This window comes from Mustela erminea, chromosome 1 (genome assembly GCF_009829155.1).
Source record: "Mustela erminea isolate mMusErm1 chromosome 1, mMusErm1.Pri, whole genome shotgun sequence".
Taxonomy (NCBI): Eukaryota; Metazoa; Chordata; class Mammalia; order Carnivora; family Mustelidae; genus Mustela; species Mustela erminea.
Window position 1 is genome coordinate 51,560 of NC_045614.1, and position 67,572 is coordinate 119,131.

Sequence of the window (67,572 nt, forward strand, 5' to 3'; positions counted from 1 at the left end):
GTCCGTTTCTAGGCCTGAGCCAGGTGGCCTGCAGGGAGGCCGCTCTGGCCTCAGACACACTGCCGCCACCGTGACATTGCGGCTACTTGTCCCTGACACCGAAGAGGTGAGCAGCTCCTCTGGGAGCAGGGAGAAGCTGCACTTCCGTAGGGCAGCTGCCCACAGTGGGCAGCTCCAGCCTTTCACCAACTGGAGAGTCTCATCCAAAGTCCCAGATTCACCCAAAACTGGGCTATCAAATGTATGAAGTGGGCTGCTTCTCCCCACGAATCACAACTGCTAAAAACAAAGCTGGTGGAAATACTGCCATGTTTGTGTCCGATGTGGCTGGGGTCCAGACTGGTAGAGGAGCCCGGGAGCTGTCCGGCTGCTGAAACTGTGTCGAGAGGATTAAGAAAAAGCAGAGGTTTTTAAATTCTACAGCACGATGTCTGTCTCTCTCCATTTACAGCTCACGGTACCGAGGGCGCGAGGCCGTCACCACTACGGCCCGTGGCTAATGAATGGCGGAAACTCCCTTCTTACATCAGCCGGTAACCAACGTTAATTTTCCATTACACTTAATTTTATTTAATTTATATTAAAGATTAATATAATCTTGTTTTTCTTTCAGGATTTTATGTTGTAACTTAAATAAGAGATCATTTGGAAAATAAGAAATGCATGGATACTGTTTAGCTTAAGAAAATTCACTTGGGCAGAATTTTCCTTTTTTGGACATAAAAGTACTCAAGATACAGCACAGAGTGACTCACTCATCGCCCCCTTCACGGACAGACGCCCCCCGCCTGAGCCTGGGCACGCCCTCCCCACATGCAGCCAGGGCGAGGTCACTGCCTTCTCCTGAGTCCTGGGATGCCCGGGCTCCCCAGCCCCAGGCAGCCTCATGGCGGTGAGGCCGAGTTGCTGGTGTGCAGCGTGCTGGCGTTCTGCCACGTCCCGCCTCCCTCCTCCCCACCGGCCGTCGCACCAAGAGCAAGCTCACGGCGGCCCGGGAGACCGTCTCCATGCAGTGCCCAGCACCGGGCTGCGGGGCTGCGTCCTTGCCCCCAGGCTACGCCACCTCTCCGAGGCCTGGCCGGAACACCATGCAAGGGATATGGAATAAAACAGCTTTGGGCGACAAATGAAACATTAACACTTAAAAATAAGTAACCTGTTTGACACATACTTAGTCCAAAAATCAAACCCCCCACTTACACTGTCCTTGCAAAGGGAAGCTCTGTCCGTTCTGACATCGTCTCAAGGTGCCAGCCCCACCACGACCACTCCAGAGGCCAACACCTCACACGCGTCCTGCCTGCACAAGGGACCCACCACTCACAGCGCCTTCTGTTTCTTGAGTTGCTGCTCTGGCCCGGACCGCAGATTTTCCTCAAGTCCACTTTCTCTGTTTTTCCCAATTACAAGAGGCTTCCCTATACTAAGGTTTTGAACACAGCTCTCTCGTTTTTTTCAAAAGATCTTATTTATTTATTTGAGAGAGAGCAGAAGCTTTAGGGGAAGGGCAGAAGCAGCAGACTCTCCCCCAAGCAGGGAGCCCAACTCAGGGCTCGATCCCAGGACCCTGAGATCATGGCCTGAGCGGAAGGCAGACGCCTCACTGACTGAGCCCTCCAGGGACCCCCACAGCCCCTTTTGTAAAAAGTACCTATTCCCGCAGTTCGGCTGTTTTACTGCCCTGCTGTTCACTTCCGCCGCGGTGGGGAGTTGTCCATCGAGGACAGAGTGAGACAAGCTACTCCTGGACCCCATCTGCATGACCAGAGAGGAAAAGTCGGGACAAGTCCTCCAGCAAGGCCGGACGCGGACAGAATTAAGGCCCCAGGAGCCCCAGGTATGGCTGTTAAAGGTGGGCACTGCGAGACAGGAGGATCCGCGGGCAGGGTCCCCGTCCGTCGGAGGGAGAGAGTATATAGATCACTGAGCAGAGACGGGACAAGGAGTCCAGCCTCAGGCCCACACCCCAAATGGGAGCTTTCCGGCCCCGTGGCCGCATACCACGGCCGCAGCCCTGCAGGACCCTTGAGGAGGCCCGAGGAGGCTCTGAGCTCCATCTCCATTTCTGCCCCACTGCTTCCATGGGGGGGGGGGGGTCCGTACTGGGAGGGGCCTTTCAACAGAGGCCTCCCTACTGCAAGGGGACGGCCACGGCGACAAATTCTGTACCCTGCCTCGAACTCTGCGGCCTCGGACCAGGACTACAGCAGGGGCCTCACCTCGCCGCTTGGGACCCTTGCCCCGGGCGCTGGGCGGAGCTGTATCTGCCCCCTCCCTGATGGGATCAGAGGAAGCCCTCGAGGGTTAGGCTCGGCTATTACTTTCATTCCCTTGTTCACAAACAGTTCTTTCAGTTTCCAGACCCAGTTTCGACTTGGGGACAATCTGGGCAGTCCGCCCCCAGACAGCACCAGGGTGTGCAGGTTAAGACCTCCATCCCACGAGACCGCGCCCACCTGAGGCCCTCCGCGGCGCCAGGCTGGGAGGGAGCTTCTGACCCCCTGACTAGACACCTGCTCTCTTAGGGTTCCCCCGGCCCCAGGAACACTGAGGTTGACCAGCTTATTAAAGGGTGTGATCCCCATGAGTCCGCAGCCAGATGAAGACACGCAGGGGGAGGCCAGGGAGGGCGCAGGCTGCTCTGCCGCAGGAACCACGCTCAGAGCGGCGGGAAGGAACGGAGGCTGACAGCACGCGTCCATCCAACACTCTCCTTTACTGAAGTCCACAGATACGTTACACTTACAGCACCAGCATCTATCTGGAGCTCTCGGTTCCCCTCTCCTCCAAGAAAAGGGGGTTCGAAGGGAGCTGAGGCACAGGGTCCCCATTCCCGACGCTGGGGCCACCCTGTGCACCCCCAGACCGTGGGTCCAGCGCACAGGAGGTGGGGTTGGTGGGTGGCCCCTGGAGCTGGTCCAGAGCCCCCCCTCCCCACCTCAGGGGAGAGCCCGGCCAGGACCCCGAACACAGCCTGATACCCCGCTGGACCCACAGCCGGGGGCCCCGCCTCAGGAAGAGGAGACCGGGTACCCACAGTGGTTGTGGCCAGCTTCACCCAGGGTCAGCGTCAGGGACAGGCTGGGCTTCCGCCGCAGGTCCTCTTCCTCCAGGCAGCGCCGTGGGGGCCGGGACTTGAAGAAGTCAGAGACGTAGCGGACCTGGGGGAGGAAGACAAGAGCTGCTGGAGCAGAGGGGGGGGGGGCTCCGAGGTGGGGGGGCTCCGAGGTGGGGGGACTCCGAAGTGCGGGGGCTCCGAGGTGGGGGGGCTCCGAGGTGCGGGGGCTCCGAGGTGCGGGGGCTGGAGCAGACGGACAAGAGGGTGCGGCGGCGGTGTCCAGCCCAGGGGCTCACAGTGAGGCCGGCCACCAGCGCCCCCTGCAGGAGGCCAGCGAGGACATCACTCCAGTGGTGCTTGTGGTCAGACACGCGGGTGTAGCCGACGTAGAGAGCGAAGGCCAGCAGGAAGAACTGCACCGTGGGCCGCAGCAACCGCGCCCACTTCCAGCAGAGCCGGGCCTGCACGTAGAGCTGGGGGCCAGAGGGCGGCCGTCAGCCCGGGTGCTGGCTGGGCTCCCCCCACACCGGGGCCCAGGTGGGAGCTCTGAGGCCAGGAACACAAAGCCTCCACACCCGTCAGCCCGCCCCTTCCACAGAAAGAGAAACCGAGGCCCAGGGAAGGCAGGGACAGGGCGGGTCCCACAAGCCAGTCCTGGGAAAGGACTCACCGCCAGGAACAACATGCAGTACATCCCGAAGGAGGAGTGTCCGGAATAGAAAGACAGCCTGAGGAAGGGGAGGGCGGCATCAGGGGGGCACCGAGAACACAGCCCACGGCCAGGCTCGGCGGAGGGGGCGTTCCCTCCCATCAGCCTTCGGAACCCCCGGGCCTGCATCCCACTGGGTTTCCCGTTGTCTGGGACCCGGCACAGGGAGGGATCCAGGGGGAAACGTGGCCCCTCTTCACTTCTCTGACCAACAAAGTCTCCAGCTGCAGCTCATGGTCTCTGACAAGGACATCTTGGGCCACAGACTCGGAACCAAGACAGACAGACAACTGCGTCCAGCACACAGTTAACCCCACACTTATCTCTCCTCTGTGGTACTTGACGCCAGAATTCAATACAAGTTTTAGCAAAAAGGACATCAGTGGACAAAAGAAAGTGGCAGATAAAGAAACCCTAAAGGTCTCGCCACCCATAAGAGAAATGAGAAACACCTATAGGAACAGAATCGCATGGACAGTGGCCACGTGTACCAAGGAGCAGAGCAGACCTCTCCGTGCAGACTGTGACGGTCTGCACGGGCCCCGTCTGGTGCATCCGAGGGGCTGTCCCCCTCCCCGCGCTGAGGCAGCTCCCTGGGGCACTGCTCCGAGACCTCTGCAGTGAGGGCTCATCACTACGGTCCAGGGAGCACAAAGACCCCCAGGAAGCTCAGGAAAGCAGCCCTCGGCCCCCACCTCAGGCTGACCTTCAGGAGCAGCACAGCTCCCAGGAGGCCTGGCTGAGCGCGGGCCTTTCTGTGGAAGGGGCGGGCTGAGCACAGAGGGCCCATCGGTAAACTCTGGGAGACTCATTTCTCCGGCGGTGTCTAAGGAAAGCTCCATCGAGTCACTAGCTGAGCACTCGGCGAACAAAGAACTTCATGACCACACGTTACAAAGAATACAGAATTTGCAAACCAAGTTCAGAAAGGTCACTGAGCAGCCAACCAACAACAGCGACCAGCACCAGCAACAATCCCAGGGACAGGGAGTCGCTACATTACAGTACAAACACCCAGCTCCCAACCAAGTAAGTACAAAGCATGCAGGGGGAAAAAGGGTGCCCTACACAGGGGAAAAACACCTATTAACCAAAGCCATCCCTGAGGAAGCCCAGGCACTAGACTTCTGGGACAAAGACGTTTCAACCGCCACTTAAAATCTGTTCAAAGAGCTACACAACGTCTCACTAAATAGAGAATACTATCAAAGACAGAGGTTACCTAAAGGAACCAAACGGAAATTCTGGAGCTGAAAACAGTACTATCCAAAACAAAAAGATCAATAGCAGATCTGAGTGGGCAGAAGAGTGACCACAGACGCCAGTCGACGGGGACAATTCAGCCAGACGCATGGAGAGTAAAAAAACGGAGAAACGGAAGTGGCCCCAGGGACACCACCCACACAGTGAGAGCCCAAAGAGCGCGAGGCACATGGGGGCAGAGCGGGTCTTGGAAGAATTAACGGCTGAACACTTCCCCAACTGGGTCCAAAACATTAACTGACACACCCAAGAAGCTTGATGAACCCCAAAAGGAGAAACTCACAGAGACACAAGCAGCAAGACAAGAGACTCCTCCCGAATGAGGGAGTTATGGCTGGTTTCTCGTCCGAAGCCACGGAAGCCAGAGGCAGCGAGATGCCATGGTCAGAGGAACGAGAACCCTACACCTGGCCAAGTCATCCCCTAACGGGAGGAATGAAGACATTCCTGGGTCAACGAAAACTGAGAGTTCTATGCTCCAACCCTGCCCTGTGAGAAGTACCAACAGAGAGTGTTTCCAGAAAAGGCAGTAATGAAGAAATTCAGAAGTCAGCAAAACAACAACCTGCAGAAAGCCAGACACCAGAAGCCCCTCCTGACCAGTCGTCACAATGAATGTAAACGTCTTAACCTCTCCAGATAAAAGGCAGAGATTACACAACAGGTTTACAAAACAACCTAACTTTACCGGTGTACTAGAAACTCACTTTAGGTTCAAAGACACAAATAGGATGAAAAGTACAAAAAAGGGAAAACTGTGCCATGCAAACAGCACTCAGAAGACGTTGGGCACGGCTACACCACTGGGAGACAAAACAGCCCCAGAAAACAACTACTAGGAGAGACACAGGGTGTTACGTGAGAAAGGGCTCATCTGTCAGGATGACAAAACAATCACAGAGATACAGCCCCTGAACAAGACCCCCAAAATGGGGGCAGCAAAAACACACGGACGCTGCAACAGGTAAACTCCAAAGCATTCAGGAAGCCAGACACGAGAGGCCACGTGGTGTGGGACTCCACACTTATGACTAGTCAGGAGAGGTAGAGACAGCCACACAGGAGGGGACTCATGGGTAACCAGGGCTGGGGACAGGGACAAAGGGGGGCATGGACCAACAGGGTGCTGGTTAACAACAGACATGGGCTTCTTTTCGGGGTCATGAAAATATTCTGGACTAAGAGAGCACAACACTGGGAATAACTAAAACCCAGAGAACTGTACACATTAAAACAGCTAAACTAGTGAATTTTAGCTATGTGAATATTTTTAAAAGATTTTATTTATTTATTTATTTATTTGAGCAGAAAGAGAGAGAGAGGGAGAGGGCGTGCACGCACAAGCAAAGGGGAAGCAGCAGAGGCAGAGGGAGAAGCAGGCTTCCTGCCGAGCAAGCAGCCGAGCACGGGACTCGATCCCAGGACCCCGAGATCACCAACTGAGCCCTCCAGGTGTCCCAAGCTACATGAATTTTATTTCAATCTTTTAAAAAGGAAAATAAGGGGGCACCTGGGTGGCTCAGACGGTTAAGCCTCTGCCTTTGGCTCAGGTCATGATCTCGGGGTCCTGGGATCGAGTCCTACCGTCGGGCTCCTTCCTACAGGGAGCCTGCTTCTCCCTCTGCCCCTCCCCCTCACCGCTGGTGCCCACTCTCTCTCTCTCTCGATGAATGCAATCTTTTTAAAAAACTTGATGTGTTGCAGAACTCATTAAAAAATAAAACAGGGCGCCTGGTGGCTCAGTTGATTAAGCAACTGCCTCTCGCTCGGCATGCTGATCCCAGGTGGATCGGCTCAGGATTCCGGAGTCCCACATGGGCTCCGGGCCCCACGGGGAGTCTGCTTCTCCCTCTGACCTTCTCCCCTCTCACGCGCTCTCCCTCTGTCTCTCTCTAAAATAAATAAATAAAATCTTTTAAAATATAATAATAATAATAAAGAAAATAAGAATGGCAATTAATTGAAAAGTTGATCAGAGACCATAAGAGCGCAGAGCAGAGAAGCAGGACAGAAGGCCGCCACCCGCCCAGCCTCACGCCCCCACACCCGCCCGTCCAGAGGGCCCAGCCCCAGCAGCCTCACCCAAGACCCTCTGCTCAGGGAGTCACCTCCTAACCTCCCATTCTCCCACACCCAGCTCCGAGGCCCCTACCCCAGGGGTGGGGGTGTCCGTGACTGGGGGCCCCCAGGAGGGCTGACCCGACACCCACCTGGACTCGGTGACGTTGGCGGGGCTCCCCCTGCACACCCTCTCCGCCTGCACGTACACGGAGCAGTTCACGCGGCTCCAGTCAGGGTCACACACCGCCAGGAAGTTGGGCCGCAGCCGGCCGACCGTGTACTTGGCCAGGTCCGTCAGCGACTGACTCACGGCGGCCCCGAACAGGAAGGTGCCCAGCACCTTGTAGATGGCCGCCACGTAGGTGTTGAAGTCGGAGTGGGAATGCAGACGGTCCGTGTACACCAGGTAGGCCTCCCCGGCGGACACCTGCACAGCGAGCGACTGAGGGGCCTCGCGGCCGGGCTGGGACGCCAGCTGTGGGCGCCTCCACCGGCCCTGGCTCCCTGGGCCTCGGGCCTCCCCACGGAGAGGGGGTCCGGCTTGCCAGCCCCCCTGAGTCGGCTGGGGTTCTGGGAGCGCCCAAGGGGGTCCTCTTCCCCGAAGACCAGCCCGCCCCCCCAGCCTCCAAGCTTCTCCTGCCTTACAAGGATGACGGTGGCCGTGATGGTGACCCCAGCCATGAGCCCGTGTGTGATGGTGTCTGGACGGTAGGGGTACTGGATGGAGTCATCTCCACAGTAGAACCCTCGCTTATACGGGGCGCTCACAAGCGTCAGGATGGCAAAAGGCAGAGAGGCTGGGGGCAGGGGAGAGAAGCCAGTGGCCACGCGGTTCCCCCCAGCTACGTGCCCCAGCATCCCTCGCGTGGCCCTGGCCACTGCCTGGGACCCCTGGTTTCTCACCTCCGCACCAACCTGACACTTGGGAGGCCGCTGCCCCCTTAAAAGCCCATCGCGATTCCCCATCATCCTCAGATAAACACCCGGGTCCTCCCAGACCCATCGCGCAGCCCCCACCCCACATCGCCCACCACCTCCCCTTCTCCACTTCTCTCCAGCCTCCTGTCTCCTCCCCGGCACCGGGAACCCGGCACACGTCCTCACCCAAGACCTCTCTGACTGCCGTCCCTCCAACCTGAGCTCCATTGGCCTTCCTGAGCATCCGCCCTGGCCCCACTCTCCCAGAATGAAACATCCGTTCTGTCTCTCTTGGCACCGTTCATGGGCACGCACCGCGGGACACCTGAGTTCCCTGAGCACTGAGCAGGCTCCACCATGCTCAAGGCTGTCCCCGGAGCCTTCCCGGGGCTCAGCCTGTGCAGGTGTCTCACAAGCACCTTTTAGAGACCTCCCTCCCTTAGCTCTAAGGCCGGCCGCAGAGCCCAGGAACACACCACAGTTAAGGCCCTGAGCGGAGATGCCTGAAGACCCCTGGGCAGACCAAGGGACTCCACATCTCGATCCAAAGACACTTTCAGGAGCCACAAGCGTGGCAAAATAATGACAGGCATCATTGTGGCTCTGGGGTCCCAGGGCCCTGCTGAGCTGAGGGGGACAAGCACACGCAGAGCGCCCTTTGCCGCCAGCACGGCACGTGGACAAGTAGGAGAGTGCTGGACTCTTCCGTGGCCTGAATACCACAGGAGGCGGGGGCAAGGCCAACTCCTCCTCCCCAAAGACCAAACTTAGTGCTGAGTGTAGAGAAACGCAGAGGTCTGCCCATGGAGCCATGACAGTTAGGGATGGAGACTGGGATCGGGGGCTACGGGCTCGTCAGGGGGGCCCCACACAGACGGCGGCTTGAAGGAGCTAAGAAGGTCAGGGCAGATCTGGGGAAGAAAGCCAGGCAGCAGCACCAGCCTGTGCAAAGGTCCAGAGGTGGGCCCACGCCTGGAGAGCTGGAGGGCGGGAAGGGGGTTGGCAGGGGGCGGGGAGGGTATTCTAAGATTGGGAATCTTGTGTTAGTGAGCAGGACACAGAGTTTGGAGCAAAGGAACAGAGCATGTCTTCGTAGGGTCCCTCTGGCCGCAGTGAGTGAGGGCAAGGGTGGAGGCAGAAAAGCCAGAGAGGAGAACCCCCAAAGCTGGGGGCTGGGGGGAGGCCAGAGCCAGAATACGCTGAGCCAGCAAGTCAAGCCTCAACCCTGCAGCCGGAGCAGGGCAGCGGCCGGCACAAGGCACCTGAGCAGCGAGGTCAGCCTCCCGGCTCAGCCACCCCCACTCCTCCCACTGGAGACTGTCACCCTGGACTGGACCCGGAGCTGTGGGTTCAGGAAGTACAGCTCCCAGCACTGGATTGGGGGCCTCTCTCTGCCTGGGACACCGGCTCACGCCCTCATCGAAGACCCCTGCAGAACCTCCCTGCCTCTACACCCCCCACCCCGACACACCCCGTATCTTCATCAGGGCCCTGTTGTCACCCTATGGAACTCAACTTTTTATGTGTGGAAGCTTCAAGAATGGGACCAGGTCTGCCTGGGCCTCTAGCACCTGACAGCAAGAAGCCGCCGATGCACAACCTACACTGGCAGCTGCTGTGTGACCTCCCGCAGGCACCGGAACCTCTCTGGACAAGCGGAGCCTCCCTGACCAAGCGTTTGGTGGAAAACAGTTTCATTGTGCGCCTGTCACTTCTGCTCTGGCACACAGTAGGTGCCACGCAGACGTTTAAATATAGTAACAGGCATTCAATAAATGACGGGCCGGCAGACGCCCCCAGGCACTTCCTGCTGCCAACCGGCCCACTCCAAAGGGGTCAGGTATAGGGGCCTGGCGCTCAGGAGGAGGGCCTGGCCTTTGCAACCCGCCCAGGATCACCCCTCCGACCCCGCCGGAAAGCAGGAACCCCATCTGGGGGCGGGGAGGGCGCGGGGCGGGGTGCGATTGAGGACCGAGGTGCCCCTCCCTGCGCCAGGGGTAGAATTCTGAGCAAACACTCGGCCTTTGTTCCTGGGACCCTGGGGGAGGGGCGGGGAGGGGGCCTCGGGCCGCCCCCTCCCCCAGTCTGGCCCGCAAACCCGCCGGACAGGTTTGGCGCGCGCCGCCCAAGGCGCCAGGTGCGCGGGTAGCCGGGGGCCCAGACTTTCTCTCCTTCTCTCCCCCGCCCGAGAAGGGGGTCCGCCTCCCACCAACCAGCTGTGTGCCCGCTGGGGACGTCGATCCCGGGACAGGGGGTGGGAGGTCCTCCCGGGAGATCCGCGCCGCGCCCCAAACCCGGGCCGCCGCCCTCGTGAATCACCCGCCCGGCCGGGCGCGGCCGGAGGCGCGTGCAACCCCTCGTTGGGGGCTTCCTGATGCCGCGGGCGGGGGGTCCCGGCACGGCCGGGAGAAACCGAGGCCCGGGAGGGCGCACGCAAGGCACCTGGGCGCGCGGGCCGTCCGAGGGGTCCCCCGCCCCCAGGGGGCCTCCCCGACCCGCCCCCACAAACCAACCCTCCGGGGCCCGCGGCGCGGAACCGCCGGGGGCGGGGTCCTCCCCCAACACACGGGTCCCCGCGGCTCTTACCGACCAGCACGCACAGCACGTCGAGCAGCACGAAGACCCACCTCCGCTCCATGCCGCCCCCGCCCCCGCCCCGGGCCGCGCCCGCGACCCCCGACGCCGGTCCCAACGCGTCCCGTCGCGCCCGGGCCCCGCCGCGGGGTCACATGGCCGCGGAGCCAGGCTCTGCCAGGGCGGGGCGGGGCGGGGCGTGGAGGGGAAGGCAGGGGAGCGGCGGGGCGGAGGCGGAGCAGCGGGAGGGCAGGGGGCGGACTCTGCCCCGGCCGCGGCGAGCCGGGAGGAACGGGGTGAAGGGTGCGTGCGCGGGACGGCGGGAGACCCCACGCGGGTCTGGAGGCGGGAGGGTTCGTCTGCGCCCGGCGCTCCCCCACCGCGAGCGGGAGGCGGAGGCCGAGGGACAGCGGTCCAGGGCGCCCCCGCAGAGCGGGCCGGCTGGGTCCGGGAGGGGCGGGTGGCGAGGAGGGAGGAAGGGCCCCAAGCACACTCGGGGGGAGCGCGCGGGAGGGCCGACCCGGCAGGACGCGTCCCCAGGCCTCGTCGTACCCAGGGGCTGGATACATCTGATACCTCTGGGTTTGGAAGGGCCCCAAACCTGCTGTGTCCTGGCTTCAGTGCAAGGGATTTCTCCACGCCGAGTGCTGCAAACCCAGGCGTTCCTGGGAAGCGCGGCATTTCGGAAGGTCGGGTCCCTCAACACCCACCCCGGCCCCGCTCCCGTGGAGCACACGCACTGTCCCAGCTTCACAAGGAGAGAGTGAAGCGTGCGCGCCCCTCACCCTCGCTAGGTCCTAGGGAGCCCTGAGCTGGGAGGCGCCCAACAGTCGGGAGCTCCCAGCCGTGACCATGACTAGACCCTTTGGGCCGAATCCGTCTGAGAACCCTTAACCGGGCAGGTGTGGTTCTGTCCCTCTTCCAAGGTCTCACAGTGGGAAGAAGCAGAGCTGGGCCTTGAACCCAGGGGTGCCGCAGGGTCTGTTCTCTTGACCTTGAACACACATTCACCAGCCCAGTTCCTCCAGCAATCAAGAAACAGGATGTTTCTCAGCCCTTTCTAGGGATGAAGGGAGTCGGGCCCAGAGACAGGAAGCCCCTGACCCAGGGTCAGGCAGCTGGGGCCTCCACGCAGAGCCCCACTGACCCTGCTCCCTGGGAGGGTGACTGGAATCGGCATTTGTGGGGTGCAGGGGGTTCTAGGAGGGAGCAAAGCTGTTGGAAGTTGGGGGACAGTGCACAGCAGATCTCAGGCTCTTTGGCCATTACGGTTGGGGGGGGTGGGATGTCTGAGGGCCAGCTCCTCTGTGTCCCAGACAATTTTCCCAGCTCTGAGGAGCAGGCGGAGGCCCTCCCCCGGGGCCTGACAACGGCTTGCACGGAAAGTCCTGGACTCGGATTTTCCCTCTGCGGTGTGGAGGGGAGTCGCTGTGTGGGAGGCACTGTCCCAGTACCCACCCCCTTTCCAACCGCCTGCAGAAAGCGGAGGGAGGAGGCCGCACACACCCTAAAAACACGCAGCTTCCTCCGGGTCCCCAGACCTCCTCCAAGGAGGGTTTTCCGGGGGCGGGGTCTGCTGCAGGGTCCACTTTCAGGCTCAGCTGGATCCAGCACTTCTGGGGCTCCGGCTCTGCTCCCCGGCTCTCCCGCTGCCTCTCGGGGAGCGGGGCGGACCCCAGGAAGAGGCAGGTCCAGAGCTCCTTCACTCACTGGTTCACACGGTCACGCTGTGCGTAATCACCATTTTTGGGAGAATCACCTGGTAAGTTAGTTATATGTGAACAGGATCCACGACGCCCGGCAAAACGTTCCAGAAATGTTACCGGACCTCCTCATTACTGAGCTTTGCTCATGGTCCCCTGGGAGGGACTGCTCATTCTCAGGGCAGATAAAGTGAAGCCATGGAGTGGAGAGGAGGAGGGGTTCTTTACGGAGCACGGGTGGGGACCTGGCTGGGAGGAGCCTGCCAGAGGAGGTGTGGTGCTGGGGATGGCAGAGTCGCAGGTGGGACCCAGGAGGTCTCTGGGGGATGTTCGGAGGGCACAGAGACCGTGGGCAGGAAAGAGCGTGGCCTGTTCCCGTGGCTCGAGGGCCCGCATGGTCTGGAGTAAAAACCCTCCCTGCTGACCCGTCACACTGTCCTTAAAAACACCTGGGCAGAGTCAGGATTAAAATCTAATGAGGGCAGCAAGGATTAGGATTAAGGTTAGGATCGGGGTCAGGGCTCCCACCCCTGTTAGCTGGGGGCCTCCCCACGCAGGGAGTCCTCATACTTGGAATCTGCTTTAACCCTTTACAGAAAACCCGAGGCCAGTGAGGCCTGCTCGAGGGACAGAACCCGGGCTGGGAGCCGGACGTGGACAGCTCCTCCCCGCCCTGCAGGTGGCGGAATGAGGCCCCAGCTGGATCCCAGGGACTCATCTGTGTCCCGGAGCCAAGTCCTGGGTGCCTGGTGACCCCCCAGGGAGTGGAGCTCAGGGCTCAGAAGGTGGTCAGTTCTCATCAACGTGATGGGCCCCGGGTGTCTTGAAGTGCCGTGGAGATAAGGGAGAGATGCCTGGAGGGAGGCAGAAGGGCGCCTGGCACAGAGCAGGTGCCCCGAGCGCACCACTCCCAGCCGCTCTGTGCTTCTCCGGGGGCTAAGTTCGAGCCCTGTGTTGGGTGCAGAGGTTACTTGAAAGCATGCTCTCGTGGCTCAGAGAGGCCGCAGTGGGAGCTCCCCCAGCCTTGGGGCTTTGCCCCTGGAGTTGAGCCTGCGCCCCAGGGGGGCTTGGACATCTGCGTGGACACCGTCTCAGCCTGGCTGTGTGCGTCACAGGCACAGAACGCACCTAAGCCCTGAGATGGGACTGACCTGCCCAAACGGGAGCCCAACTCCCTAGGAAGCACCTGGAGGGTTAAGGGAACAGGAGACGGTGCAGCAGGCACCTGGGGTCACCTTGGAGTCAGAAGCCAGCATCGGCGAATTTGGATCTCGGGCTGAGCTGCCACCTCGGACACAGTCCTCTCCCTGCCCCGCACCCCCGTGTCCACCACCACCTCTGAGCTCCAGCACCATTTCTGTGTCTGCTTATCATCCCCCTCCCCAGCCCCTGAGCTCCAGGGGCAGGGCCAGCACCCGGCAGGCACCAGGCCGTGACTCGGCCCAGTGACTGAGGAATGGCTGAGCACCCACAGCCTGCGCCGGGGACCCTCCAGGTCAGCGGCCCCGGAGTCACAGCCAGAGAACATAAGCCGCTTACTCCTTTACAGGCCAGTCCTCACAGCGAGGGTCCTCCCCGCCCCCGTGGCGCCCCCACCCCGCCATGTCCAGCCCCAGCCAGTCTCCCTCAAGCACAACTCTGCTCCTTCTTCCTCCCAAACACACCTCTGAGCATCCGCCCTACACAGCCCCAGGCCTCCGCGCTCTCGTGTCCCCCCCCCCCCGCCCCCCGCCGCCCTGGCCGCCGGTCCCCTCCTAGGGAGGCAGGTTCTGCACCTGCAGGTGGGCAGCCGACCCAGGCCTGGCCGGTCACTCGCTCAGTCCCAGGCACGAGTCTCACTCCAGGGCTCCCACTGGAGCTGCTGGGAACAGACCGTGCTTCCTGGGGAGGGCACAGGCGAGCTGCAGCTTCCCGTGCCACAGCTGCCACCTCAGCACGAGGAAGCTAGAAGCCAACCGTCACAGCAGCCACAGTCACGGGACAGCCCGGCCGGGGCGGCCCCCGTCGCGTGTGCGCATCAACACGAGGGAAATGACTCCTTTACGACAACCAGCAAAACCAGAGAAAGGGGGACCCCCGTCCAGAAGAAACAGGACAAGTATCCAGAAATGACCCCCCCAGGCAAGAAGAGCAAAGACTCAAGTACAGTGTCTATAGGGAAAGGTGGAAAATGCAGAATCTCAGTAGAGAAATGAAAAAAGCCAAGTCCACGTCCTAGAACCAAAATATACCCGGAGTGAGTAAGAGGACGTGGGGGGCGGGCGCGCGTCAGCTGGCATCCCCTTGGGCAGCTGGACACTGGGGGCAGCAGAGACGCGGGGACAGTGGCAGCCGGCGTGCCCCAGGCTCAGGAAAGGCACAAGGAGATCCGCACCAACCTGCCTCCCCCTGGGACAGACCCGCCCTACCCGCCGCAAACACGACACACAGGACCCAACATCAACCGGGAGTCCTCAATCCGGCAACCCTAAGACAAACACCACGTGCAGCAACGGGGCCTTCTCCGGCCGGCAGAGCAGGAACACCGCGGCCGTGGAGCCACCCAGGGACAGACTAGCTCGGCCGTGGCCCCACAGCCCCGGGGAGGAGCAAGCACCAGGCGCACAGCCGTCTTCAAAAGCCACGGCCACGGAAGAGCTCCCGCCATGCTTGTGTCAGAGTGGCCAAAATCCGGACCACGGACGCCGGCGAGAGCTGGCAGGGCCGCAGGCAGTGGGAGCCTCTACCCTGGGCCTCCTCCACGGGACCCAAGGCTCTCCCCGCCCCTGCACTGGCTGTGGCTTGGCCGGCCTCACGTCAAAGCAGCATCATGACCAGCCCCCTACAGCCCTGTGCCACCTCCGCCACGACAGCCCAGATCACAGGGTCCACCGAGTGACCGGCCCCCAGCACCTCCTCACACCCCGTCCTCCCCAGCTACCACGAGGCACCCGTGGGTTTCAAATCAAGTTTAATAAATAAAACAGCAAGGGATTCAAGGCAGTTCTCACTTCACAGTGTGGTCCTTGGTGGGGTGAGGGAAGGTCGAGGCCAACTCCGCAGACGGGCTCGATCCCAACCCTCTCCTGGCGACACCGGGCTTGGGGAGCGCTGCCCTGGCCCCGTGGAGGACCCCACTCCAATTTGTAAACAGAAACATAAATAAAACGGGGGAAGCTGGGAAAAAGAAGGACCAGGACCCCAAACCGTCGTGCTGGGGAGCTTCAACAGAAGAACGACCCACAGGGTCAGGGGAACAGGCTGGAGCCAGCCCCTCGGGGCTGCAGGCAACAGTGCCTTGGTACCAAGGGGGGTGCAGGTCACCTGTCTCCTCGACCCCACACCCGGGGCTGCTGCGGGCTGGAGAGAGGGAGGCGGGGGGCGGGTGGCGTAAAGTGCGGCGTTTCCTGAAGTGGAGAGCAGGGTGGAGGTTGAGGGCGGGCGCGGCCGACATCGAGGTATATGGCTCTGTGCCCCACCGGGTTTGGCACCGAGTAGCAGCTGCCCGCGACCCCGGGGCTGGGGCAGCCCACGACCCCACCAGGGGCAGGGAGATGGAGCCAAGCGGAGTGCTGAGGGCGCCCGGGCGGAGGCTGCTGGTGGGGGCAGCACCCTGCCCCATCTCCCCACCTCCCTGAGGGAGCAGGGACACCGTCCTCGCCTCTGCTGGCTACACGGGGCCGGGCCCTCCACCTCTGGCCGCCCACCGGGTACTGCGCCGGGGGCAGCAGCCTGGACAGCACGGACAGTGGGGCCGGGCACCGAGGGCGCCAGGCTGTGTGTGAGGGCAGGGCAGGCCCGGCCGCAGTGCGCCATGTCCTTGCTGCGTTCTGGAGCAGAGGAGGCGCTACCCGAGGCCCACGAGGAGGGGAAGGGTCGGGAAGACTGGCGGAGGCAGGCCCCGCGGCGGCCCCACGTCCAGTCCGGGCCACGCACGCCCGCCTGCGGCCAGGGATCAACAGGTCATCACGTTACAGCTGCAGGGGAGAGACCGAGAAAGGGTCAGTGCGGTCCCACGGACGGCACAGCCTGGGTGCCGTAGGCTGAAACCGTGGCTCCCGACCTCACCCCCCCAGCAGACCGTGTTTTCACTAGTGCTGGTGGACAAGCTCCTCGGAGGCAGCACTGTCCTGGGCGCCTGGGGAGGGCTGGTGGTGGGGACAGGGGTGGGAGGAGCCTGGCATTGGCCCCATGTGTACCTTTTTGGATTTTGAACCATATGAATGTATTACCTAGTCAAAAAAATAAATAAGCCAAATTAAAAGTAGAAAATAAAAATAAAGAAACCAACCGAGGCTGCTGCATGTGACCAAGCCGTCCTCGGGGCACAGCCCTCCCCTCTCCACAGAGCAGCCCGAGGCTGAGGGGGACCTGGGGCAGGGGGACCCAGGGCAGGGGCCGCACTCACTGTGACAGGGGATCCGAGTGCAGCCCGGGGCCTGGGCACGCTGGGTGGGCGGCCAGGAAGGGATTCACGTCCCCAATGCCGATGAGTCCAAACTCGGTGACAGACAAGGCCACCTGGGCGGGAGCGACGACCTCCTCGGCCTCTCCGTTCACATCCACGCGGCTGGCGAGGAGGGGCAGCTCCTCAGGGAGGGCCCCAGGCAGGGCCAAGTCCACAGCCAGTCTCGGGCTGCTGCCGGGCTCCGGAGGCGCTGTGGCCGGGGGGCAGAAGGCCGGCTCCACCAGGCCGGGGGGCCGCCTGGGCAGGGGCACGGCTGGGGGCGCATCCAGCTGCTGGAACGGACAAGGCCCCGGATCCGAGGGCGGGAGGCTGTCGGAACTCTCCCCAGGCTCAGCGACGCTGCCGGCCACGCTGTCCGCACCGAGCAGCTCTGCGAGGAGAACCCAGCTGAGGCCGGACCCCCGGGGCACCCACGCCAGCCCCCGGGGACCCAGCCGTCCCAACGGAAGCGTGCCCGGCTAAAATCACACCCGTGCCTTCAGGCTGCCACCGGCACCGGGCTCCGACCCGACCTCCACACGTCCGGCTCAGCCTGCGGACCCTCCACACGGAGGCGCCGCCACCAGGCATCACACACACACAGAAGAAACCCGTCACACAGACGCGGTGCGCCGAGGCTAACGGCCCCGGACCGGGGGAGTATCGTGACCAGAACACAGCAAGTTCAAAGAAATTCAAACAAACGAAACAGAGTAAGAGAAGCTTGAAGGCAAAATGCACGTGAATGCGAGCCGTCAGGCGCTTCGGCACGCACGTGCGATAAGCAAAGCCAGGAGTAGGCGGGTGCGGCCCCCTTTAAGCAAACCATTGAACTGACCAGATTCCAGCACAATCTAAACCCCAGCGTGCGGCAGACTCAGAGCTGCGGTCCTCGGGCTTACCTCCGTGCTCATGGGCACCAACTCCAGTGCCGAGCCGGCCCTGTCTTGCTCTCGTGTGGCCCTGAACCCAGATGCCAGGGAGCCTCTGACACCCCCGTGCCCTCCCACATGGCACCCAGAGCCACAGGTCACGTGTAGTACCCCGCCACGCAACAAGCCAGCAAGCCCCCGTGGCCACTCGTGTACGACACCGCATGGACCACTCTCTGGGGTAGAGCCCAGGGGCCCAGAGGAGGGTACCAAGGAGAAGAGGACACCCCCACGGGCAGGGACCTGCCCCACATTCTCACCTGTGTGCATCCGTGCCAAGGGGTCCTGCTCGGAGCCCAGGCCGTCAGCTGCAGGGGGCAGGGGTGGCGAGGAGCGGGGACGGCCAGTGCCATCAGGGTCACTGCTGTCCAGGTCCTGCTCTGCGTCCCTGTGGGGAGAGCGCGATGTGAAGGGGAGACACCTGCCCGGGACGCCCACCCTCCCCACCCTCCCCACCCTCCCCACCCCGGGGCCCTGGGAGCCCGCTGCACGCACGTGGCTCCCGACGGGCCGTATTTCCTCCGGCCCAGCCGCGTCTGCTGCGAGAAGTAGTCGTAGCGCTCCGACTTCTTCCACAGGTAGTAGTACTCCACACACTCCCCCACGGACCGTGTGCGCACCTGCGGGACGGGAGCCGCGTCACCTCCCAACAAGCAAAGAGGGTCCCAGCACCACCACGCTTGGTCAAATCAAGACTCCGCCTTCAGCCCCCGCCACTGGCTTCCAACCCGCCCGAGGCACATCCCCTCGCCTAAAGCAGGACAGCACCCATCTCAAGAGACCCCCCCCCACTGGCGTGGACCTGGCACCCTGTCCTTCACTTCAGGCCCACGTGTCCGGTATCCACCTTCCTTGCCCTTGACCACAAGGTCCCGGAGACAGCGGCACCACCCCGCCCCTCACAGGCAGCCGACGAGGAGAGACAACCCCTGGTGCAGACCCCGGGACGGCCCCCCTGCCCAGAGGGGACAGCGTGTGAGCCCACGCTTAGCACCAACAGTCTGCGGGAGAGCTGCTCACGAGGGGAAAAAGGCCGTCAGAGGGCACACTATGCTTTTGGGAACCCAACCCAAGATCGTATTTACACGACACAGAAAACCAAAAAAACTCCTCATGTGTAAAGTACCCTGGAAAGGGCCACAAACACGTGCCCGGCCGGACCCCACATGTCAAACCTCCTAGGGCAGAAGATAAATCACGGAGACCCAATGACCACCACAGGGAACACGCTCGGTGACTCGGTGACAGTGTGGCACGCCACAGAGGGTGACCACACCCATGGTGCGTCCAGCCGACCCCGGACACCTGGTGCAGGTCTGACGCGACGGGACCTGTGTGTCGACCCCACTTCCATCAGAAGAAACTCGGAGAACTCTAAGGATTCAGAGCATCTTCCCACTTCGCAGGTTCTCCCCACACCCAGCCGGCAACGGCACGGGAGTCCCCGCACTGTTCGCCAGAATGGGGGAAGGGACACTGGGGCCCAGGGAGGGCCCGCAGCGTAGCAGGAACAAGGCCCACATGTGATCTGTCTGCTCAGTGAGCCCCCTCAGCACACGTGTCCTGCCGGGAGTCCAGTCCTCGGTGGTCTCCCCGGGGCTGGCTCCAGCGGAGCCTGAAAGCATGGACAGGTAGCCCACAGCCGTCACCAGGGTGGGCAGGCACGAAGGGAACAAAGGCATCGTGCCAATGACACAGAAGTGGCCAGGGCCGTGGTGGAAACAGCGCACAGGGAACCACGTCAGGCCTCAAGGCACGGAGTCAACGCCGTGCTGGGCCCAGGCTGCTGAGCATGGTCCGTCCCCACAGCAGCCCCAAGCAGGCCCCTCCATCACCTCCAAGCTCCTGGGAGAAGCCACGGAGGCCCACATGTGAGCCCGCTTTCTGCCAGGAACTTCCCGACAGACCCCAGAGGTACACGATGACAGAATGAGAGGTCTGGTGGGGACGCCCCAGGGAGATGGGCAGCGAGAAACTGAGACAGAGCCACAGGCACACGCCAGGCACACGTCCCATACTGCACAGCGGAGGGGCAGGGCTCTGGGCATCATGCACAGGGCCACAGGCGAACGGCCTCACCGTGGAACGTGCAGATGCCAACGGTGACCCAGGTCTAGGGTAAGGCAGGAGAACCTGCGGTCAGCAGCGCCCCCTGTCATCAGTCTGCGGCAGATGGCAGAAGGACCACGTCCTTTGAGGAAATCAGGAGATGGGGGCTGCGAGTAGGGTCACAGTAAAGGGGTCGGCCCTGCGGCATGGGCCCTAGGCCCTGTGCTGAGGAGATGGCAAAGCCAGGCCAAAGGACCTCAAACAGAAAAGACTACTGACGTTCACCCCAAAGCAGTGTCTGGAGCCTTCGTTTTGGGGACGGGAAGATGGCCCAGCAGGCATCAGCAGAGACCAGAACAAGACACCCAGGGGCGTGGGGAGAGTAGAGGTGGGCACTGGGGCTCAGCCACGGCTCCGGGGAGCCTGCCCTGAGGCCGGCAAGGTGAGCTGCACCCACTGTGGGGGGTGACGGGGGCCTGGTCTCCTGAAGCCTTCCCAGCCCCAAAGCGCCCCTGGGAGACCCGGCGGGAGGAGGGCGGGCAGTGTCCTCACCTTGTTGGCCTGGATCAGGTGGAAGTTCTTCCCGTGCACTCGGAAGCCGTGCTCGAAGTTCCTGCACTCCTCCTCGCCCCACGCACAGAACCCATCTGCAAGCAGAGGGAGCGCCGTGGCACCCGCGGCAGCCCGGACACGGTGACGGCGAAGGGCAGGGAGGGCCGCGGCCACACGCTCACCTCGGATCACCTTCACGTTGAACCGCAGCCTCCGCAGGGCCTCCTCTGCGTTGAAATTGCATTTCACCAGCTCATAGAGCGCCTGAGGAGAAGCCACAGACTTCCCGCCTGTTCACCTCACCCCACCCACCCCACCCACCCCAGAAAAACAGCCAGAGGTGTTCACACCACCCTGTGGGGCAGGGACACCAGGGGGCAGTCACAGCGCCCTCCGGGGACAGGGATGTCACAGGGCGGTCACTCCACAGGGGCAGGGATGGGGGCGTTCCAGCCAATCTTAGGGACGGGGACTTTGGAAAGGTTCACACCACTCAGGCAGGAAAGTCGAGAGGGTTCACACCACTGTCAGGCTGACGTTGGGAGTGTTCACACCACTCTCGAGGTGAGGACATCAGGAGGCTTCACAGCAGCATCCGGGGTAAGGACATCGGGAGGGTTCGCACAAGTCCCAGAGTGGGGATGTCAGGTTAGGGTTCACACCACTCTCAGCCGGGAAACGTTGGGAGGGCTCACACCAGTCTCAGGTGAGGACGTCGGGAGGATTCACACCACTCTCAGGGGCGGGGACACGGGGCGGTCCTACCACCATTTCTCCCACAATGAGGGTTTCTCCTTCGCATTTGCCACCATCACATGACCACACAGGGCAGGACCCTCATGGCGGTCCTCCCCACCGCCCTCCTGGGGTGGCCCTGCCATTCCCCGTGCCCCTTCATGCCTGACCCCCTCCCCTCCTGCCCCTGCACGGTCCCCGCAGACACCTGAGCCGTTGCCCTGCAGCCCGGGACGCTCTGGCCCTGGGCCCGCAGGTGACAGCCCCCCTGCCCCCAGGTGACAGCCCCCCTGCCCCCAGGTGACAGCCCACCTGCTCGCTGTCCTTCACAGCCTCTCCCTCCGGGCGCTGCGACCCCGCCATCTCGTGCCACCTCCGCTTCACGGCCCGGTACAGGAACTCTTCCACCTCCCTCTCAGGAAGGACGTTGGGGTCCCAGAGAAGCTGGTCATCATTCTCATAGACTGTGGACAGGGAGGGCTGGGTCACGTCACGGGCGCGCGTGGGACCCTCCCACTCCCTCATAGCTGGGTTAGACGCGCCCGCCAGGGCACCCCCGGGCCCTGCCCTGTTCCCGCGTGGCAGAGAAGGACACCCGGACCACCCATGACGGCACTTTGTGCCCAGGTGGCGTCGTCCGCTCCAGAACGCAGGGCTGGTTTAGGGTCCGAAAGCCCTTCGACAGGAGGATGGAGAAACGGCCGGCCCAGGGCACAGAGCAGCACTCCGACTGTCCGCTGCCGACGCAAGGAAACCGCCTCGTCCAATCAAGGGCGCCCAGAGCAGCCCACAGCCAAGGACGTACGACACGGGACACAGACCCGTCCCCCAAGTCTGGGAACAAGACAGTCTCTCCGCTCTCCTTGCTCGGTCCGGGAGGGGTCACCGGCGCGACGCGGCCAGGAAAGGGGCTCAAAGCCGGGAGGGCGGCAGGGAAACCGCGCGCAGCGTCGTTCACACGCCGCACGAGCACACACACGCGAGAACGCGGAAGAACCACGGAGAACCGACGTGGAACACCGAGTTCAGCAAACTCACTGTGCGCAAGACCGACTGAAACTACAACCGCATCTCTACGGAGAGAAACCAACCGACGTGACATTTTTCCGAAGATGGTTCGCACCAGCACAGACGGGCCATGAGGTGCGAGCAGGCTGGCAGCAGAAACACCACCGCCGGTTTCAAGAGGGGAACGGCACGCGGGATCTGCAGGGGTCGACGGCGTCCCCGGAAGGACGACCCACGAGTAACCTCGGGGTTCGGCACAGCCCCCATCGAAATCGAGCCGCCAACAAGCTCACGAGCGGCTTATACAGACACACGACCAGGCCCAAGGCTGGAGGACAGACATCGTCTCCAGCGCCACTCACGATGACCAAGACAGCGCGGGGACAGCCAGGTCCCACGAGAGACCAGCAGGCAGAAGCCCAATATACACACGTGCAACGGGCCACTCGGCGTGGGGCCAGAGCAAAGCACAGGCTGGAGGCCTCCGGACCCCCGCCCCAACCACACACTCGACGTGCAAGCGAGGCTGCTGCTTCCCGCGTGGCGGGGAAGGTGGCAGCATTGGCCTTTGCAAGGACACCTTCATGGCCCCCGCACGGCACGGCCAGAGCAAACGCTAACGACCAGACGGCGATGCCCACAGCCCATGGCGGCCTCGTGTCCGGAACGCCAGAGGGACACACACAGATCGGGAAGGGAAAGGCGATTCCACTGAAACTGCAGAAAAAGCCTCGAGCAGGGGCCTGAACAGACGTCTGCAGCGGCTGCTCAACCTAGTCCCAGAGACTCGCCAATTAAAGCCACGACGAGACTCCCTTCCTTAGCTAGAGACCCCGCAGCGTGTGTGGGACGTGCACCCACAGGGCCACGACTCCCATCACCCATCCCAGAAGCAGCGTGGACCCGCTCGGAGCCGCACGGACACACCCGTACTCCACCAGCACAACGGACACTCCAGGACACAGCACGCCACAGCCACGAGGCCCATGTGTCACACGCACAGATTTAACCTCTGCTGGGGGGCAGAGGGACACCTCGGGACCAAGGACCGGCCATTCCCTGGAAGAGGCAGAGGCCCCGAGGCTGGGGCTCCAGACGGAGGTTTGCACGTGCTCAGGACTCTTGGAGGAAGGGGCTAAGGAGTGTGCACGGCTGCCCTTTTCTGGGGGAGGGTGTCACGCGTCCTCAATTCACAGAGACTCATCCCATGGTTCCACAACCCAGCTGACCGGGGCCGTCCTGCCTCCCCCCACCACCGCTTACGGCCCAGCAAGCACATGCCGCCAAGACCACGTCCCGGCTTCCAGCCCAGGGCCTCCGTGTCTCTGCTGAGAGGCCTTGTCTCCTCCATCTGCCCCCCTCACTGCCAGTCTCAGGGGCCGGGAAAACACGACTCAGCTCGACAGCCAGGTGACTTCACTCCCCTTTTCTTCCCTGTAAGCAAACACGGCAGCACCTATCTCAAAGGACAACAGGCCTCGCTCCTCGTTCCAGTGGGGACATCGGGCTGGGGACGCTGAGCACCCTAAGGACAGCACACGGCAGGGGGACACCTGTCTCTGAAGGACACCTGGGACGAGGCCCAGACACGGCAAGACCCGAGCGGGGAAAGGTGAGCACGCCCACAGAGCCGAGGACGGCGGCCCGGGCAGGACGGGGTGGACGGAGCCGGGGGCAGGGGGAGCCGAGGACGGCGGCCCGGGGTGCGGCAGGACCACACAGCTGAGCTGAGGGACAGGGAGCAGGGAGGGGACGCCGCCAGGTCCTCCCGCCCCTCAGATTCCCTCCAAGGATTGGGACGTGCTCCAGGAGGCAGGCAGCCAGGCCCTTCCCGGCTAATGGGGCTCTCGGGTCTCCTCCTCCCCGTCTCCCACAACCACCAGCCCCACTTACACTTCTCACCATGGCGTTCCAACTGCAGGCCGCTGAGGTCGGCTTGGAACTGAGGCCCAACCATGATCTCCTGTGAAGGCAAAGACCCGAGAAAGTCTGGGCTGACGGGGGCCCCAGGGTGGCCACCAGAGCCCAGGGCTCCCCTGTGCCATCTGGCCACAGACCAGTCCTGGGGTCCTGAGCATGAGAGGCAGAGGAGAGCATGGGTGGGTGTGACAGTGTCTATCTGGTACGGCCAGTCTCGGGGCAAGGGAGGGCGGGGCCACAGGACCCCAGTTTGCTGAGGTCCAGCCCAAAGGCCGCAAGACGGGAGCTCGGGCCGCAGCACAGGGCCACAGCTGCTGCGCAAGTCCCCGGTCCCCAGCGCAGCTCAGGGGTCAGAGCCACTCACCTTCTTACATTTGTTGGCAGGAAGGGCGTCCTCCTCCGTGTCGGACGACGTGGGCGAGCCACGCTCTTCATCTGCATTGCCCAGGAAGCAGGCTTCCAGGAGAGAACAGAGGCTGAGCTGCGCCGTGGCCCTGGGTGGCCCACCCAGGCTAGCGGGCCCTGGGGCATCTCCCTACCTCCCCCCCGACTCTCCATCCCCCGACCCCTGCACTGTGCCCTTCCTGAGACGGAGCACGGCCCACCCCTGGCCAGACAGGAATGTGCAACGGGCACGGACTGGGGACCCAGGAGGCCTGCCCCGTGGCAGTGACCACCCTGCCGGGTCCCGAGCCACGGCACCTTCCGCGGCCAGCCATGCAGGCGGCCCCGGCGGCCAGGGCCAGGGGGAGGATGGTCTCCAGGCACTGCCCCGGATCCACAGACTTGCAGTTTCAGGAACCAACCTGCTCCCTCCTCAGGTCAGCGACCAGGTCATGGGGAAGGCAGCAAGCCCCAGGCAGCTCCGACTGAGGTCAGGGCGCCCTCAGGGTCCAAAGCGTCTGGGCACACGTGCCCAGCTCAGGGCCCCTCCCGCCTGCAGCCCCGGAGCCCCGCCTGGCCAAGGGCAGGGCAGAGAGACACCTACATCCACTCTGGCTGGGAAAAAGGTCGGAGGCCTCGTGGGAGGTCACAGACGGGGTCAGGTCATCGGCCGATGACTGTGTCTCTTCCTCTTCTTCCCCTGAAAGCAAATCCTTCGCTATCTGTTCCTTTTAACAAGAAAGCAGAAAACCTGTTTGTGGTTTGTTTCCACCGTCTCCAAAGAACAGTCACAGTAACGGCACAAACACGGTGACTGACACCACAGGCCCACTCCGGACACCCGCGCGCGCCTGGGCCATCCCTCCCTCTCGCCGACGGAGAGGCCGGGCACCCGGCACCGGGCGCCAGCGAGGGGCCCCTTGCGGGCTGGGAACGAGAGTCCCAGCTCTTCCCACGGAGCAGGTGGTCTTCCCCTGCGGTGACGAAGCCCGCCCCACTGTCCCCTGCCCTGTTGGGACCCAGAGAGCGGAGCTGCCCCCTCCTCCTCCTCCTGGCTGGTCTCCAGGCCGCCCTCCCTCAGCCACGGCCCCACCCAGCCCGAGGCTGCTCTGACCTAGCCTCCCAGCCCTGCCCCCAGCCGCTCACCTTGTCCAGGGTCATGTCTGGGAGGCGGGCGGTGGTGTCGCTGCCCTCGCTCTCCTGCTCGGAGACGGGGTCTGAGGCCTCGTAGCCGTAGAGGGCGAGCAGCTCATCCAGAGGCATGTCACTGCTCTGCGGGGGTCAGGGCTGTGTCAGGAGGGGCTGCTCAAGGTCACAGCAGCCACCCCCAGCCAGACCCCGGTCCTGCATCCAGAGACCCCCAGCCCTGTGGAGAGGCAGGGACCAGACACCTGCTCCCCAAGAACCCTGCTCTGTGCCCCCGGTCCCCAGCCTCAAAGGGCGGGTCCAGGGCAGGCCTCCCCACTCCACAGGGTCCGGCCCAGGCTTAACCCCAGTACAGAGGAGGCCTCAACATCTGCAAAGCCAGCATGATGCGGGACGTCACTCCATCAGAAGGGAAACATGACTGACATCCTGACCAACGGCAAAGGGCCAGCCAGTAAACCCCAACAGCCACGTCGGGTTAAAAGCAGCCCTCAGTACAAGCAGGGAGTGGTCCGGCCACACGGCCACAACAGAGACACGGCGGGCCTGCCACCCCCAGCACCCCCAGCCCAGCTGAACAGGGAGGGAGGCGGTGGCCCAGCACAGGGCACGGACACAGGGAGGCTCCTGGGTCCCAGGAAGCCCACCGGGAGGACGACGGGCATGAGCGGCGCCGTCCTCTCCTGAGCTGGCGCCGTCCGGCCGCACCGTGTCCTCCCCCAGGGGACCCCGGCAGTCCCCCGGCATCCTCGCCCCCCCACCTTCACAGGACCCCACTGACGGGGACGTTCCTGACGCCTCCTGCTCTCTGTGCTTCTGCTGGGGAGAACAGGGGGCCCAGGGATCCCGGCGGGTACCCGGGACCCCTCCGCAGCAACGCTCCGGGGAATGGACAGCATTATTCCAGTTCTCCGGCGCACGCGCGGGCTGACGAAGCGAGTCCCAGGGGCGCAGCACCCCAGTCCCGGTGGGTGTCCCCTCCTCCCAGGGGCCCTGGGCCTCGCTCCGGATCTCGCTCATGTGCTCCACGAACACCATTCTCCTTTCCCACGTGAGCAAAGGGGGCACTTGGGAGTGCCAGCCACAGCCCGGAGTGCCAGCCACAGCCCAGGGTGCCCCAGGGTTCCGGGGGCAGCGGCCCCGCTCTCGCAGGACACACGGGCTGGAAGGGGGCGATGCGGGGGCAACGGGCCTCCTGTCTGGCCCCACACAGGCGTCTCCTCCAGACGACCCCCTGTGCCTGCTGGAACAGCAAAACTCAGGCTTTTGAGCAAAAAACTTGAATTTTGGAAAATCTGGATCTGACACCAGGAGCTTGGTAAACCTGCAGTATTGTTTAAGCTGATACAGAACGGCAGTGTCTCTGCCTTTATCTTGGAAATTATATTCTTTCTTAATCAGGTTTTGGTTTTTTTAATTTAAATTCAACTTAGTTAACACACAGCGTAGCCTTGGTTTCGGGGTAGAATTCAGAGATCCATCAGCTGCACGGGACAGCCAGTGCTCACCCCTACCCGCCCTGCCCCCCACCCCCCGCAGCCCTGCTCGTTCCCTGGGGTTGGGCGTCTCTGTGGTTTGTCTCCTGTTTCCATCGGACTTTCTCTCTCCTTCCCTCCCCTATGTTCATCTGTTTTGCTTCTTAAATTCCCCGTATGAGTAACGCAGCATTTATCTTTCTCTGATTTTAATCAGTTTTTTAAAATTCTATCTGAAGAAAACCTAGGAGATGTACTTAATACATAGCTGATTTTAGTTTTTGGTTAATTTTGAAACATTTTAAATTCATTTTAAACTTTTTAAAATTTTTTTTTCCCCTAAGAGAAGACTTCTGTCCTTAGTTATAGGACCAGAGTGGCACCAAGCGACATGTGGCACCAGACTAGGAAGACGCAGTATAATTACTGCTAATAAAAAGCTCCCAGCGCTTGGGGCCCGTTTGGTGAAATCAGTGCTGACATCGCCATGAACTGAGAAGTCACGTGCTAAGCCACTAACCCCAACGTGACTGTATCTGGAGACAGACCTTCGCAGGAAGAATTAGTGCCATCGGACGTGAGGATGTGCCTCTGATCCAGCAGGGTCGGGTCCTTGAAGAGACCCCGGACAGCGTGCTGTGTTCGCTCTTGGCCACGTGAGGACACAGAGAGAAGGCAGCCACGTGTAAGCCAAGAAGAGGGCCCTCACCAGAAACAGCCCTGCCAGACATGAACACGGATTGCTGGCCTCCACAGCCACGTGGTTTAAAGCCCCCCCCCATCCACGGTACTAACGAGTGGTTTCCTAGATTTTGTAGCGTGAGCTTACGTTTGCAAGAAGGGCAGGCTGGAGAGCCCGTATGGGGCAGACCTCTCACCATGCAGGAGGGAACAGGATCCCACGGGGGAAGAGCCACCCCAAGTTCACCACCACTGGGTTCCAACGCAACCACACCCAGAAAGTTCACAGGACACGGTTGCAGAAAGCACTCTGCAACCACCACACCACTTACTGGACGTGGACCCACCTTGTCTTAGAAGGTGGGTGACTATCTCCCCTCATCTAGGAAGGGCCAGATTCACACTTCAACCAAAAGGACCCCAGATGAACGGGTGTGCCTTAAAGACAGCCGCGGGGTCTCCCGTCTGCTTCCGCATTTACAGAAATAGGAAATTTTCCACTCCTCTCCCCAACCTGTTTTGGGGTTTGTCTTTTTTAAAGATTTATTTATTTATTCCATTTTCAGTACTTGTTTTATTTAAATTCACTTTAGTTAAGAGACAGTGCATTTCAGTTTCAGAGGCCGAGTTTAACGACTCCTCAACGGCATGTGACTCCACTCCGCCTCCACTGCCCACCACATCATGGGCCTCCTTGGTGCCGGTCACTGGGCTAACCCATCCCCCACCCCTCGGTGCATTTCCTAGAGTTAGAGTCGCTCATGGTTTGCCTCCCTCTCTGATTTTTATTTTATCCTCTCTTCCCCCATGATACTGTTTTGTTTCTTAAACTCCACACAAGTGAGATCATATGATAACCATCTTTCTCTGATTGACTTATTTCACCTGCATAATACCCTCTAGTTCCATCCACGTCGCAAATGGCAAGATGGGGGGGGTGATGGCTGCATAGTATTCCACTGTATCTGTGGACCACATCTCCTTTATCTGTTCGTCTGCTGAACAGCATCTCAGCTCTTTCCATAGCCTGGCTATTGTGGACGTTGCTGCTAGGAACACTCAGGTGCACGTGCCCCTTCGGATCACTACATCTGAATCTCTGGGATAAATACCCCCTACTGCGATTGCCAGGTCCTCTATTTTTAACTTCTTGAGGAAACTCCACACCGTTTTCCAGAGGGGCTGCACCAGCTTGCATTCCCACCAACAGGGTAGGAGGCTCCCCTTTCTCCGCATCCTCGCCAGCATCTGTCATTTCCTGACTGGTTAATTTTAGCCATTCTGACCGGTGTGAGGTAGCATCTCATCGTGGTTTTGATCTGTATTTCCCTGACGCCGAGTGATGTGGGGCACTTTTTCATGTGTCTGTTGGCCATCTGGACGTCTTCTTGCAGAAATGTCTGTTCATGTCCTCTGCCCATTTCTTGATTGAATTACTTGTCCTTTGGGTGTTGAATTTGATAAGTTCTTTATAGATTTTCGATACTAGCCCTTTATGTGATAAAACATTTGCAAATATCCTCTTGTATTCTGTTGGGGTTTTTTTTTGTTTTGTCCACTGTTTCCTTTGCTATGCAAAAGCTTTTGATCTTGATGAAGTTCCAATGGTTCATTTACTCCAGAGAGAGATAACAGAGAGTGAGAACACAGGAGAGAGGGAGAGAGAGAATCCCAAGCACACTCCCCGTTGAGTGCAAAGCCCGACATGGGACTCGATCCTACCACGAGATCAGGACCTGAGCTGACACCAAGAGTCAGACGCTCAAAACCGACCACACCACCCAGGCATCCCCAGCCTGTTTTTATTTTAGAAAAAGTATTTTTATTTTTTAAAGATTTATTTATTTGAGAGAGAGAGAGAGAGAAAAAGAGAAAGCAGGGGAGGGGCAGAAACAGAGGGAGAAGCGGGACGCGGGGCTTGATCCCAGGACCCTGAGATCAGGACCCGAGCCGAAACCGAGACTCAGACACGTCACCAACCACACCGCTCAAGCATCCCGATTTCTTTTTTCATGTTCATAAGCATCTGGTATTCTATTAACAAGACATTAACTGTATAACCTTTACGAAGCTCTTTGAAATCCTCAAGAATTTTTAAGAACATAAAGAGGATTCTGAGGCCAAAAAAGAACAGTGAGTTTAATGCCTAGAGCCCTAAAGCCCCAGGAGCACGACCGGGTCTGGCCTGACCCCCCATGACCTCAGCTCCTAGCACAGCGCCTCGTGCTGCCCAGACAGACACACAGGCAGTGAGATCTGAACAGCCGGAGGTCTGGGTCCACCAAAGGCAGCAACGGGGTCTGGCCCAGGAGGCCCCACCCACACAAGGGCAGAGGGACCCGCTCAGCTGAGTACCTGGGCGATGAAGTCCTTCTCCAGCTCCCCCTCAGGCTTCTCGGGGTCTCCCGCGGCCGGCTCGCACGGCTCCTGGAGGCCGTAGTTCTGGGACAGGATCTCCACGAGGTTGAACTGATGGTCCGCAGAGCCCATGGACACCACTGAGAGGAGACGGCACCGGTGTGAGCTGCTCGAAACTGCACCCCAACCATCACACGGGCCAGGGGACGGCCGGGGAGGACACGCCAGGGGCCAGGCTGTCACCAGGGTCAAGCCCCACAGCCTGTGGCCAAGTGCACTCGTGTGCTCACGCACACACAGGGGAAGGGCTGTGTGTGCGTGAGGTGCGTGTGCACGGCTGCCCGTGAGCGTGCGACGCTCTGGTCAGCACCACGCGGTCATGAGGGAGGGACAGCAGGGCCGGAGAGGGAAGAGCACGGCCAGCTGACCGCACACACACATGCGGGACGTGCGGGGAGCCTCTCGGTCTCTGTCACCGCAGACCCCTATGGCGGTGCGGGGAGGAGGCCACAGACCAGGCAGAGACAAGCACCGGGGCGGCCCAAACTGCAGAAGGACCCGGCTCCCCGTCGGGCGGGGCCTCCAGCTCTGGGAACATGGACCCGCCGGCGCACCCACGCAGGGGCAGCAGGGTGCGGGGGACACGCAGAAGGCCCGACAAGCACCCATCCGCCCTCCTGCTCAGCAGAGCCACAGCCACAAGCCCTGACACGGGCCAACGGCTGGCAGACGTGACCAGATGACTGGTTTTCCCAAAAGAACCAGGATGTGTTTGTCTCTCTCCATTCTGGTCTTCAGTAAGCCACAGTCAAGGACAACAAAGACAAAAGGGAGTGGCGAGGGCTCTGTCCACCCAGGCCAGCGAGACGGGACGGCCAAGGCTGGCCTCCTCCCTCCGCCTGGGGCCACACACAGGAGGAGGGGGGGCTGCCAGGGGCCAGCTTGGGGGGCGGGGGGTGCAGAGCACCCGGGAAGAGTGCCCCCCCAGCACCAAAACCCCATCTTCCTGCCTTGGCTAAGGTAAGTGCCCACCAGGCCAGCAGGCCACCCCAGGACGGAGGCCCTCTGGTCCTCTCCTCGGCTGTCCTGCCGCCACCAGAGGACGAGGGGGCGTCCCCGCCGCTCGGCTCACACCCGTCCTTGGACTCTGGGAGCCCGCACACGGTGTCCGGCTCTGCCCAGCTGGGCGAGATGCAGTCTGTCACACCCACAGAGCCCTGGTGGCCCTGGGCGGGGCAGGGTAAGGGCAAGGAGGGTACCTGCCGCTGTCTGCAGGCTGGGCTCCCCGGGGCACAGGCTGTGAGCGAGGCAGGACGCCACACCAGGGCTCTGCCTTTCCAGTGAGGAGGCCTGCGGAGGAAGAGAAGCAAAGTTGGCTTGGCGGGTCCCTGTAGGACACCTGGGAGCACGTACAGCGCAGAGCCCCACTGCCCGGGCAGCCCCAGGAAGAGGCCTCAGCGGGGAGAGCCCCCTCTTGGCTTCCAGGCAGAAACTGACGAACAGATCCCAAACTTCACAGGAAAAGTAAAGGGGCCCAGATAAGCCCAAACAATCTTGAGGTAGAAGAGTTCCTGGTTTGAAAGTACAACAGAGCCACAGGAATCAGAGCAGTGTGGCGCTACACGAAGCTGGACAGATGAATCAAAAGGACAGACTGGAGAACCCAGAAACAAACCGACCATGTCACTTCCGACTGAATCTCGACAAGGGGACAGAACGGCTCCGTGGGGAACGTCTGTGACACACGGTGCCGGGACGACAGGAGGGCCACGTGCTTGCTTGCACTGCACACAAGTGAGCCCACGATGGACCCAAGACCTTCAGGGTGAGAGCGAAAACCACGGAGCTCTTAGAGGAAAACACAGGAATCACCTGTTTCCCTGGACACACACCACAGTTCCTCAGAGCACCAAAAGCACAGGCAACGAGAGGAAAAGTACATCGACAGACGTTTCCACCGGGAAGGACATCAAGGAGGAAGTGAGAAGACAGTCCTCAGAGGCAACCGGGGGCCACAGATCACGAAAAGGGACCCGCTATGAGTCACTAATGGAAAAGCAAAATGGGAAAAGGATCCAAACCCCCAGAGACACACTCGGTGGCCCGTGAGCACACGGAGAAGGGCTCCTCGGAAGGAAGCCAAGCGGAGGAGGGAACGCAAGGAGGGCAGGCGCTCAGCGGCCCCGCAGAAGGCCGGCACGGTGACGGACCACCCAGCACATCCTCCATTCGCCAGACACGAGGGGTCGGCCCAGCACACGGGTCACTCCGAGACGAAGCCAACCAAGCAAAGACAGACCCAGGATGGGGTCTGTGTCGGCCTGGGCCGCTTCAAGGAACGCGTAGGTCCCTGAGTGGGTGCCCCCCCATCCCCAAACCAGGTAGGGGGCAGCTCAGCACCGAGCTCACCTGCACAGACACACCCGACTGCCCAGCCTGGCCTTCCACCGGCTCCCGCGTATCCGGCTTCCCATGACCTGGGGCCCAGACACACTCCGAGTCCTTCTGCGTCACGACACTTGGTCCACGGGGGCTGCGCTTCTGTGGAGATGCCACAGGAGCCCGAGCTCTGCCCACCCCGGGGTGACGCCCTGTGCTGCTCCTGCAGGACGTGTGCTACGTGCATCCACCGACGGCGCTTACTTCTCTCTCGATCACCTGCCCCTTGTCAGTCTAACTCCCCGGGCACCCATCCCGAAACCAAAGAGGGGAGGGAGGTCCACGGGAGAAGGGACACACGGGTCCACTAAAGCGCGCATGTGGACGTCCACAGTGGGACCCTCACAGGGGCCGGAGACGGGAAGTACACAAATGCCCACCAGCGGAGGACGACGAGCAGAAGCACGAGCGTCCCCGGGCGCCACCAGGAGCGAGGCCCCTACGCACTGCTCTAGGGCCGGCCCCGAGCCCAAGATGCGCAGGGAGGGAACCAGACACAGGAGGCCACACGGGTGTGAGTCCACGCGTGCGACACGTCCAGACCAGGCTCCTCCACGGACGGGAAGGGGGCTCTCGGGGGCCGGGGGTGGGGGAGGGGAGGGCTGAAGGGACGGGACCGCTCTGGGGACACGGCAGGTTCCAAAGGTGACCGCTGATGGCCACACAGCTCCAGATGTGCTGAAAACCACTGAACTCCACACACGAGGACGAGAATAAACCTCAGCTAAGCTACCTGCGCACACGCGTGCACACGTACGTGCACACACATGTGCGCACGCACACAGGAACACACACGCACGCGCACACGCGCACGAGATCTGAATAATGAAATCAAGTGACGGACACGGAGAAAGCTTTCTCAGGATGCCCTCGCTGGACCCTCGAGAGATCCTCCAGCCCTCATGTGATCCTTCTCCTCCCAGGAGAATCGAGGAGCCACAGCTCAGAGAGATCAGGTCGCTCACCCGACTCACACAGCACAGAAGCCGCGTCCCTCAGGCGTGGACTCAGAGACCCTCTGCGGACGTGCCGCTGCACAGACAACGCTGCAAAGGTGAGGACCACGAAGCCGGGAGGGAATGAGCCCCCGCTTCTCTGGGGTGAGGAGTGTGTGCGTGTGTGCGCGTGTGCGCAGCCTCTGCCCAGGGCCGGGGGTGGGGGGCTGCTCGGAGCTCCCCATGGCCTCAGATCTGCAGGTTCATTCCCAGATGACTCGGGGTTCCTCGACACTCACCAAGGAACGCTGACTTCATGATTCTCTTCCCTCCCCTGCCCCAACATCTGACCTGGAGACGTAAGCCCACCCTCAACAGTGGGATTCCCAGGCCCTCTACAGCCTTTGTTCAGAACACTGTGGATGTTTCCAGCAGAGCCAAAGCCGCCCACTTTGCTAAAGCGGAAGAAAAAACAGGACGGGGAATGAGCTCAAGGAATTTCAGGTTAGAAAAAAAAAGTACGGGAGGAAGGAGCAAAGGAACGGTGGACATGGGGTCCCAGAGGAGTGGGGAAGCCAGGTCTCGGCAAGGACAAGCGAGCTCTTCAGCCCTGTCTCGTGGGACCCCAATGGCTCCGACGCAGAGGCCAGTCACCAGGAGACTGGAATGCAGGGCCTTTCTCCCCCGGCCAGCTCCTCCCACTGCCCTTCCCAGCATAACCCATGGCGACACCATGGCGGCCCCCACGTGCTCTCCTCCCCCTGGGACCCGGGCATGCCTCCCCCGTCCAGAAGCAGAGTTCTGCGCCCCCTCCCTGGAGACCCAGATGGGCCTGGGACTTAGGGCAGGCGGCTCCCTGGGACTTAAAACGCAGCTCAGTCTCCATCGGGTATCATCTGGGACAGTCACCAGCCGCCACGCTGGGAGGAAGCCCAAGCCACACAGAGAGACCATGGGGAGGGGTCCCAGCCACATGTGAGCAGGGACGCTTCCTTCCCCCGGGGCCGGCTCCAGCCCCAGCCAGCAACCGAGGGTCAGGGCGGCCAGTGACGAGCCTGAGTGGGGCCAATCATTGTTCTGACACCATGAGTCTGACAGCGATACACAATGACAGCGAAGAGGAAGAGCCCCACGAACCACGGAACACCTACGCCGGGCCAGGTAAGGAGACAGGCCCTGGGTGCGCGCGGTCCATGGGGAAACAGGTTCTGCCTGTCCCCACCCACGCGAGTCACCAGTCTCACCAGAACACAGAGAACAAACCAGCGGAAGCAGGCAGACACAGCACGGAGGCGAGACAGAGGAGTCCCCCCACCGCCAGGTGGAGACGGAAGGGCACCCAAGAGCGGCGGCGGGGGAGGTGGCAGGGACCACATCACTGAGCCGAGGGTCCCGGGGAGGACGAAACAAAGCCCTGCAGGATTTTAAGTCAAGACCAAGACAGTGCCGGTGGGCCTTTCCAACACCCAACTGGTGCCGCGAGGCAGACAACGCACAGCTCTCCCGCCTTCCCGCGTGGTGCTGGCCACGACTCCGGCAACGAGAAAACGCGGGCACGTGCTGGCAGCTTACAAACCATCGTCCTCACTGGTGAGACCTTACCAGGGACTGCCTAAGGATCAGACACTCGGCCAAGATACCAGGAGAACGCGTGCCTCCAGGGCACTCCCATTTCAGAGATGGGGGCACTACCGCTGTGGACACTGAGTCACCCGCCCAAGGTCACAAAACCTTGGAGGCTCCGGCACCGCCACAGGCGTCCCGGGCAGAGGCTGACTGTGGCTCATCACGTCGGACATCTCCACACCTGCCGGCCCTTTAGTGACCAGCCTCTCAGGCCCTTTAGGACAGGCACGCTGGGACCTGCGCTCACAGCCAGAGCCCCGGGCCGCGCAGAGCCGGGCACACGTGGAGCTCACACACGGACCTTCTCCTGGGAAACCAACACAAATTCACTCTTCGGGGCACCGGCACACACACTCAACAGGTGGGAGAGGGACACCCTGGGCAGCGGGCTGGCTCTGCAGGCTTCAGGGGCTCTGCCCCCTGCAAGGCAGAGTCAAGACCCACAACCCCAGCTCAGCCAGGCAAGCATGCTGCCCCCACGCCCCGCGCCCCTGAGCCAGGAGACCACACACCCTCCCCACCTGGCCTCTGCCTCTGGTCTCCCAGGTCAGCCACCACCCCCAGGAGGCCTCCGTTTCCCCAAACGCCCCGTAAGGAAGGAGAACTGTCTACGGACCCTTTGCAACCAGCCACCCAGCACAACTGGCTGCTGAGATCTCGCCCTGCACCCAGACACCCACACCCTCTTCGGCGCACACGCAGGACCTGCTGCTGCTCCTCGCTCGTGCTGGAGGACGGCCATTCCCACCGCGCTGGGCTACACCCGAACCCCACACACAGCTCCGGAACCGTGCGGCGCACGCCCGCGCCCGCGGTGCCCGTCTGCGGGGCCCCCTGTGCTCTCCGGCCTCAGGGGCCCCCTGTCCTCTCCGGCCTCAGGGGCCCGGCCCGTTTCGGCAGGAGCCCGCGCGGGGTCTGCGGGCCCTAACTTGCGAGCCCAGACGGAAAAGCCACGTCCTAAGAGTCCCGGGGCCTGGGCCCTGGCAGGTGCACCGTCCCCAGTCCCCGCGGGGCCCTGCGAGGTGAGAGCGGTCCGTCCTGTCTCACCCAACGAAGTCGGGAGAGAAAACCGGGGACAGCAAGCCCACCCCGGAGTGAAACTTTTCCGTCCGGGTCTGACGGGACGCGCAGCCGCCCGGACGGTCCCGGCGAGCCCGACGGCGCGTCGCAGTCCCGAGCCCCACGCGCCCGCAGACCAGGCCCCCTCCGGCCCCCCGGGTCTCGGGTGAGGGGTCTCGGGCCTGCTCCCCCGGGCCCAGAGGGGCTCGGAGCAGCAAGGCCGGCCGTCCGCCCCGAGGAGGCCCCCACGCCCCGGCCGCTGCGCTCAGGGCTCCGTCCGCCCGGAGTCGGCACCGCAGGGGCTCGCGAGCGGGGTCCCGGCGGGGTAGCGCGGCGCCCCCACCCCGCGCCCCGGGAGCAACACTCCGCGAAGTTGGCGGGAGCGCGGGGACGGCCGCGCCGCGGCGGGGGCGGGGGTCCAGGGCCGGGGCCCCCGGGATCCGCCGGGCGGCGGGGCGCGCGCCCCCGCCCGCACCCGCCCCGCCCCACCCCGCCCCTCCGCACCCCTCCGCACCCCGCCCCGCGCTCCCGCCCCCCGCCCGCACATGCGCACTGCACCCCGCGATGTGGCAGCCGGCGGGGGGGGGGGTGCCCGGGGGCGGCCGCCGACGGAGCTCCGCGCCCCTCGGGCCCCGACGTGCGCGGCGCCCCGGGCCCAACCTCCGCGCCCCGGGGCGGGGGTCTCTGCGCCCGGAGCCGCGACGCGGCCGGGCCCTGCGGTTGGGGCCGCGGGCGCGCGGAGGCGGGGGGCCGGCTCCCCCGGCCCGCTCACTCACCTCCGCCATGGCCGTGTGTGCGCGGGAGGCGGCGGCCGCGCCGGGATCCCCGGATGCGGGGCCGCGCGCTCATTGGCCGCCGCGCCCGGGAAGGCGGGGCCTCCGGGCGGGGCCGGGGCGGGGCCGGGGCGGGGCCGGAGGGCGCGTAGTAGGTGCGCGGAGCTGGCGGTGCGGGGCGCGCGGAGCGGGCGCGCGGCCGGGGCTGCCCGGGGGCGCGGGCGGGCGGGCGCGGGTCGAGGCGGCGGCGGCGGCGGCAGCGGGCGCGGGCCCCGGACGGCCACACCTGCGCGGGGAGCCCCGGCTTGGGGACGCAGGGCCGCGGGCGCCAGGGCCGGAGCCGGGGTGGCCGGCGGGGAGCTTCTGGAACTTTCCGCACTTCTGCCCCCGCGAGGCCCCGTCTCGTGGGCGGCTGGCGGAAATGCGCCTGCGGCCGGGCTTGGAGGCGCGGCCGCCCGGGGCTCGGGGCTCGGTCCCGCGGCCGGGGAGCATCGGAGCCCGGGCCCTCTGGCTCGGAGGTCCCTCGTCTCGTGTGTCGGCGAAAGTCGGACCGCGACTGACCGCGCACCTGACCGCGCGCACAGCCCCAGTGTCGCGCGCGCAGGCCTTGAGCGTCGGGGCACAAGGTGTCCCGAGAGGGTCGCAAGGGTGGCAAAGGAAGCGAGCGGGGAGGCCAGTGGGGAGGCCGCCCGCCGCGGAGAGGTCAGGAGGGGCGCGGGCGGGAGGCGGGCCCCGATGCCGCGGAGGTGGCCGGGCTGTGAGCCCAGGTCCCGAGGGTCTGGCTCGCGCAAATGAGTGGATTGGGGCAGGGGGAGCTCTGGAGCCTGGTCCTTCTCCCCCACAACGCCCGCGGTCGGCCGCGGGGCACTGAGATGCTGGGCCTGGCGCAGGGTGCGAGCGTCGTCCCAGCCCCTGAGAAGCCTCTGCTCGGGAGGGAGACCCGCGCTTGAAAGTTCTGCCCTTCGCGGTAACTCCCCGCTGCTGCTGCCGGAGCGTCCTCGCTGATCACACCGCCGCGGGTCCGCTCATTCAGTCAGTCAGTGAACATAGCATCTGTCCCCTTCAGTCCTCGACGAGGTGCTGGGTTGCTGGGGCCCAGCGAGGCAGGGAGAGGACCAAAAGATACAATGAGAGCGTCGAAACACGCGGCAGAAACTCGGGAAAAGGGTTTGACTCCGCCTGGGCTAACCAGAGACGACTTCGCGGAGGGGCTCTGGGGAGGCTCATCGGAGAGATGGGAAGGGGGAGGGCAGGTGCCCTGATGAAGAGAAGGACCGTTTTAAGGCCTGAAAGTCTCGCTCCACAGACTGTTACAGGATGGAAATGAGACGCTGACCCAGTGAGAAAAGACGAGCTTCGTAGTGAGGGGCAGATGGACACGCTGTCCCTCCCAACAAGATGCCCTGAGAAGGACACTGCACCACTTACTCTGGCCAGGAATGCACAGCCTGTATCTGTATTTGAGAAAACTGCAGACAAACCTCAAATCAGGAACAAAGAAGGACTGTATTCTTCAGAAATATTAATACTGCTAAAAACCAGCCTTTGAGACAAGACAGCTCCCGGATCTAGCAGTGCGGAGGGAGAGGCTATAAGGAGCATTGTGGGGTCAGCTGACAAAACTGGAATCCGGGGCGCCTAGGGGCTCAGTTGGTTGAGCCTCTGCCTTCAGCTCAGGGTCCTGGGGTGGAGCCCCTCATCGGGCTCTTTGCTTGGTGGGGAGCCTGCTTCTCCCTCTCCCTCCGCTTGCCTCTCCCCTGCTTGGGTGCTCTCTCTCTCCGGCAAATAAATGAATAGCATCTTTAAAAAGTTACATTTAAAAAACTGGGATTCAGATGTGGATTAGATAAATGTATTACATCCATGTCAAGTTTACTGAAATTGATGACTGGCCTGTGGTTCTGTCAAAGACTTACACTGATATATTTAGGGGTTGATACAGACTGGATGTGTCCCTCCAGAATTCGTGTACTGAAACCTCGTCCCCTGTATGACCATATTTGGCAGTGGGACCTTCAGGAGGTCATGAGGTGAAACCCACAGGAGTGGGACACGCGACCTTGGAACAGAGACCGCAGGCAGCGCGCGTGCCCCTCTGCCCACGAGCCAGGAGTGGGACACGGACCTTGGAACAGAGACTGCAGGCAGCGCGCGTGCCCCTCTGCCCACGAGCCAGGAGTGGGACACGGACCTTGGAACAGAGACCGCAGGCAGCGCGCGTGCCCCTCTGCCCACAAGCCGGCCGCGGAAAGACAGCCAAGTTCTCGCCAGACACCAAGTGTGCAAGCACTTTGATCTGGGGCTTCCCAGCCTCTGGAACCATGAAAAATGCATTTCCTGTTGTTTAAAAGCCACCTGGCCCGGGGCACTTTCCACAGTGCATCCCAAAGAAAAGTGTAACCTGTATGTACAAAACACACGTGTGGGAAGCAAAGGGTAAAGCCAATGGGGCGAAACGTTCAGTCCGAGTCTGGGAAAGGGCGTGGGAGGTTTCTTTCTCCTGTAAACCGGAATGGGCTTCAAAATAAAAAGTAAAAGAAACAGGGACGCCTGGGTGGCTCAGTGGGTTAAGCGGCTGCCTTTGGCTCAGGTCATGATCCCAGCATCCTGGGATCAAGTCCCACATCGGGCTCCTTGCTCGGCGGGGAGCCTGCTTCTCCCTCGGCCTCTGCTGCCACTCTGCCTGCCTGTGCTCACTCGCTCTCTCTCTGGCAAATAAATAAATAAAATCTTTTAAAAAAATAAATAGAAAGTAAAAGAAATAAAGCTAAGAACATAAAAAGCAGTGTCCTCAGCCGAGTCTTAAAGGAGGGGAGAGAGACCGGGAGGGCACCCCCGGGAGCAGGGACAGCCAAGGAAGGGGCCTGCGGGCCTGAGGGGTGTGGGGGCCTGGGCCCGTGCAGCCTCTCTTGGGTCTCATCTGCCCAAGTCTGATGGGGAGTGTGCGGCACCCCGGGTCCGACAGGGGCCCCTGAGGGCCTGGGTTCTGGGCCACCCCGCCAGCGCAGCCTCCGACACCAGCCAGCCTGCCCGCGCTGGGGATTTAAGACTTCCGAGCCCAGAACTGTGAGAGAATCGGTGTGAGGGGTCCTCTCCACCAGCAGCCGTGGGAGGCACAGATGACACCCTTTCCCAAGCTCTTTGAGCTTCAGTGCCCCCTCCGTGAAGTGGGCGCGGCTACAGACGCCTCGCCGGCTCACTGTAAAGACCAAGAACTCATGCAATAGGCATCAGCTGGTTTTATTACAGAGGTCACTCAGTTTGAGGTGCAGAAGACACCCAGGATGTCGTCGGAGAAGCAAGTATGGACACAGGAGACTCAGAAGGAAAGTTCTGGAGTCGAGGGAGGCGGAAGTTGGGCATCTGAGGGGTGGGAGAGGCCCGGAAACAGTGATCTGGGAAATAACAGGCCCATGCACACCACAGGTCGGATGCAAACATCATTATTATTTTCCTCCTCTTCCTCCACTTGGCCCTCCCACCTTCAGGCCAAAACACTCAGAGCCGACCACACACAGGGTTACGATGCACTTGGGTGTTTACTGGGAATGGGGTCTCAGAGGCCAGGCCTGCTCACGCTTTCTTGGTGACGCTCTTGGGGGTGGCAAGCTCATACAGGCGAGGGGATGCCCGAGCCGCCAGGCACGCCGGGGAAATGTGATAGGGGTCGTAGCCCTCGTTGAGGTCCTTGCGCACTTTGGGCTTGGCCAGGGAGATGATCCGGGGACTGGCCACTGCCTTCTTGGTGACGTCCAGCACCTCCCAGCGCGGATCTCGGTCAGGAACACACTGGTTGGACTGGGCCTTGGGTGCTGGAGAGGGCAGGAGAGTGGGGGACCGCATCAGTCGCTGGGGCCTCAGACATGTGGCTGCCCAGGCCTATGGAGGTCAAAGCTCCCAGGTCCAGTGGGGTGACCACTCGCGGGAGGATGGAGACCCACACACGGTCCCCCCGCGCGGGAGCGTCCCCGGCTGTGGACAAGAGCGAGGCCCCCACATGTGGCCCTGGGGACGGACCCCAAGCCCACGACACTCAGAGAGGGAACCAGACACAGGAGGCCACACGGGGTGTGAGTCCACACGTGTGACACGCCCAGACCAGGCTCCCCCACGGACGGGAAGGGGGCTCGTGGGGGCGGGGCTGGGAAGGGGGAGATGAGGAGGGATGACCTATGGAGAATGGAGGTGGGGTTTCTTTCCAGGGAGATGAAAGCTCTAAAACTGCTTGTGGTGACAGGGGCAAGCCCCGTGAATGGAGTGACAGCCACCGCACTGGGGCGCCGTTCTCTTACTGTCACGCACCGTACACCTTAAAGGGGTGAACTGTAAACAAAAGGTTCTTTCCAGTGGCCGCAGGTCCCAGACAGGGGGACACAGAGGGTTCAGTCCGCGGCCGAGGGCCTGATCCGCCCCATCCCTCCCCTCCCTGTTCAAAAGCTACAGCGGGGAGGGGGCGAGCGGACGGGGGTGGGAGGCACATCCTCTCCTGGGCTGGGACTACAGGGCAGCGCCCAGGCCGGGGCCCCTCCAGGACTCGGTGCCCACTTCTTGGTTGAGGCTGTCCTGGCTCCTCTGGGCCTAGCTTTCTGTACGGGGTGGCATGTCTCCCCCCAGCCACGTGGGATGAGAGGACCTGATATGGGCTGGAGTTTTATTTGATTCGATTTTAATGAAATTGATTAACTCATTCAGATCTACCGATGGATTGGTTTTAATGTCATTGAAATAGCCGCACGGGCCCAGTGGCTACTGTTGGGGACTGACCGCTCTCGGGAACAGAGACCTGTGGCTCAGCCAGGCTCCCTCTTCTCACTGCTGGCACCTCCAGGCCGCTTATGCTGGTCTGCCCCTCCTCTGCTACCCCCACAACCTCCTGGCAGCACGTGGCCTGTCTGGGGACTGGAAGACAATTAGACAGCAGTGGTCACTGCCTTGGCCTTCAGGCTCTGGGAGCTTCCGGACCCTGGGGATGGAGGGAAGCTACAGTCTTCTTTCCAAGCCCCCTTTGTCCGGAGCTTCTGTGCAGACAGAAAAGGCTGCTCCCCTTCTCAGCAGGTAAGCCCTCAGTGGAGAGACCCCAGAGTAAGGGAAACAGGGTCCCTCTCACCAGGCAGGCACCCATCTATGCAGGGCCTGGGGGAGGAAGCCATCAGGGATGGACAGAGATGTGAGATGACATGCCCAAAGAGAAGGGGCCAAGCGGGAGGGTGGCCCCTTGGGGCAGGAGGACCACGCCCTGACTCCTGACTTCTTTGACTTGCTCCGAGAATTCAGCAGCACTCCCACCATCGTGACATCTGGCAAGGACAGGACGCCTGTGGGCACAGTCCATTAAGCACTGACTCTCGGTTTAGGCTTGGGCTGTGATCTCAGGGTCCTGAGACCGAGCCCGGTGTCGGGCTCCATGCTCAGAGTGGAGTCTGTCTGCGATTCTCTCTTTCTCAACTAGATTAATTTAAAAAAAAAAAAAAAAAACACTGTGCCAATAACGACTTAACAGCGGGGTGGTGACAGTCCCCCACCCCCAGCACACTGTGGATACACACCGCGCGGCGAGCACCGTGGACCCTTCCCACGCCTGCACAGCCTCCCGTGGGCTGTCTCTCCTGAAAGCGGTGGTCACGGCCACAGGGCACAAGCCTCCTGTGTGAGGGAAACCACCTCACAGCGCCCTGACAAGCACGGTCTAGGCATGTCTAGGTACGTGTACATCTGCGGCACGAGGCACGCATGTGTGTGTGTCCGATGTGTGAGTGTGAGAGGGACATGACGGCCCGAAGCAGACGCACACGTGTGCTCCGTGCTTGCTTCCACTCGACTCTTCGTCGGGGAAGGTTGGGGAGACAGGTAAGTGAGCAAACAAACCAAGGATCCCATAAGCACAGTTTAAAGAAGAGACACTGGGAAGAGGTTATTGTGCCCTGTGCCCGACGAAGGGCCTCCGACACTTGGGGCCTGGCACATATCACACACACACACACACACACACACACACACACACACGAGAAGCAGACCCAGAAATGCATCCCCGTAGGGCATGTTAGCAGGGGCAGGTGTTCTGAGGAAGGAGCAGGAACAGTAATGGGGCTCACAGGTGCCCGGAGGTGGGCAAAGGCTGCAGAGTGAAATAGGGCACGGAGGGGCCTCGCCAAGGGGGCAGAGGACGGAGCTGGTGTCTGGGGAGTGCATTCCAGGCCATGGGAAGGGCTGGTGGGGAGGCCCAAACAGAAGGGACGCAGGTCAAGGTGGCCAGGGCACAAACCTCCTGGTCCCATGGGCCACGTGAGAGAGGCAGGAGCCCCGAGGGGAGGGTCATGAGCAGAGGAGGGGGGAATCTGGGCTGTGCCCAGCAGGACGCCTCTGATGGCTCCACGGGGACAGGTGAAGGTGGTGCCGGGATCAGGGCAGAGGTCACAGCTCTGGTCCAGGGACAGATGATGGGCCCCAGGGGACTGCGGGGCGGGGGGGGGGCAGCGGCAGGTGCACTCCAAAGGCACAGGCCATAGGGGTCCCTCATACGTGGAGGGCACCACAGGAATGCCGGACTGGGGAGCGTCGGGAAGGGTGAGTACCGGCACACAGACCCAGGGCCCCAGGACTTGACGGATCTGTGTACACACGGTGTGTGCCTGCCCAGAAGGGAGCACACCTCGTTGCATGGTCTCTGGGCCAGACCCCCCTTCCCGTGCCCTTCCCTGCTGCCCAAGTCTCTACCGTCGGTGCGTACTTTCATCACGGTCGTTTTAAAGGAAAAGGAAGCAGGTCAATGCCGCGTTCAGGCTGCCCTCTTAGGTCCCTCAGGACCTCTTGGCTCGGCCCCCGGGGCTGCAGCCTGGCCGCCACCCCACCTTGCTCTCCAGCACTCAGGCGCCCTAGCCAGGAGATGCACTCACGCCACTCCCCTGTCGGCTCTGCTCGCCAGGAACGGCCCCCTTGGCTCCAGGTCTTTCAGCTGTATCCCAGCCTGCGACCCGTGGCCAGTGGGGGAGGACACAAGAGCCTACTGAGTACCCACACCCCAAAGGAACTACTCACTGGCTAAGTGAAGGAGACGATTGTAATCGGACACGTGCGGCTTGGGTTTGGGCATGGGGTCCCACTCTTCCAACAGGGTGGCCGGGGACCTGGGCTCCGCCAGCCGTAGGATCCTCGGGCTGGGGATGGCCATCTGGGCTGCCCTGGAGACCTGGGACACCTGGAAACAATTACAGGGAAAGAGTACTACCGTCCATGATTCCTCATAGGCGCCTGGATCAGAAAGACCCCATAAGCAACAGTAAGAGACACAGGACTCACTGCGAAGAAGTTAGTTTGCTATGGGTTCAGCAAAGGATTAATAGCTGTCATATAGAAAGAGTTCTTCTAAATCAATAACCCAAAAACCATAGGAAAGTAAACCTAAAGGATCAATAATCCTCTGTTGACCAGGGAAATATATATTAAAATGACAAAATATCACTCCATGCCAACAAATCTGGCAAAAATGGAAAAGTTTGAAAAAAGATCAAGCCCTGGCAAGAACATGGGAAGAGAGACAAGCCTCCTGCATGACAGGCAGGAGAGTAAATTAGCACAAACACATTGGAAAGCACTTGTCCTCAAGCTGGATAGGTGGACACTTGAAGACCACCATATAGAGAAGCCCCCGGCCCTGAAGCAGAAGGAAATGACAGCACTGACAGTCACTGTCACTTGACTATCATGGCAAAGGCTTGGACACAGCCAGGCTGTCTGTCCAGCAGGGACTGGGGAGACCAGTCTCAGCATATTCATCTGGTGGGATGCAGTCCAGTCGGGAAAATACTGCTTCTCTAGGTATCACATGCAGGGCTCGAGAACTCAGATACTGAGAGAATTCATGCCACGTGTGCGTAGTAAAGACACAAAATGCTATGATTATAGTTGGTGGCTCTAGATACTAATAAAGCTTAAAGTGATGGCAATGAGGCCAAGCTACTCAAGACGGGGAGGGGAGCCCTCGTGACATCTCACTGAGCAATGTGACCCACTTGCTCCATGGATAACTGCTTCGTGCTTTCTGGAGAATGCAGGCACTGCCGAAATTGTCTGCTCCGATGCCTGCGCCAAAGGCAACACCTGGACAGAGCTCTGTCAGCGGCCTGCTGATCATCGTGTCCCCACCCTAGAAAAGTGCACCCAAGACCCACTCTTCCCTGGCTGCGCCCTCTGTACCCTGTGTCCTGTCCACCGTCTTTCCCTGACCCGCCCGCCCTCCACGTGTGCCAGTAGGCCTGCTGGAGATGAATCGCAGCAGGCAGAGTCACATTCTGAACGTCTGGGACTGTGACCAGGGGAGGAGGGCCGTTCCCGATGCTTCTGGAGAGGGAAGGAGGGAGCCAGGCTAGATGCTGAAATGCTTTATTCCTTCAAGAGGAGGAGCCCGTCTGCACCCCGTGGAGATGCTGGGGGAGGTCCAGGGCCATGACGGGTGCCGGTGTATTTGCAGCGTTTCTGGTCGTAAGAACTCTGCACGGCAGTTTTAGCGGGAGGCTTCTTGGAAGCAGGGCTTGGCTGAAATGACCTCCAGGGGTCAGTCTGAAACGGGAGTCCCTTTCCTCTAAAATTGCCTTCCCTAAAAACCACAGGCGCCCCTCTTATCCAAGACCCCCGGTGTTTATAATGTCGCGCGCCGCGCAGCCCCGCGCTTCCGCCTTCCTTCTCGCTCCTCCTTTCTCTCCCCGCCGCTGGCGGGCTCGGCCTCGACCCCTGGGGTGGACGTGAGCCTGAAGGGCTGGGCGGGCAGGTAAGCGTTCACCTGTCCATGCTTTCGGCTAATACTGACGGCCGCCCTGTGCTTCGCACCGGGTAGGACAAGCTCAAGAATATTGCCACAGAGCAAGAAAGATGCGGTGCCCGTCCTCGGGCTGCTCCCAGTCTGGGGGAGAATCGACTGTCCATCCAGAAACTGTGCTGCGGCTGGGAAAGGGCAAAGGAGCATGCGGGTTTGGGAGGCTGCGGACGGGACCCCCACCGGCCTGGCTGGGAGTGGGAGGGTCGGGCAAGGGAAGGATGGCGCTCGAGTGCAGGGGGGCTGGACGGAGCGGGGAGAGGCATTCCAGGGAGCGGGCCCTGCGTGGGCAAAGGCCTGGAGGCTCTTCGAGGGACCCACGTGTAGCCCAGCAAAGCAGGTAGGTGAAGGAGGAGAGGTCAGAGTCTTCAGTTCTTGGCTTGGGAATCTGGACCTTCCCAGGGACTGGGAAGCACGGAAGGTTTTCGTGCACAGAAGGGAGGCGGCCAAGGGGCTTGAACTGGCAAAGGCAAGGCGGACAGCCTGGCAGACAGCAGACGCCTCTCCAGGAAGAGGAGGGACAAGCCGAGGACAGCGCCCCACTTTGGATCCCGATTCACCTAAACTGGCCATGAAAGGCTTTTGGAGGGACAGCTGGGAAAAGTGAGCACAGGCTGGGTATTTGGGTATTAAAGTGTTCATGTCACAGGCTTTAGTGTGGTTGTTGATATTATGGATGTCAGTTAAAAATGCGTCCTGATTGTTGGGGCGCCTGGGTGGCTCAGTGGATTAAGCCGCTGCCTTCAGCTCAGGTCATGATCTCAGTGTCCTGGGATCGAGCCCTGCATCGGGCTCTTTGCTCAGCGGGAGCCTGCTTCTCTCTCTCTCTCTCTGCCTGACTCTCCGCCTACTTGTGATTTCTCTCTCTGTCAAATAAATAAATAAAATCTTTAAAAAAAAAAAATGCGTCCTGACGTGGTTAGAAGAGAAGTGGTGTGAGGTCTGGATTGACTTTTAAAAACTTTTGAAGCGGGGGTTCTGGGAAACAGCCGTGTGAAAAACCCCATCAACGTATTTAGTGCAGATTAAAACCACAACGAGATGCCGGCTTCGCAGCAACCTTATTCGTAAGATCCAAAACCTGGAAACAACTCCAGCGTCCTTCAGGGGCTGAGCGGTCCCCCCCGTGACCCAGCAGTGCCCCAAAGGCATGGCTGCTGAGATGCTCGAGAATCTGACCCTTCTCACAGCACCCAGGAAACGGGAACACGTGGGAACGGGGACCGGACACGGTCGCCCCGAGCCTGGGCGGGGACGGGGACCGGACACGGTCGCCCCGAGCCTGGGCGGGGAGCTCTGAAACGGGCAGGGAAGGGGGGTTCTCTGAGCGGCTTCAAGGCGGTGTGGAGAGGAAATCCAGCTCTATCCCCAGCAGACAGACCCCCTGACTCCTGCTCACTCGAAGAGCTGCAATGCGTCCACAGCCCCGGAGTCTGTGCCCTCCGAAGCCACCCCCAGGGGAGCAGAGGCCAGCAAGGCACCTACCTCAGACATGTTTATGCTCCAAATGTTATTCCGGATCCTCGGGGCGGCCAGTTCCCTCAGGCGACTGGAAGCGTGGTGCTCCAGGGAAGACCGGGGAACGGGCCAGATGGGGGTGATCCTAGGGGACAGCCACAGTTGACATGGCAGCTCAGCCAGGGTGTGGCTGTCTCCTGCCTATGTCGTGTTCTCTCAGCCCATCTCGGAGTCCAGGGCCTGGGAGATGGAGTGTTTTGAAAACACCTCCAGGAAGGGATTCAGGTAAGAGTCCCTGAAAGAGAGCCCCTCGAGGACAGAGCTACCCTCTCCCAAGGTTGTCCCAGCTCAGGGTGCAAAGGCTATCTTCCTGTTCGGTGCTTCCCTGTCCCCCTCTGTGGTGACAGTGGCTCCCAGGGCCTCTCGTCCACACCCCTTTGGGACCGGGGTCAGGATTGGACGTAAGGGTTAAGAAGGTGCGTGCCCGCGTCTCCTGAAAGCAGATGCCATGTCTCCCTCTGCCCATGAGAGAGAGCCACGTTTCACTGATCTGAGGTAGAAGTTCCTATTTTCACAACTCTGAGGTTGGAATGCAGCTTGTTAAGTGCTGTCAGCCGAATGTCAGAGGTCTCATGGCCACCCTCGCCTGCGCGCACTCTGGGGTGCGTGTTGGCACTGAAATGGCCTCAGCTGAATCTGATGCATTCTTGGATCTACAGATGTCAGTCTGACAGCAGTTCCCGGACCTACGGACGTCAGCCTGACGGCAGTTCCTGTCTACAGACATCAGTCTGAATGTAGTTGCTGGATCTACGGACATCAGTCTGACGGCAGTTCCTGTCTACAGATACCAGTCTGATGGCAGTTCCTGGACCTACAGACGTCAGTCTGGTGGAGGTTCCTGGATCGACGGACGTAAGTCTGACTGTAGTTCTCAGGCCTACAGATGGACGTCAGTCTGACAGCAGTTCCTATCTACGGACGTCAGTCTGAATGCAGTCATTGGACCTACAGACATCACTTTGACAGCAGCTCCTGGACCTACAGACATCAGTCTGACGGCAGCTCCCAGATCTATGGATATCAGTCTGACAGCAGTCCCCGGACCTGGGGATGTCAGTCTGACAGTAGCTCCCAGATCTGGGGACGTCAGTCTGACGGCAGCTCCCAGACCTGGGGACGTCAGTCTGACCGCAGTCCCTGGATCTACGGACGTCAGTCTGAACGTAGCCCCCGGACCTATGGACATCAGTCTAATAGCAGTCCCTGGACCTACGGACGTCAGTCTGACAGCAGCTCCCGGATCTGCGGATGTCAATCTGACAGCAGTTCCTGGACATACGGATGCAAGTCTGAATGCAGTCCCCGGACCTATGGATGTCAGTCTGATGGCAGCCCCCAGACCTACAGACATCAGTCTGACGGCACTCCCCGGATCTGCTGATGTCTGACGACAGCTCCCGGACCTGGGGACGTCAGTCTGACGGCAGTCCCTGGATCTTCGGATGTCAGTCTGACGGCAGTCCCCAGACCTACAGACGTCAGTCTGAGAGCAGCTCCCAGACCTATGGACGTCAGTCTGACGGCAGCTTCTGGATCTGCGGATGGCAGTCTGACAGCAGTTCCTGAACATACAGACGCAAGTCTGAATGCAGTTGTTGGACCTACGGACGTCAGTCTGACAGCAGTCCCCAGACCTACGGACGTCAGTCTGACGGCAGTCGCAGACCTACGGACATCAGTCTGATGGCAGCTCCTGGACCTGCGGACGTCAGTCTGACGGCAGCTCCCAGATCTGCGGATGTCAGTCTGACGGCAGTCCCCGGATGCGCAGACGTTAAGTCTGAGTGCAGTTGCTGGACCTACGGACACAGTCTAACTGCAGTTTAGTCATCTTCAGATCGCACCATGACTCAAGAAAGAAAGAAGTTCCCGTCCCGAAGACGGCAAGGAAAACCGTGTGAGGGGCTCGTCAGTGTCTGAGTCAAGACACGATTCGAAACATTCAGACACAGTCTAGCTATGTATCCGGCCATTATTATTATGGGCAATTAAAATCTGTGTCTAAAGAACTCTATGGATCGCTATTTACAAGCAGGAAAGTTCAAAGTGATAAGAAGGAATTGTGTTAAAAGTTGTACATAAAGTAAGGTCTTAGGATTGCTGGCTTTTTAGGGCCAACAAAATCCAGAATGGTGGTCAGTAACATTTACTGAGCACCTGCTAGGGCCGGCACTGTGCTAAGTTCCTTCTGAGTGTGATCTCCACCTCCACACACCCCACAGGGGGAGCTGGAGCTCACAGGGCCGAGGGCCTGCCCACAGGCATCCGGTCGGGGAATAGCCCAGCCCAGCTGGAGGTCAGCTCATCTACTCCCAGGGCCTGGACTCTCCCCAGGCCACCCTCTGTCAAGGGATGGCAGGTGAGGTTTTCTGCCAGCTCCGCCTTCGGAGTGCCTGCCCAGGACTCCTTCCTTTACCTGTTGTTGTTGTAATACTCCGAGTAGAACCTTTTAGGTCGAGCCAGTTCCTCCACTCGACGGGACACCTCTACAGGAAACAGGCAACAGCCCCGGCTGAAAAACCTGCCCACCAAAGGGGTTTCCTTCTGCCTTAATTCAGGGCTCCACTAACTACAGTGAGAGCCCCGGTGTGAGGCACTGAGGGCCTAGAGTGCTGAGCACCTGTCACCTTACAGAGGAGTGACTTTCGCTATCCCCACTCGGGGGACAGTGGTCTCAGGGGGCCTGAAGTCCCTGACTCAGGGGGCACAGGGCAGGAGCGGCCGGGCTGGAATAGGATCTCAGGCCCATCAGATCCTCAAGAGAACTCAGTGTGGCTCCAAGAACCCACTGGTTGGGAGAGCAGATTTTGGCCTGCAGTTAGTACACGCCTAGGGTTTACAGGGGCTTAGAGTCCACTCTGAGGAAGGTCTAAAACCCCCACAAGAAAACCTGCCCTAATACTTCTCTCCAGGAAGAGATTTCTTGAAACGTTTTATTTGAAGGAATCCACTGCTCTCAAAAAGTGTAGAAACCATCGCAGAAGGGAAGGCAAAGAGTCATTTAATCAACAATAAATAATAACATACTAACCCCCATCTTGGCTGTAGTGCTGATTGGATTTCCCCAGGAGAGTGTGTCCCACAACCCTCACCCCAGGACAAGCATCTGGCATTTCTGGCTCCTCAGGAGACAGAGGCCAGAGATAAGAGATCTGGGAGATGGGGGTTGGGGGAGCAGCAGTAGGGAATCCTGGTGAGGCTAGGGCTAGGGGAGACCCCAGCCTGATCTCCTCGGTTGGATCTGGGGCACCGATCGGAGTGGAACGGGGTCACCCAGCACCAGAGCTGGGACGAGGGCCACCTCCAGCCCACCCCGGAGCTAGGCAACCCCTTGACAGAGAAGTGGGGCTGGTGGGTGGGCGCCACCTACCCGGCACTGTGATGGTGAGGGTGGTGTCTTCGAGAAACCTCTCCGTCCAGTACACAGAAGGCCTGGAACACACCAAGCAGTGGCTCAGGGTCAAGGCAGCTGGGGCACAGGCTTCCTGTGCCCTGCTCTGAAACAGAGCTCAGGGCACCTTACAAACACAGACGCACTCCGGAGGGAGACAGTGAGGCAGGGGCAGGGCAGCCGCGGAAGGAGAGCCGCGGAGGGTACGTGGAGGGGAGGGTCAGAGGGGCGCGTGAGGAAACGCAGACGGTTCTGAGCAGGGCTGAGGTTCAGAGAGGGGGGAGCTGGGGGAAAAGGCACAGCTAAGAGCAGGACCCGAGGTCCTAGCACGGGAGCAGACCCACTTCTCAGCTGGGTGGGCCGACGGCCAGAGCACCAGGGTCCACCCTGGGAAAGCACCTCAAGGCCAGGAGGTCCCTTGTCAGAGGGCAGCCCTTTCTCCCAGTCCTTGGCCCTGGCGAGGGGGAGGGATCCCCTGGGGTGTGCCCCCACCGTGGCAGGAGATGGAGGGGCCCCCTGGGACTTACCAGTAGACACAGAACTGCAAGTTCCTCTTGCACGGGGACACCCAGGCATAGCCCTTACAGCAGCACCCCATCCTAAGATGAGACAGGCCCGAGCCCCTGACTTCGCTCTGTGGCCCCGTCTGCTCAAAGGCCTCACTGTCTTTCACCGGCACCCAGAAGCCATCCCAGGGCTGCCTCTGGAACCCTGACTTCTCCCCTCCCTCTGTAGCTGCCCCCAGCTCACAGTGTGGGTGACAGATGGGACAAGGAAGCCGAGCAGTGGGGGGTGGGGGACACAGACAGACCCCCAGGGGCCGCCCTCCTCCCCAGGGGCCCCACCCCAGCCTCCAGCGACGCCACCCACAGGCCTCACCTGTCTTTCAAGACTTGCCAGTTGGTCTTGGGCTTTGCCAGCTCCAAGAGCCTCCTCCTCTTCCTGCCTCCAACGGAGGAGATGCTGGGGAACCTCTGGGAGGTAGACAGCCGGCTTTGGGAGAGGTGAGTGGGTCAGGGCCCTGCCCAGTGAAAAGGGGCCTCTCGGGGGCGCCGTCTGGCATGGCGGGCCCCTGAGTGGAAGTCCCAGCTCCGAAGCAGATGGTCACCACTGTGTGGCCTCTGCAAACACGGGGAGACCTGCTCCCCACACACCAGCTACCGCAGACGGCTAAAGCAGACTCAATCTCACGAGCAGGTGTTAAGTGCCAACCATGTGCCAGAGCCTGGGGTTGAGACACCTGCCGGCTCCCTCGCAGGTTCCCTCCGCCGCCACTGCCCAGGCCCCTCTCGCTGGCCAGTGCTTTTTCCCCCACAGCGGAGGGTGCTGGCCACCACCCACCACACTGATCATGCGTGTGTGCACGCGCGTGTGTGTGAGACACGGGCTCTGTGGGGGGGGAGGGGCCAAGGGGGAAAGGCTCTTCTGCCGAAACTGACCAAGTGAACCCCGAGGGTGGACCCAGTGTGGGGTGGGCAGGACAGACACGGTTCCAGCAGAGGAACCCAGGTCAGGGGCCCGCAGGGGAGTGAGAGCACCTGCTTCCCCAGGACCGCCCGGTTACCCCCAGGTCCATCGAGGCCCAGGGACTGTCGGCCAGGCCGCCTCAGACGCCTGGGGGAATCTGAGGGACTTCGGACGGTTTTGGCTTTGAGTTGGAAGTTTTCCCCATTTGTCTTTCTCTCCGACTGAGGGCCTCCCATCCTGACTGCCCGGCTCTGGCATCTGAACCCTGCCTGCCCAGCTCCCCAAATCGGTGCCTTTGGAAGGTTTCCAGTCCTGACCCCCACGCCCTGGACGGAGCAGTATTTGCCCACTTCTGCCTTAGAGGCCAGCGAGGGGCTGCCCTCTCCTCCTGCACAGCTCACACTCGGGCACCCCAGTCCCTCACAAGGACACACGGGGCCACGCACACCCCCGGGGCCACGCTGGGATCGCTGCTCTCCCTCCACATCCCCCACCCCAGCTGGGCAGACCCACCTCATCTCAGAGACGCCCTCGTCCAAGTCCTTCTCCGGACCCCCATCCAGGGGCACGAGGGCCACATCTTGCTTCTGGGGGCTAGGGACTTCTCCCCCAGTCGCCTCCTCTGGAAGAGCCTCCTCCTCCTGGTCTTCAAATCTCAGCTTCCCGGCGTCTGTGGCCCGTCGGCTCCCAGACACCGTGTCCTGGGCGCCCGTGCCCAGGACACCATTGTCCTGTCCCCTGTGGGGGCCACCTTCGGCCTCCGAGCTGTGGTGGTGGTGAAGTGAACTCTGCCTCAGGTCCCCCATGCACTGGGCCCTCTGCCGCCCTACAGCCTTGCTCCCCAAACACCCAAGTGTGTCAGTGGTCACCCGGCGACAAGAGAATGGCCGCCCGCATTCTGGCCGCCCGCATTCCACTCCCAGCGTGGCCACACGTGCCATCACCCGGACAACACGGCAGGACCTCGCAGGGGCCACTCACCCACCAGACCTGAGCCCCTACCGCTGGCTTTTCCTGGCTAATCCAGGACCACTGCCCAGTGCCATCCCACACTTGTTCTTAATAAGACCCCATTAGTGCCCAGGTCAGGGAGCCAGTGCTGGCAACCGGACCTTCCCAGCTGGGTTAGGAGTGAGACCTGAGGGGGAAGCTGCAGGGGCCTTCTAGCAATGGCTTCCTCGCCCCCAAACGACCCATGAGGAAGAGCGCCCACCTCTTCTTCCTGGCTGTTCTGGGGACTGTCTGTAACGTCTAGAGGGCAGGAAGCCTCCCTCTGACCATGAGACCACCTGGGAGCCTGAGGACAGTGAGCTGCAGGGTTTGGTGGTGTGGCTGAGCCCCCGAACTTGCCAGCTGGGGAGCCTGCTCTGTGTCTGGGCTCCCTGTCACTGGACAGTGGATTCTCTCAGCTCCGAGCTGTAGCTGGGCTTCCTGGGCCTCCCAGCCAAAAGCACCCAAACAGATGCACAGTCTTCCAGCTCCGGCCTTTCGAGAAACTACTTCACCGACAGCTGGTGTTCAAAACAGGCTTTCCTACCTTGTCAGAGCAAAGCAGTCGTTACCATAATCGAAGTGTTCTCATGGGCCCCAACCCACAGCCCAGGCTCCAGCTTTGGAAAAGTCCCCATAGGCCATCAGAGCGGCTGCCTCGTGGTCTCTGCCAGGCCACAGTCCTGCCTATCGTGACTTTCCCTTTCTCTGCTTGGCTGTTTCCTGCTCATTGTTGAAGACCCACCCTGGCCCAGCTCTGTGCCCCAGGTCCTGCTCTGTTCCCGCAGCCCAGGCTGGTCATCCCCAGGGCCCGGGGGGAACCCTCCCTGTGCAAAGTCCTATCCAGTTCTCCGTCCGGCCTCCCTAATGCTTTGCTCCACCATCACCACGGTCAGGAAAGGGAGGGAAGGAAGGAGTCTCTTGAATGAACCCAAGAGAAAAGCTTTTGATGGCATCTGGTTCAACCTGGGAGAGGCTTGCCAAATCTCCTTTAGTGGCCTGAAGTGCCCCCACACCATCCCCTTGCGCTCGGCGATTTATTTTTCCCTCTTAGTTAAATCCAGCCAAGATCCACAGGCCCCTCTCACAAAAGATAAAGCCCACCCTGCTGAAGCCAAGGCACCTGCCGTCGTGGCTGCGTCCTACAGGAGGTCTCTGTCCTGACATGAGTCCCTTTGAGGGAGGCGGCTGTGGGATGGGCTAACTAGGCGAAGGGGATTGAAGGTGCAAACGCCCAGTTATAAGGAAGTCACAGAGATGAAAAGGGCAGCGTGGGGAATATGATATCGCCCACCATTGTCCCGGTGACATATGGACGGTGGGATCACTGTGCTGTACACCTGAAGCCAACACAACAATGAGCGTCGACGACACTGCAGTAAGAAAAATTATTTTGGGGGTGCACTTCCTGCTAGAGACAGTGCATCAAACCTGCCTGAGTCTGCCACATCTGGCATCCACGAGCCCCATGAAGGCCAGGTGTTGCCTTGAGCTCGTGGGAGGAGTGGGGGCTCCAGAGCCAGGCCTTTCACGGGCCCAGAGCTCCATGCGCCTGGAAGGGAGGGCTGGAAGGTCCATGTCTGCAAGTTTGCAGGTGAGGAGCTGGAACCAGAGGGGGATCACCATTCGGAATGGGAAACAGAGGGGACCAGAACTGGCTGCGTGTGTGCGGAGTCCGATGGGGAAGACAGCAGGTGGCGGGGAAGCAGGGACATCTCCCTGCCAGGGCCAGGACCCGGGGTACACACAGAGCAGAAAGCAGACTGGATCCCTCCTAGATGCCTTTCCTGGTGCCGCAGAGCAAACGTCAGAAAACTTCGGGGCCTGGCGACAGTAATTCGTTATCTGTCAGTTCTGGAAGTCCGGAAGTCCACAAGGGGTTCCACAGGGCTCGGATCAAGACTTCGGCCGGCTAGGTCCCTCTGGACGTGGCAAGGGAGGCTCCGTGCCCTGCTCACGAGGGTGCTGGCAGAACGCAGCTCCTTGCGGGGACCCGGGGTCCCCCACCTCCCGTGGCTGTCGGCTGAGGGCTGCGCCAGCTTCCGAGGCCTTCGCCCTGCCCTTCCTCCGTCTCCAGCCGCGGTGAGGTCTGTCCCGTCCTGCCTCTTCTCGTGTCTCTGGTCTGTCCCGTCCCGCCTCTTCTCGTGTCTCTGGTCTCCGCCGAGAAAGGGCCCCAGTCTCTAGGACCCACATGCTGAAGCGAGGCCCACCGGGATGGCCCAGGCCAGCGTGCCCACCGCGGGGGCTGTCCCCTTAACCACGTAAGCATGAGCCTTTGGGCTGCGTGGGGTCCCGCGTCCCCAGGTCCCCGTGAGGCGCCCGTGACCCTTCTTCCCCCCTCGCCCAGCTCACGCGCAGTCGCCCTGAGGACCGCGGGCTCCGACGTCAGTCGACAGGGAAGAGGGTCATCCGAAGAGGCCATTCTCCGAAGCCGCGGCAGGCGATGCCCCGAGCCCGACCGAGCCGCGGAGCGGGGCGCGGGGTCATCTCCAGGCCACGCGGAGGGGCTCGGCCGGGGGTGGAGGACAACTTGCCGGCGTCTCACGGACTGTGAGCGCCCGGGCAGCCGGACCGGCCACGAGGCTTCGGAGGGGGTCGCCCGCGCCGGCCCCGGGGAAGGACGCGGGGGCGCCCCGGGCCGCGCACACCTGCCGCGGGACGAAGGGGGAGGGCGGGAGCGGAGGAGGGAGAGACGGGGAGGGTGTCCGCAGGGACGGCGGTGCGGGAAGGCGACCTCCACCCGCCGACCTCCGAGTCAGTCCTCGGCGGCGGGGCCGCGCCCACAACCCGCCGCTTTCAGGACCGGGAGGCGGGGCTGCGCGGAGCCGGATCCCGCCGGCGCGCGGCGGCCGCAGTGACGCGCGGCGGCCACCAGAGGGCGCCCCGCCCCCGGCGCTCGAGGCCCCGCCCCCGGCATCGTCGCCCCTCCCCCTGCCTTCCCGGGGACCCGGTGCTCCGGCCGCGCTCTTCCCTCACCCCTGCTGCGAGGAACAGACCGGGGTCTGTAAGGGTCCGGGGAGTGGGACACGGCCCAGGGCTACTGACACCAAGTCAGGTGACGAGAAGGCCCTCCCCTGTCCTGGGCACCCCGAGAGGGACAGCGCAGCTACCGGGGTACCCTGAGACCACGACCTGAGCGGAAGGCAGAGGCTTTAACCCCCGAGCCCCCAGGCGCCCCAAAACTTGTTTTGTTCTTACCGCAATCGATTTATACACCTTATCTCTGATTTGGTTTCGTGATTGTTTCAAAATAATTGCAAACAGCCAGCATGACCCTTTACCCCAGAATGTTCAGGGGGTTTCTAATGTCCCCTTACATGAGCTCAGCATGGTTGTCAAAATCAGGGTAAAAATAGCATCGATAAAATACTGTTATCTAGTCAAGAATTCTTTTTTTCGATTTTATTTGTTCGACAGAGAGACAGAGAGGGAGAGAGCACAAGCAGGGGGAGCAGCAGAGGCAGAGGAAGAAGCAGGCTCCCCACGGGAGCAGGGAGCCCAACACAGGGCTCCATCCCAGGACGCCGGGATCACGACCTGAGCCAGAGGCATACACTCAGCTGACAGATCCCCAGGCATCCCTGGTCAAAAACTCTTACTCATGCATCACACATTGTCCCAATCACATCCTTCCCGCTGCCCCCGCTGCCCCCGCTCCAAGGTCCGTCCAAGTGATGGGTCACACTTACGAGCCTCTTCAGTGCCCTCTGCTCTGGGACAGTTCCTCACCCTCTAGTTCACCAACTACAGAATTTTGAAGAGTTTTCTCACAGAGGTTCGTTCAGTCTGGGTTTCTCCACTGTTTTCTCAGGATCAGCGAAAGGGTGTGGATAAAATGAGGAGATACAACGCATGTCAGTGCATTCTGGCAGGGTCCCTCAGCGGGCGCTGCCCAGAGACTACAGTGTCCACACACATCATCGCCGCTGGGGTTCGCCCCTGTCCTTCGACCCCGGGGGTCTGTCCAGTTTTCTCCAAAGGAAAGTGCCCTGTTTTTCCCTTGAAATTACAGACCCTCTTCAGAGAGATACTTCAAGATGATGCAAATCTTGTTTCCTCTCAGCAGGCTTGCCTCCACAACTCATCACTTCTTTCTTTTTAGGGAAAGCTGAGCTGCTTTCCCATTCCCAGGCATGAGACACCCTTTTTCTGTACAAGTTTACTAGGTAACTAGTAACTAGTAACTAGGTTACAAGTAACTAGGTAACATAAATGGATCCCTGCCTGACTTAAGCATATCATGACATAAGAGTGCAAATGAGTGGGCCCAGATGGTGGCTGGGGCTCGAGACTGATGGGGACACATGGGTGGTGTGGTCGCGTCCAGCTGTCACGCCAGGCCCCACCCCCATTGCTCAGCGGCAGTGGTGCTCCTGACTGCGGGCTCCGCCATGGACTGGGTTTGCAGATCTGTGAGTCAGCGAACACGAGCTCTAGAAGGAGAGTGATGTGTGGCCCCTGGGGTCCTCCTCCCCATAATCCCGTCGCCTGGTCGTGTGGGATGAGTCCCCAGCAGCGGCAACAAGTTGCCGCAGAGAGAGTGCTTCAAAACAACACACATCTATTCTCTTACGGTTCTGGGGTCAGAAGTTAACTGGGTCTCACTGGGCTAACGGCAAGGTGTGGGAAGGCTCCAGGGGAGAACCTGTTCCCACGGCTCCAAGACGCCAGGCAGGGGATGGATGACCACTTAAAGATTAGCCACTTCAGGGAGCTACCACGACCATGCCCCTGCCAGGGGCTGGAGAAGAAGCCACCGCACAGCTCCCGCTGGGGGAAGTGAGAGGGCGCGGCTTCTGGGGGGCTAGACTGTTCCCTCCAGCACTGAGCTGGGGCACCAATGACCCCCACTGGTCAGCACCCAGATCACCAGCTCTGGGCTGGGCAAGGGAACCTCAGCACCACTAAGATCCTCAGTCCTTCTGTGCGTGGCAAGATTGTATTTTGTTATAATAATTAAACTTGCCCCCGCCAAGCCATGTTTTGCAAAACTGTGCGACTATGGGAAAACAATTAGCAGAGGCCCCGGTTCCCCAGCCGCGGCCTTCATCACCTAACTTGGGGGTTCTGCCACCAGAGCAGAGCACGATTCTCTGCCCCACACCTGGCCTTGACAAAGAGACCATGGAGATGCGGCTGCCCCTGCTCCAAGCCTCGCGCGCCTCCTCTAGCCACGGCCACAAACGCACGCCTGGGCGAGCCTGCCGGAGGGTGAGGGACATGGGGGCACAGTGGGGTGGGGTGGCTGGGGGACCTCGGGCAATGCGTGGGGAGCCCAGACAGCACCCATCCCTCCAGCCGCTGGTACCCCCTGCTGACTGCAGCTTCCCAGCTGTGCGGCTTTTGTCCTCATAGTGGTTTGAGGGCAAAATCTGAGGGATGCAGGGCCCCTCCTTCTTCGGGGCAGTTGGACTACATGGGGCCATCACATCACGGAAAGGGTGCCCCAGGGGAACAGGCAGGCCTCCGAGTACCAGGACTCTTCCCCTCTGAACCTCAGAGCACTGTGCTGTCCCCGTGAAGGCGCAAGGGACAGAAATACAGGACGAACAAAGCTTCCTGACCCTACCCACAGTAAGACTCCACGGAGGCCTCCCAAAATGGGAGGGTTAAGTCCACACGGGGGTCCTGGGACAGCTAGCCCATGAGCCCTCCCCACCTGCCCTCCCAGCCAGGGGGTGCAGGGCACAGAGGGGCCCCACAAGGTCTGCGGTAGACCCAGACTTGCTGGACCCAGCAGCCCTGGACGAGGGGCTTCTGCTGGATGTGCTATTAAGATGTAACAGGGTTCCCCGTGTCAACCCTGCGGACATCTGGGTCATTCTCTGGGGGGCATTCTGGGCACTGTTGGGGGGGCTGCCAGGAGCTCCCCAGTCACGACAGACACAGACGTCCCCAGACATGATCCCGTGTCCCTGGGGAAGAACAGGCCCCCAGTGAGGACTGGCCTGCGGGTGAGGCCTGGTGTGGTGTGCGCGGTCAGAGGACAGTGGGGAGACGATCACGCCCTCTGCTCGCGTCTGACATCGAAAAACACCCTTCACTCATGTTTAAGAAGTTTTGACCCTGAAGAGGTGCTTGTCCTGGGTTTGATTTCTCTGACACCGGTGAGGACAGTCTCTTTCTGTCACAAAGACAAAGTCGCTACAGGGCTGCAGCAAAGACCCAGAAGGTCCCGAAGATTCTCCCTTTCTCTCACAAGTCAGGGTCCATGCACTGAGGGGGGAAGGAGAGGCTGTGCCCTTGCTCTGGGGTCTGTGGTTTACCCTTCAGGGTGGGGCAGCAAGTAGGACAGCAGGTGACCTCCCGTGGGGGAAGGTGAGACAGCAGATGCCCTTCCCGCCCTCCACCCTCTCTCCCTGCCTCCGCCCGACTTCCCTCCGCACTCCTGCACTCTGACGGGCTCTGCAGCGATGGGGTTCCTTTCTATCTGGCCTGTGAAGCCAAAGCTGTGTGCGAGTCCCCTGAGTTCCTTCTTGGAGGCGAGGAGAGTCCCGTTGAGGGAACACACGTCCACTCGCTGCCAGGCTGGACTGAAGACAGGAATCGGGTGGTTTCCAGGACGCAGGCACCCTTGCTCACATCCCATTGGTTGGAATGCCATCACATGGCCACACGGGTTCCAAAGGACGCTGCGAAATGCAGTCTTTTTGAGACACAGCCGCAGCGATAAACTGGGGTTCTCTTTCAAGGGCATTTAAGGGCATTCTCCTCCATAAATGCCAGTCAGCAACAGAAAACGCTGCCTCAAATGGGCATAAGCAATGAAGCACATACTGTCTCCCCCTTCCCCCCCACCGAGGGGCTCCTGGATGCTTCCCAGCAGGTCTCCCTACTTAGAACCTGCTAGACTCCGCTCTGCTTTGATGCTCTGTGGTTCTCTTGGTTCTGCTCCGTTCTGCATTGCATGCTTCCTCAGATGGACACCGATATGGCTGTGGCTATTCCAGACACCTCATCACGAAGCTGCCACAGCCAAAGACACGGTCACAAAGGGTTCGCGACCTCTCCGAGGTCAGCAGAACAGCCTCAGAGATGTTCCCATCCAAGTCCCCAGAACCTGGACTATGTTACACTGCATGATGAGGGGATTAAGATATAAATGGAATTAGGCTTGCTAACCAGCTGCCCTAGAGGTGGGGAGATTATCCTGGATTATCTGGATGGGCTCGATGTAATCAGAAGGGTCTCGGTAAGCAGAAGCAGGAGGCAGAAGAGAGAGCCGGAGAGTGGGCGCAGGAAGACTCAGCCCACATTGCTGGAAGGGTCACAGCGGAGGAAGGCAGCGGCTTCCTCAAGCTGCGCATGTCTGTGCGTAGGTGAGTGCGCGCGCTTGCACACACACACACACATACACACACACACACACCTGTCACATCTCATTGGCTGGAAGGGGGTTACGTGTCCATTCATAACCCAATCCCCAGCAAACAGGTGAGACACCGGTGGGGCGCTCTGTCTGCACCCGGATGGAGTGGGCTTCCCTGAGTCACACAGTGGGGAGAGGGCTCCCAAAGTCTGCAGGCTCTGTCCACAATGAGGAGACTGGCAGGGGGCTGGCGGCCAGCAGGGTCCGCCCCCAGGAGCGTGAGAGGCTGGACCAGGAGGAGGCAGCATCGTGTGCATGGAGCAGTAGTGGAAAACCTGGAGGGCAGGGGACAGCCCGGAGGTGCCCTACATGGAATGATCATAACAGAAGACGATACACCCACCACCTTGCCTGGCAATGCCTCGCTAATATGTAAACCCCAACCCTCGGGAATTTGGACTCTAGTTGTCCTAGGTTGGATTGGGTCTCCCCAGAAAGACATGTTCAAATCCCAACACCCCAATCACACCAGGGAGTTGAGAGTACCAGGAGGAACGTCACTCTGTGGGTTCCTGAAGTCTCCATGAACCCTGACCCTGGGGCAAGGAGCATCTCCAGGCGCAGTGAGGCTGCCCTCTTGCCCCCTGTGGGCCCTCATCTCCCAGCCAGGCTGCTCCCCAGGAGACACAGCCTGGGCTCCTCTGTGCCGCCACCTGTGGACCAGGCTGCCAACATCTGTTGCCGTAGTAACCAGTTCAGCTACCAAGCACCCCCACACACACACCCCGGCCATGGGACACCTTCGGAGCAGCTGGTGACATTTCAATACGGACAGTATGCCAGATGTGAGCACTGTGTCCGTGTGAACCCTCCCAGCCATGGTAACCACAGTGCATTCTAAAAGCAAATCCTGGTGTTTAGAAAATACACTGAGGTGTGCTATGGAGGAATGGGCGTTGCATCCCCAGACTTAAATGGTTCAGAAAAGTGCATTTAGATATGAGCGTGTGGGGATGCCTGGGTGGCTCAGTCGGTTGGGCGTCTGTCATGGGGTCAGGTCGTGATCCTGGGGTCCTGGGATCAAGTTCTGCGTCAGGCTCCCGGCTCCCTCGTCCCACCCCCCACTTGTTCTCCCTCACTCTCTCGCTCTCAAATAAATAAATAAAATCATTAGAAAAATAAAAATAAATATGAGTGTGGTATACAGATGACAGATAGGTGTGGACACAGAACATGACAAAACCAACAGGGCAAGATGTAACCCTCTGGTGAGTCTGGGCAGAGTCAACAGGGGTTTCTGGCATGAACCTTGAAATCTTCTGTGAATTTGAAATTATGTCAAAAAGTTATGGGGCGCCTGGGTGGCTCAGTGGGTTAAAGCCTCTGCCTTCAACTCGGGGTATGGTCTCAGGGTCGTGGGATGGAGCCCTGCACCGGGGGTCTCTGCTCCGTGGGGAGCCTTATTCCCCCCCCCTCTCTCTCTGCCTGCCTCTCTGCCTACTAGTGATCTCTGTCTGTCAAATAAACAAAATCTTTAAAATAAATTAAAAGTTATGAAAATAACATCCAAAGTGCAGAGTTCAGGACCCCTCCAAGAGACTTGGCTCTGCCGGTCTAGGTGGGCCCAGAATCTGAAGTAGCCAGCAGCGGAGGACAAGAAGGGCGTTTTGCGTTGGACTGTGCGGCCCCATGTTCAAGCCCCAACTCCCAGAACCTGTAAGAGAGACCTTATTTGAAAACAGGGAGTTTGGAAATAAACTTGAACCAAGACGAGGTCATCCTGGAGCAGGGTCCCTAAATCCAATGGCTGGGGTCCTTGTAAGAGGGGGAACACGAGGAGGTTTTGGAGGAGAGAGGTGAAGGTGGGCGTGAGTGTCTGCGAGGCAGCGAAGGCCCCGGATGGCACCGCCAGGGTCTGGGAGTGAGGCTTGGAACAGGTTCCTTCCGATCCCCCAGAAAGAGCCAGCCCTGCCAACACCTTGCTCTTGGAGTTCTGGCCCCCAGAGAGACTGTGTCTCTGTTGCTTACACCGCCCAGGGTGCAGCCCGGAAGGCGAGGACAGACGGCGCGTGCGAACGGCAGGTGCGGGGAGGAGTCGCTCCCCTCCCCGGGCCCCGCTCAGCCCCTCAGGGCGCGCTGGAGCCGGACTCAGACACTCCTCGGGAGAGCTGGCCACGGCCCTGGGCCGGCGGGCGATTACCCCCGTACACTTGAGGCGTCCATCAGGCACCTACTCCCGGCAGGGCGGGGACCGAGCTGCGAACAGTCTCCGCCTCTCAACGGAGGTCCCCCGGGTCCCAGGGAAGGGCGTCACGGGGCTAAGAGGAGAGAGACCCAGCCGAGAGGCAGGAGACGGGAGCGAGTGAAGTAGGGGGGACACGCCAGGCTTTACCACGAAAGGAACTTCGAGCAAAGATGGGAAGGCGGTGGGGGTTGGGGGCGGCGTACGCGCAGGGGCGCAGCGGGAGGAACGGCGCAGGGCTGAGGTATGCTGGAGCAGAGAGCCGCGGGGAGGCCAGAGTAGAGTGAGGAGCTGAGGAGGGGGCAAAGGGGACCCCATGCCATGGGGCTGCGGCTTTGCAGAGCCGACGCACCACCTTGCGTGTGGGTGGACGTGTGTGCGGGGCGCGCCAGGCCCCTGACCCCCGGCCGGCCCGCGGCGGTCGCTCAGCTCCTGGAGCACCTGCTCGTCGCCGTCCGGCCGGTGCTCACCCGCGCCCTCTGGCGGCGGCGGCGAGAACAGGCCGTGGGTGGAGCCGGGACGCGAGGGGGCGTGGCCTGCGCCGGCTCCCCGAGGGGGAGGGGGAGGGGAAGATGGGGGAGGAGGTGGCGGGGCGCGGGGAGCCTGGTGAGGGGAACAGCGGGGGAGGTGCGATGGGCGGGACGGCGGGGGCACTGGTGGGCACGGAGGGAGGTTCCCCGAGGGCGAGGGTGGCGGACAGGTGAGTGGGACGGCCGGGAGCCGGGAGGGGAATTCTGGGGGGCTGGGGGGGTGGGCGGAGGGCTAGTGGGAGCCCCGCGAGGTCTCACCTGGCAGGGCTAAAGTGGGGGCGAGGACCGGTGAGCTCCGAGCAGCTTCCTCACGCCCTCGCCCCGGAAGTACGGCGAGTGACGGTGGTTTATATTTTTAAGAGTTTATTTATGTGACAGAGAGAGATCACAAGCAGGCAAAGAGGCAGGCAGGGTGGGGGGGAGCGGCCTCGCCACCGAGCAGAGCCGGATGCGGGGGCCCAGGACCCCGAGATCACCACCCCAGCCGGAGACGGAGGCTTTAACCCACTGAGCCCCCAGGCGCCCCTACAATTACCCATTTTAAAGCGAACAATTCAGTGGCATCTGGTACCCTCCCAGTATTGTACAACCCACACGTCTATGTGATTCCAGAACATTCCATCACTCCAAACAGACCCCATGCCATCAGCTGTCACCCCCATCCCAGCCCCCGGCCCCCTTCCCGTCCGTGGAGGGGCCTGTTCTGGACGTGTCACACACGTGGACTCACACCCTGTGGGGCCTCCTGGGTCCGGTTTCCTCCCCGGGCGCCGTGGCCTCGTCATCAACCCCAGGGCCTCGCTCCTGCTGGCGGCCGATGGCTGGATGGACCCGGTTGCGTGTACCGCTGATCCGCGGGGGGACATGTGGACGGTCCCCACTGTCAGGCACTGTGAGGAACACGCGTGTCAAAGGACGAGTTTTCGTTTGAGGGGCTGCTGCAGCCCTTGTGGTGCCTCCGGGAGCGGAGCTGCCGGGACCCCACATGTGAGGCCGCAGGCACTGCAGGCCGCGCCCCACGCCCGCCAGCGCTGCTCGGGCTCCCATTTGTGCAGCCCTCACCACCAGTGTCCTCGGACTTCCTGCTCCCGGGTGTCCTGCGGGGGCCAAGCGGCCTCTCCTCCTGGCTCCGGTTTCCGTTTTCCTGGTGACTAATGGTGCTGGGCATCTTCACGAGCCTGCCGGGCATTTTGGTGCCCTCTTTGGAGACATATCTATTCCGGTCCTTTGCCCATCTTTTAGTTGGGTCGTTTGTCTGTCTTTTTTTTTTTTTTTTTTTTTTTGTTGTTGTTGAAAGAATTTTTAAAACATATTCTGGATACTTGACCCTGTGAGCATTTATAAACAAACTCACTGCTGTAACCATGACCAGCCCGACACAGGGACAGCGACAGCCCCCCCAGAGACCATCCTCCTCCCCCTCCTGCCCCCCAAGCCCGGCCACCGGCAGTCGTGTCCCCGGTCCTTGAACTCCCTGTAAATGGAATTGCTCAGCATGTCCAGCGTCTGCCTCAGCACCCCGAGCGAGGGTTCGTCCATGCCGTTCGCTCTCAGGGATGGCTCTGGGCTTGCTGGTGGGTGTGACCGAGGGCGGAGAGAGGGAGGCCTGGCGTGACCCCCACCCGCATGCCCACATCCAATCGCAACACTTGCCAGAGGCTTTCTTTTATTTTTTTTAAGATCTTATTTATTTATTAGTCAGAGGGAGTGTGTGAGCACAAGCAGGGGGAGCGGCAGAGGGAGCAGAGACCCCTACGTGGGGCTCGATCCCAGGACCCTGGGATCACAACTGGAGCCGAAAGGAGACGCTTCACCGACTGAGCCCCCCACGAGTCCCTGGGCCAGAAGTTTCACGTCCTCAACCTCTTTCAAATATATCCCCCCCACTCCCCCCCCCACTCCCCACCCCCATGCCCGTGCCCTCCTCCCATGCTCCCCCCGCTGCCGCACTCTGGTCCAGCCAGCAGTACCCCTTCCTCCCACACACCAGAGGGTCTCTCTCAAGCATTTACCAAAGCCCACAGCCCCACAGGGGCTCCCCAGTCCTAGCGAAGTCCACACACCCCTCAGACCCCAGGCCTCCATGATGGTCCTGGGGCACACAGCACTTGCTGACCTCGGTCAGCGCCCTGTCCCCTGTCTCCTCCTCCCGGAGGTTCCCCAAGGGCAGGGCTCTGGTCACTCAGATGGGGTGCGGACCCCGAAACGTAGTGATGTGAAGCAACCGTCGGGGACCCTGTGGCTCGGGAGCTTGGGCAGACACCGTGAGGAGGAAAGTCTCCGCGCGGTGGAATCGGGGACACCGGCGAGAAGACTGCAGTCCAGCCCGCACTGGCTCCACGTCCAGAAACTCCACTGGTACCGCCAGCCTGACCGCTCCGGGCCTGGCCCTCCTCACGGCACAGGACGCTGCTCCAAGGCCGAGAACACTGTGTTCCTGCTGTGGCCTGGCCTTGGAAGTCACCTGGTGTCCCTTTGGCCACGGTCTGTGGCTCTGAGCAGACATGAGGCCCCCTGGATTTGATGAGAAGGACACCGAGAATCCATCCCTGGCTGAGGACAGGCCAGGCTCTGGAAATGTCACCCCAGAGGCCATCTCCAGAAGCCGTGGTCTGCCACGGTGGGAGTCTTCTCTGCATAGCCTGCCGTGGGGTCCCTGACGTCCAGCTAAAGCCTCAGTCACTTGTGGGCACTTGGTCAGTATCTGCCCCTCGAAGGAGGGACAGCAAACACGTCTTGAGTGTTGAGAATATGGTGGTCACCAGGCCTTCCCTCCTATCGTACAGGGGGAGAAAGTCAGCCAGAACCTGCAAAGGCGCGAGCGTTCCTCTGTGCAGTATCACTGGGGGCCGGGGGCTCTCCAAGGCACTGCCAGTATCGGGGCCGGGTCGCTCTTTGGGGTGGGACAGTCCCAGGCACAGTGTGGGAGCCAGCAGCCTTCCAGGACCCCACTCACTGGATGCCACAAGGACCCCCCAGTTGTGGCAACGGCCAGTGTCCCCCGATGTCAGCCAGTGTCCCTGGGAAGAGAACCACACCAGGGCAGAACAGCCATGTGGAGCTCCAAGCAGCCCGGGGGGAGGGGCTCCCCTATTCCCATGAGGCTCCGGGGAATCCGGGCTCGGCTACAAACTCCAGGACTCACCAGCAGCAAACCCGTGAACTCCATCCACAGGCTACAGTTCATGGCCGCAGAAGGCACGAACTAGCTCTGCTTCACCTTGAACTCGGGACCTGAGTCTCCTCCGAAGCAGCTTCACCATCCTGTGGGTCCTCCGCGGCCACCCAGAAAAACCGTGACACGTGTGGTCCCTGGGGGTTTGATGGGGTCGATGCTGTGCCTCTGCCATCGGGCCACCCCCAAAGCTGAAAGCAAGCAGAGCATCTTATTCTGCACACGGGGAACGGGGGATTCTTGCCCGGGGTCCTTTGTGGGGAGTTCAGGGAGCCACAGCTGCCACCTGGGATTTGAGGAATAAAGAAGAGGCGTTGTGGCATGGCTGGGGGAGAGGAAGTAAGGCTGGGAATCAGGTCCGGCCTGATCCAGGGACTTGGAGGGTCAGGACTGTGACAGGGAGGGGAACCCAGGAGCCAGTCAGGGGTTAGGATCACCACGCCAGAAGCAGAAAGAGAAGACGGCCCAGGCTCCACTCGGACGCCGGCTGCAAACTCGGGCATCCCGAAAAACCACCTTGAGGCTGGAGAATTCTCTGGAGGGAACTTGCAGAACTTGCCGCATATGCAGGGATGGCCGTTCAGGGGCCTGCGGCCGAGGGGGTGCCTGGGGTGGAGTCAAAGGCTGGTTTCAGTTCCAGGTCCACTGATCCAGGGACCGGTCTCTGGTCTCCCTGGCATCAGGTGTGTTAGCGGTCACCTCGCAGGCCCCTCTGCATGAGGCTAAGCTCTCCGCAGGCCCGCCGGTGGGAGCAGAGCCCCCCGCCTCACGAGCGCCATGGCTAGGCCTGCAGCTCTGCCAAGACCAGGCTTGGGAGCCCCGCCCCCACCAGCACGGTGTGGAGTCCAGGGTCCTGGGGAGGACACTGAGTCCCAGAGGAGCAGTGCCCGAGGACCCCAGTGGGGGAAGGGCATGCGTCATTGCTACTCTCAAGAAGGAGAGCGCAGAAGTGTGGCGAGACGGGAGACGGCCGCCCGGTGAGGGTGAGGTGGGAGCTTGGGGTCTGTGCAGCACTGGTAGGAAGTGCCCTCTTTCCACCGGCCTGCCGGGTTGGCCTCCCTGGGCCTCGGTTTCCCCACGTGTGGGAGTCAGCAGACCTGACGTAAGTGGGCCATCCTTCACACCCGTTTTCGGGTTAATAACTAGGCCCTTGGGGTTTGTGCATATCCTACAACACGCTGGAGGGGAGGGCCGTCTTCCTGGTGGGGAGGGGGAAGCGGAGCCCTGGGGGCCTGTGAGCCTCAGAGCCGGGCACCCAGGAGGTGAGGGGGCGAGGGCAGGGCCCCCGCCAGCGCAGAGGCGAGGAGGGCGCGCAGACGCAGTTTCCCCATCCCCGTCAGGTCCCCAGAGCCTG

The 67,572-nt window shown here is 61.2% G+C and overlaps 4 protein-coding genes across 16 annotated transcripts; all 4 read right to left on the minus strand.

Annotated features, from left to right (window-relative positions):
• Positions 1-2,697: 2,697 nt before the first annotated feature.
• Positions 2,698-11,331, minus strand: PLPP2 (phospholipid phosphatase 2). Of its 4 annotated transcripts, XM_032303998.1 has the most exons (6): positions 10,596-10,726; positions 7,737-7,888; positions 7,241-7,518; positions 3,729-3,786; positions 3,355-3,531; positions 2,698-3,161 (listed from the first exon to the last, which is right to left on the minus strand). In XM_032303998.1, the coding sequence occupies exons 1-6, from the start codon at positions 10,645-10,647 to the stop codon at positions 3,012-3,014; spliced, it is 867 nt and encodes a 288-aa protein (XP_032159889.1). In that variant the 5' UTR covers positions 10,648-10,726; the 3' UTR covers positions 2,698-3,011. The 4 variants fall into 4 exon arrangements, with proteins under 4 accessions (XP_032159889.1, XP_032159871.1, XP_032159862.1 ...); XM_032303980.1 differs by lacking the exon at positions 7,737-7,888 and having other exon boundaries at positions 10,596-11,279; XM_032303971.1 differs by lacking the exon at positions 10,596-10,726 and having other exon boundaries at positions 7,737-10,084.
• A 3,888-nt stretch (positions 11,332-15,219) lies between these two features.
• Positions 15,220-36,876, minus strand: MIER2 (MIER family member 2). Of its 9 annotated transcripts, XM_032303907.1 has the most exons (16): positions 32,362-35,805; positions 31,632-31,770; positions 31,212-31,302; positions 29,950-30,092; positions 25,439-25,564; positions 24,897-25,020; positions 24,273-24,364; positions 23,882-23,951; positions 21,293-21,444; positions 20,428-20,509; positions 20,246-20,340; positions 18,140-18,264; positions 17,905-18,032; positions 16,674-17,103; positions 16,465-16,497; positions 15,220-16,242 (listed from the first exon to the last, which is right to left on the minus strand). In XM_032303907.1, the coding sequence occupies exons 1-15, from the start codon at positions 32,424-32,426 to the stop codon at positions 16,494-16,496; spliced, it is 1,866 nt and encodes a 621-aa protein (XP_032159798.1). In that variant the 5' UTR covers positions 32,427-35,805; the 3' UTR covers positions 15,220-16,242; positions 16,465-16,493. The 9 variants fall into 9 exon arrangements, with proteins under 9 accessions (XP_032159798.1, XP_032159782.1, XP_032159789.1 ...); XM_032303891.1 differs by lacking the exon at positions 16,465-16,497; XM_032303898.1 differs by having other exon boundaries at positions 15,220-16,497.
• A 3,119-nt stretch (positions 36,877-39,995) lies between these two features.
• Positions 39,996-52,858, minus strand: THEG (theg spermatid protein). 2 transcript variants are annotated; one of them, XM_032304003.1, is made up of 8 exons: positions 52,486-52,858; positions 51,385-51,498; positions 51,033-51,104; positions 50,485-50,546; positions 49,531-49,600; positions 47,079-47,196; positions 43,820-43,979; positions 39,996-40,596 (listed from the first exon to the last, which is right to left on the minus strand). In XM_032304003.1, the coding sequence occupies exons 1-8, from the start codon at positions 52,776-52,778 to the stop codon at positions 40,358-40,360; spliced, it is 1,128 nt and encodes a 375-aa protein (XP_032159894.1). In that variant the 5' UTR covers positions 52,779-52,858; the 3' UTR covers positions 39,996-40,357. The 2 variants fall into 2 exon arrangements, with proteins under 2 accessions (XP_032159894.1, XP_032159898.1); XM_032304007.1 differs by lacking the exon at positions 51,033-51,104 and having other exon boundaries at positions 39,997-40,596; positions 52,486-52,857.
• Positions 45,418-46,611, minus strand: LOC116568556. Its single transcript, XM_032304018.1, has 2 exons — positions 46,509-46,611; positions 45,418-46,293 (listed from the first exon to the last, which is right to left on the minus strand). The coding sequence occupies exons 1-2, from the start codon at positions 46,598-46,600 to the stop codon at positions 45,420-45,422; spliced, it is 966 nt and encodes a 321-aa protein (XP_032159909.1). The 5' UTR covers positions 46,601-46,611; the 3' UTR covers positions 45,418-45,419.
• Positions 52,859-67,572: the final 14,714 nt, after the last annotated feature.

Bases quoted from the DNA above. Each gene is read 5' to 3' on its own strand.
- LOC116568556 (XM_032304018.1), bottom strand. From the start codon at position 46,600: ATGGGGTTTTTCACACGGCTGTTTCCCAGAACCCCCGCTTCAAAAGTT. The intron at 46,294-46,508 runs GTCAGGACGCAT...GCGCCCCAACAA, and splicing joins ACCACTTCTCTTCTAACCAC to TCAGGACGCATTTTTAACTG.
- PLPP2 (XM_032303971.1), bottom strand. From the start codon at position 8,822: ATGGCTCCATGGGCAGACCTCTGCGTTTCTCTACACTCAGCACTAAGT. The intron at 7,519-7,736 runs GTAAGGCAGGAG...CTCGCTGTGCAG, and splicing joins TCACGGCCACCGTCATCCTT to GTGTCCGCCGGGGAGGCCTA. The intron at 3,162-3,354 runs GTGAGCCCCTGG...TTCCTCCCCCAG, and splicing joins CGCTGGTGGCCGGCCTCACT to GTCCGCTACGTCTCTGACTT.
- THEG (XM_032304003.1), bottom strand. From the start codon at position 52,778: ATGGGGGACCTGAGGCAGAGTTCACTTCACCACCACCACAGCTCGGAG. The intron at 51,499-52,485 runs GTGGGTCTGCCC...CCTCTCCCAAAG, and splicing joins GAGGGCGTCTCTGAGATGAG to CCGGCTGTCTACCTCCCAGA. The intron at 50,547-51,032 runs GTAAGTCCCAGG...GGTGTGTTCCAG, and splicing joins TTGCAGTTCTGTGTCTACTG to GCCTTCTGTGTACTGGACGG.
- MIER2 (XM_032303891.1), bottom strand. From the start codon at position 32,426: ATGGGAAGCCGGATACGCGGGAGCCGGTGGAAGGCCAGGCTGGGCAGT. The intron at 25,021-25,438 runs GTGAGCGGCTGG...TCTTGTTAAAAG, and splicing joins CAGACATGACCCTGGACAAG to GAACAGATAGCGAAGGATTT. The intron at 20,341-20,427 runs GTGAGCGTGTGG...CTCTGCTTGCAG, and splicing joins CAACGTGAAGGTGATCCGAG to ATGGGTTCTGTGCGTGGGGC.